The 72,089-nt window shown below is 39.8% G+C and overlaps 3 protein-coding genes across 3 annotated transcripts; 1 reads left to right on the top strand and 2 right to left on the bottom strand.

The window, feature by feature from the left end:
* Positions 1-10,189: 10,189 nt before the first annotated feature.
* Positions 10,190-12,884, bottom strand: Armcx5 (armadillo repeat containing X-linked 5). Its single transcript, XM_052171327.1, has 2 exons — positions 12,808-12,884; positions 10,190-12,462 (listed from the first exon to the last, which is right to left on the bottom strand). Exon 2 carries the CDS (start codon positions 12,207-12,209, stop codon positions 10,509-10,511), a length of 1,701 nt encoding a protein of 566 aa, XP_052027287.1. The 5' UTR covers positions 12,210-12,462; positions 12,808-12,884; the 3' UTR covers positions 10,190-10,508.
* Positions 12,885-14,724: 1,840 nt separating this feature from the next.
* On the bottom strand, positions 14,725-38,757 carry LOC127674593 (nuclear RNA export factor 2-like). Its single transcript, XM_052170301.1, has 18 exons — positions 38,725-38,757; positions 32,485-32,568; positions 32,268-32,372; positions 32,084-32,164; positions 31,886-31,955; positions 31,659-31,747; positions 31,433-31,540; positions 31,159-31,268; positions 29,613-29,649; positions 29,186-29,248; positions 29,050-29,105; positions 28,807-28,914; positions 28,631-28,689; positions 28,420-28,535; positions 28,271-28,313; positions 27,766-27,838; positions 27,306-27,379; positions 14,725-14,786 (listed from the first exon to the last, which is right to left on the bottom strand). The coding sequence occupies exons 1-18, from the start codon at positions 38,755-38,757 to the stop codon at positions 14,725-14,727; spliced, it is 1,371 nt and encodes a 456-aa protein (XP_052026261.1).
* Positions 38,758-41,771: 3,014 nt separating this feature from the next.
* On the top strand, positions 41,772-42,695 carry Tmsb15a (thymosin beta 15A). The gene is made up of 2 exons (XM_052171420.1): positions 41,772-41,871; positions 42,658-42,695. Exons 1-2 carry the CDS (start codon positions 41,772-41,774, stop codon positions 42,693-42,695), a joined length of 138 nt encoding a protein of 45 aa, XP_052027380.1.
* The last annotated feature ends 29,394 nt before the right edge of the window (positions 42,696-72,089 follow it).

Raw genomic sequence — 72,089 nt, 5'->3', positions numbered from 1 at the left:
CAGCTCTTGAAGCTGTACAACTTGGGTGCATCTCAGCTTAGCATCAGCCTAGGCAACCAAGAGACCACTTCGACTACCCTTCCTTTAACCTTGGATGACAGCAATGGGAATTATTCCTCCCTGTAGCAAGTAGAGCAGGAAAGTAAGCTAAAGAGTTTGCCCCATAATTCAATGCTAGGTTATAGAAACCTAACAGGACAAATCCTCACAATCCGTATGCATAAGCTAGGTGCCCTATATCTACCCTGGTATTAAATAGACTTGTGACCCACCAACTATTTCCACTCTGATGAACATAACCTGTGACTGATTATAGTACCCAAGGAGTAGTTTACATCAGCAGCAAGCAATCCATATAGCAGTATAGGTCTGAGTTCTACTCCTATGCTGTGCAGATCACTGTGGGCCGCGGGCTGTGAGTGAGACCAAGCAATGTGACACTGGTGGCTGCATGGTTGCCAACTGCATTCTTTCCCTAGCCTAAGACAACACAACAGAGATAGAGTAATTTTCCCATGGGGACACAAAAAGGGAGCTAGGTGCCAAGTCATTGTAGTTACTGCACAGGAGATAGGGACAGTCCTTGCATAGGAATTATGCTCTAATCAGTATAGAATCCCGTGGTGCTTGTACACAGAACAATGATGTGAACATGCCATCTGGGCCTGTTCTGTCTCTTGAAGAACGTTGTGGGGACAGACTGCTAATTCTGCTTCTTTCATTCATCCTCCAGTTCATTCTCAACAATCCAAAACTACAGATTTAGAACAAACTTGAGCTTAGATTACCCTTTTTATGCTAAAATACTGAAAACACACTGGGGCTCAGCATTATAATGTGCAGAAATGATGGAAGGGCCTATAGGCTCAGAGAAAAGAAACATGAGAAAAATGCAGTACAACTGCATGGAACTTTAACTCCCTACTTTTAGAAATAGACAGCCAAGCCAGGAAAAACCAGTTACTTACCTCTTACTTCGCCAATCCTTTCTCTAAGCTTTAAAGACCCATCCTGTTCACAAGGTATTCAATATTCAGTAGACAAGTCACTATAAAACTTGCTTCTCTCGTCAAATCAAAATTAAACTGAAGAAAAGTAGTGTGCTTGAAAAGAAAATGTAGGTGCTGATTCCAAGGGACTGAGATTTGGATGGCTGGGGAAGTGGGAAGGGGTGGGTGGGAGCACAGGGGAAGAGAAAGGGACTTATGGGACTTTCGGGGAGTGGGGGGCTAGAAAAGGGGAAATCATTTGAAATGTAAATAAAAAATTACATCAAATAAAAAAAATGTAAGTAACATGCAATTCCAGATGATGCCAGAAGGTGGCGAAAGAGGTCTGGGAGTGGCTGTGCGGGTGCTTGGAACTGAACCCAAGGGGTCTGCACGAGAATCAAGTATTCTAAACCACTGATCCATCTCTCCCGCCCCAGGAGCTGTATTCTAAGAAGAGAACAGATCTCTGGAGATCTTGCCTAGCTCTGGAACTTCTCCTGCCTAATATCACATTGTAATTCATTTTGTGTTCCATAAAAGAAGTTACAATGGATAAACTGAAGATTAAGTTTTGACACAGGAAGTTCTCCTGTATTTTCCACAGGACTGGCCTTGAATAAATCTCCAATCTGTCTTATACAAACTTGGTAGAGTGACAAACAGTGAAATCTTAAATTCTGGTAAAAGAAAACAAAACACAGAGTTAAAATGCACACCAGAGCAAATGGATCTAAGTGAATTCCACTTTACAGCTTCTGAATCAACATTTTTTTTTCTCAACAGCGCATAGAAAATTATCCAGAATATACTGACAGATAGGACACAAAAACAAGCCTCAGGAACGGAGATGCAGCTGAGTGGACAAATGCAGGCCTGTTTGATCCTCAGCACTGAATAAACCAGAGTTCAATATCAACACAAAACCCTACCCCAAAGCTAACATCTCTCTCTCTCTCTCTCTCTCTCTCTCTCTCTCTCTCTCTCTCTCTCACACACACACACACACACACACACACACACACTTTGCATATGGGTAGACTTCTGGCCTGACAAAAGTTAAGACACTGAGTTCAATTCTAAGCATTGAATTCTTGAGGAACTGAAATGACAAGGAGTATCTCTTCTAATCATCTTTAGTAAAATTAGAAAATAATGACAAGAAAAACTTTAGAAACTATACAAATAAATAGGAATTTCAGGATACAACCCAAAACAACCACTAGGTCCAAGAAGATTTCAAGAAGGAAATTAAAATACTTCTTGAGATAATGTCTAGATAATGATATCTATGACAAAAAAAGCAGTACTAATGAGGGTTGTAGTAACCAAAGCCAATAAAATACAAAAATACTCTATAAAAAATCAGAAAGAGTGCAAATTGTGGCTAATCACTAACCTTAAACCAAACCCCAAATTGGCACAAGGAAGCAACAGTATCAGAGCATAAATAAATATGGAATAACATGAAAAACATCAATGAAAAAGAGTTGGCTGTTTTAAAAAAAAAGTAAAATGGAACCATCCTTAGGTAAACTAGGGAAGAGAACGTCAAATACTATCTAAAGCAAAAAGGAAAGCATTATAACTCATACCACAGAAATAAAATGGATCATTAAAAATATCAGGGACAAATGCATACCAAGAAATTTGATAACTTAAAATAAATGGGCCAACATGTAGCCCTGTATACCTTTGCAAGGTGGAATCATGGAAAACAGAATAGATTGGTAGAGATTACATTACTAACAAATAGCCTCCGATCAAAGAAAAACCCAGTATCACATGACTTATATTCTGTGAAACAATTTAGGAACTCATACCAACTAACCTGTTTATTTCAAAGGTACAACAGGAAGGGATTATTGCAAAGGTATTACTGTAACAGACCCCCAGACCTTAGCATAACTGACTCCATGATAGAAGTACTATTCAGGCCACAAAACGTAGCACACAGACAGCACCTGCCATAATGTAAACAAAAGCCTAATCTATTAAAGTCAATGGTGCTCGGAAAGTTGAAATATACTAACTTGGTTTTTGGCTTCTATAGTTATGCTTTACGATACCTGTTCTTGTTAACTAAGGTATGTCAACCTAGGACACAGTTTTTGTGCTTAAAAGTTCGTCATGAGAATGTCTCGGTGTTATACTGGGATTCTAAATACCCAATGTAGTTGCCTGTCAGCTACTAAAGACATCCTATTAGCTTAAAACCCAGTTTTCTCTAGTGGATACCCCACACCATTTCTGGAGGTTCCACTGAGATCTTCAGAAACCAGACTTCAAGACACCAGGGATCAATCTCAGAACCATCCAGATTGAACAATATACAGGGACCTTGGAAACAAAAAGGAGAAACTGCAGTCCATATTGCCTGGGTGGAAAGACAGGCATCTTGGTGCCCTGCCAGTCACCGGGCACCAGTCACCATGGAATATACTTCGCCTGCCTGTGAAGAAAGCTGGAACCTCTCTCATTTTCCTGAGTTGGATTTCTCCAGAGAAACAGATATATACTGTCTTAGACCTGAAAGATGCATTCTTTGGTCTCTCACTGGCAGAGGTGAATCAACCCATCTTTGCTTTTGAATAGGCATACCCAGAAGGAGGGTAAAGCAGGCAATATACTTGGACCAGGTGTCCCCAAAGATTTAAAATTTTGCCAAAACTATTTGATGAGATACTAAGAGCTGAATTCGTGCCCTTCTATCAGAGGTTTATATATCTGAGAAAAATAGATTATAAAAGGGCTGCTGAAGAACTGCTTGGAAGAGTAACAAACCCTGGGTTACAGAAATCACCTGAGAAAGCCTGACTTTTGTACATCAGAGTCTGCTTATTTTATCTACCACCTGAGAGGAGGCAAAAGGAACCTGTCTAGGAGCAAGATTGTGCCATCCTTCAGACCCCAACTCCAAAGAGTAAGAGACAGATTCAAGAGTACTATGTTCAGCTAGCTATTGTTGCTTCTGGATACCAGAGGCAAGGCCTCTATATACCAGCACACCATGGGGCCACTGAGCCCTAATCTCGACTGAGACTAAACAAAAGACATTTGAGACTTTACAAGCAATTCTGACTTTGGGTATAGCTCTAGCACTCCCAGATATCTCAAAACCTATTTTGTCTGTCCATGAAACAAAAGACAAAGGAGGTTTTAACCCAAACTTTGGGTCCATGGAAATGCCCTGCGACATACCTGTCCAAATGGTTGAACACTGCAGCCACAGGATAGTCCACCTGTCTTAAGAGCAGTGGAAGTTGCTGTTAAGTCTAATGGAAAAAAACAAACAAGCAAACAAGTTAACTCTGGATCAGGATCTTATACTCAGAGAACCCCCATGACGTGACTGAGATCCTCCTCCTCGGAACACCAGAAAGCCTGGCTATCTAGTGCCTGTGTGAACCCCTATCGGGTCCTATTCCTGCTTCACCCTAGAATACGGTTTTAAGAAAACCATGGCCATCCATACCTTCTTGGCCACTGACAGCATACAGATGCTCATATATGACTGCCACAAGAAGAAATATGGAACCAAGTATGTGGGAGCTGCAGTACTTACTTTAACTGAAAAGATTTGGGCCCAAGACAGGTAACTGTCCAGAGAGCAGAGAGTAAAACTGATCCCATCCAAGCTCTGATATGGGGAAAAGGAAGTCTACTACCACATACATAGACCTTGGTCCTAGTGTCTAGCATTTGGCTTTCCCTATGAAGTACTGTCTTCTACTGCTGGGCTGTTGACCTGGTTATCTTACAAACAGCCCTAAGACCAGTGTGGCCTATTGATATTCTGACAACATATCCCAACCCAGTGCTGCCTGAAACTCCATGGTAGAAAAGAAATGGACAGCTCAAACCCACAGGTAGATGAAGGACATCAGAGGGAAAGATCATTCTCCAGGAAATAGCTGGCAGGACTCTGATAACTGACCTTTACCAGGCTACTCATCTGGGGTCCACAAACCTTCTGAGTTGCTCAGACCAAGTATTCTATTCTGAGACTTCACATACAAAGGAGGACTATGTATGGCTTTTGGAAAAAAACTGTCCTTTCTATGCTACTTGATATGGAGGAAATAGAAATAAATCTTGCCATGGTTGGGAAAAATCTCAGAAAGAGAAAGAGACAATGACATAAGTCAAATAATTGGTACCAGTCTCTGTCCTCTTGATCCCCACAACTAACTATTCCATTATCAGCACTGGCTGAACCTTTAATTCTCATTCCAATTGCATTAATGGCAGACTATTATGATGACTATTAAGGGCATCTTAAACTATATGATCAATTATGTATGAGTTCAGTAAAATTAACTCCGTAGTCCTTAGAACTAACTACACTTTTTTTAGAGCAGGATGAGTCTATGATTTGACACATTCACTAAGACTTGTAGAGACTTTAATAGGGTCCCAAACCATACTAGGACCCTTAGTACAACTGACTCCATGATGGAAATACCGTTCAACCCACAAAACTCAGCATGGAGACAGCACCATGAGCCAAAATTAAAACAAAAGCCAAATCCAGCAAAGTTTATAGTTCTGGGAAAGTATCTACATGTACTAACCTTTCTTTCTGACTGACTGCTCTTATTAATTGAAGTATGCCTACGCAGAGCATATTTTTGTACTTAAAAGCTTACCTTGAAAAAGGCTCAGGGCTATACTGGGATCTCAAACACTCAGTATAGTTGCCAGGCAGCTCATAAAGTCTTTCTAACAGCTTAAACCCATGCCTGTGAGGTCAGCATTATCCAGACAATAATATACAGACAAAACTACAGGCTGATATGTAATTGATCAATGTAGATGAAAAATTACTCAAAAAAAGAGAAGCAAACTAAACTCTACAGCATATTTAGTATGACAAAGTGGGATTCATTCTACAAATGCAAGATGGTTCAAGGTATTCAAATTAATAAACTGATAAACCACACCAACAAAAATGAAGGACTGTAAACCAAATGAATTTATCAATGTGGAAAATACATGTGATAAAATTCAACATCCATTCATAATAGCACTGTAAAATTGGGAATAGAAGGAATATACTACAACATGATAGGACCTTTATAATAAGTTCACATTAAAGTCAAAGGAAATAAACTGAAAAGACTATGCTTTCTAAGACCTAGAACAAACAAGCATTCATTTGGGTTGAAAAAGCAGTCAAACTGCTGGAGATAACATGATCTCATATACAGAAAACCACCAAAAACCTCCACCAAAAAAATAAAATAAATAAAATAAAAAACCAAACCCTACTAGGATGAGCAAGTACATTCTAGAAGTTGAAGAATGTAAAAACTAGCATACAAAAATTACCTAAAATAAAAACCAAGAAAGCAATTCCATTTGCAACACCTACCAAAGTAAAATATTAAAAATAAATGTAATCAAATTATGTGAAAGATCTCTATATGAAAAGATACCCTGTGTTCATGGATTGGAAGAATAAACACTATTAAAATGTACTAGCAAAAGTGATTTAAAAATTTGATTCAATCCCTGTAACAATACTAAAGGTGTTCTATATAGAACTAGAAAACTGCAGTAATAAAAATCACATGGAACCACGAAAATCCCCAAGAAACCAAATATATGCTGAAAAAAAGAACAAAGTACGAGGCAGACTTCAAAACTAACTGCAAAGCTAAAGTGATTTAAAAGAAATAACAAGGTATGACATAAAATGTACACCCAGACCAGTTGCAAGTAATAGTCTAGAAATAAGTCTATGCATCTACAATTAGCTGTTTTCCAACAAAATGGCTAAGAAGACATAATGGAGAAAGAACAGTTTTTGTAATAAATGATGCTGAGAAATTTTGATAGCCAAAGGCAAAAGAACATCTTGAAAATTACAAAAATCAACTCTCTCCCACCAGTTATAAAAAGGCAATTCAAAATGTATTAAAGAATTAAATGTAAGACCTAAAACTATGAAACTACTCAAAGTAATCTTTAAAAAATGTTTTAGGGCATTGGAACTGGCAGGAAATTTTGGACAGAATCATAAAAGCACAAGAAATAAAAGCAAAAATAAAATGGGGTTACATCAAATTAAAGTTTCTGCACAGAAAAGGAAACCACAGAGTGCAGAAACAGACAAGACAGTCTAATAAATGGTAGAAATACTTGCAATTCATACATCTGTCAGGGGTTTGATATCTAGACTATATTAGGAGCTGCAGAAATCTCATTAGAAATTTCTCCAAATAACTACATTTAAAAATTTATAATATATTTGAATAGGTATTTACCAAAATATGATAGACATACAAATGAACAACAGAGATATGAAAAACACTCCACCCCATTTATCTTTAGCAATGATTACAAACACAATAAGATGCAACCTTAAACCCACAAGCATGGCTGTGGAGAAAAAAAAACAATTTTTACTCTGCTCATGGAATGCAAATTAATATTCCCACTATAGAAAATAGCATTGAAGATCCTAAAAATATATAGAAATAACTACCACTCGATGTAGGAATCCCAGTATTACATATATTTCCCGAGTAAATTAAATCAGAAAAAGAGCAATACACCTAAACTATAGCTGAAAAACAATCTGTACTCATATACTCAATGCAGGACCAATAGTTAAGAAATAAGGGGCAGAGACCGAAGTATCCAAAATTTGATGAATGGCTAAAGTTGTATTTCATATACAGAAGAAAATATTCTTCAGTCACAAAAGCATGCCATTCTGTTACTGCTAACAACAAGACTGGACCTGGAGATCACTATGTTCCATGAAATAAACCAGCTATAGAAAGGCCTTACCATCTCCACATACATACAGTCAGAGAGACTGTGCTCAAAGAAGTTGAGAGTAGAATTATTGTTATAAGAGATAGGGAGATTATAGGGAGAAATGTAATAAATGGTTACTAAATTTCACTAGGAAGAAACTGGGAACTCTAACAGGTACTCTTAGTCAAATGTTCACTGTCATAATAGCCCAACTGTGGCAACATAAGTGTACAAATAATGACATGTCAGAAACTATGAGAGATGATTTTGACTCTTAAAATTACCATTAAGGAAAGAAGACTTGAATTCTTGCTTTGGCACCAATATATACAAATCTCAAACTCACCCTTGTTCTTAGCTGATATTGGGAAATTCCAAGCCATTACCTGATTAAGAGTGTACTCCACAGGGCATTTGAGATATAGAATGTATCCAAAGGATTTGGTCCGATTGCACTGTGAAGATCTCCACTGAAAGAAGTACTCACAGCTGGTATTATAGTCTAGGGGATATCTGTGAATAAAAAACAATTACATAAAACTTCAAATATCTTCTAAATCAAAGTGGTACATTGCACAAAAATACAAAACAAAATGAAACAAAACAAAACACTGCTTCCCCCACCACCACGTAAATAAATGTGGACAAATTATCCTTCATTTTTTATTATTACTAGAAATATGAGAAATAAGTTCACATCTGACCTTCAGAGAAATTAAACCAGGATTATCTGTTAAAACTTAAGATCTATTCCAACATGTTGATAATTTTTAGACCTTCCCCCAATACATGACAAATTTGCAAAAGGTAGGTCAAAAGAAAGATCGACATCACAGCTATTTGTCTGAACACACACACACACACACACACACACACACACACACACACACACACACACACGCACGCAGGCACGCAGGCACGCACGCAGGCACGCACGCAGGCACGCACGCAGGCACGCACGCACGCAGGCACGCACGCAGGCACGCACACACGCACACACGCACGCAGGCACGCACACACGCAGGCACGCAAGCAGGCACGCACACAGGCACGCAGGCACGCAGACACGCAGGCACGCACGCAGGCACGCACACAGGCACGCAGGCACGCAGGCACGCAGGCACGCACACACGCAGGCACGCACGCACACACGCAGGCACGCACGCAGGCACGCACACACGCAGGCACGCACGCAGACACGCACACACGCAGGCACGCACGCAGGCACGCACACACGCAGGCACTGCACGCAGGCATGCACACACGCACGCACACACTCAGGCACACACGCAAGCACACACACAGGCATGCATGCAGGCACGCACACACGCAGGCATGCACGCACAAAAGCAGGCACGCATGCACGCAGGCAGGCAGGCAGGCACACAGGCACGCACAAATTCTTCCAGAGATTATAATCTCTGTCATTTCCAATTCTGGGCCGTAAATGGAGAATAATAGCAGCAAAGGATCAGGGGAGTAGGGGAGACAACTGTGGTATCAGATCCCAACCTGTTGTTCTATACCATTAGCCTCTGCTCTGAACCCAGCTTGCTCTATAAACAGGAGGCTGAGGTAAAATAAACATGGCTTCAAACCCTAAAGTGAAAATAAACTGACCAGAGGTAGTATGGAGATTAATGTCTTTCTAACTAAGCAGTCCTAAAGGACTCTGATACTCTGTGGGAGTGTCACACATACAGCCATGCTCTGACACTTAAGAATCAGAACAAATGAAGCTGCAATCAAGAATACATACAAATTACCAAGTCAAAAGAATTGGCAACAAAAAAGCAAGGATGAGAACCAGCAACCACCAAAGTAGAAGAGGTAGTATCAGTATCAGTTTCTATAGGTGATCCTGAGCCCTTCTCTGAGGCCTACAATTGCAGGGTTAGAAAACCTCATTGGAAGTAGTAAATCTGACATTCCTAGATAGGGAGGGGGCTAATAAGGATACAGTGTGCCTGCATCCCTTTAGAACTGCACTTCCCACAAATGTCCATAATTGAACTGAATAAGGTGAGAATCAGAAAATTTCTTTGGGATTAAAAACTTCAGGGTATCCAGGTGGGACAGCTGATGTGCAAGCTAAGTACAAGGTTTTAAGACTCAAGAGTGACATGAATGCATCTGTATTCTCCTCCTCCTAAGTCTGCTTAGATTCAGTACATCATTCCTCCAGTGAAACCCTGCCATCTACAACCTCAAGCAGCCAGAAGCATAGTCCTGTTTTCTTTTTTTTGGTCACAGATTGGTTGACTGTAATTCCCCGAACATGTTGAAACAGAAAGATCTGGCAATTTGTGAACCGGTTTGTTTGTGCCACCCCTGACACCCCCATCAGTAAATGGACAGACAATTTTGGCTATCTTTACATTGTTCATCTCTGACTACATTTCAACTAAAGAACTGGAACAATGTTTTCACTGTTTAGCATGCAACTTTATTAAAAACACATAAATGGAATATGAAAATACACTTATATCAATATAATGCACAGAAATATAGCTTATTTAGAGTGAATAGGTTCAGTACTGGGTTACATTACAGAAATACCAAAATACCTTAATTTATATTATGTAGCACAATAAAAACCAGCAAGTATTCAATCTCTCAAGATGACTAGCATCCGTAAACGGTCCCCCTCAACACAGAGAGCGTTAAGTATCAAATTTATAACTATAATAAGCATTCAATTTATACTGGAAAGACGAAAATGTTCAAGGCTCTGTGAGAATACATAGCTACTTAGAGTTTAAGTATTAATCGGATAACTTTATCTCTCACATCAGGGTCACTGTGGTCTGTTAAGTCTTGGAGTTTCTGGTCAAACTCTTTTGCCTCCCGGAATATGGAAAGAAGTTCAGATTTAGTGAACATTTCCTTAGTAAATAGCTTTGCCCTTTTTTTGAACTGGAAATTTATATTCTCAAAGATTTCAATGATATGAAGAATATTAGCTTTTGACTCATTCTTGTGAAAGTGAGCCACCAGTGAGGACAGGACCTCGGCACTGATTAGTTCTCGTGTATTGGCCTGATTTTTTGACAAACACAAAATGACTCGTAAAACTTGAAACTTGATTTTGACACTTCCTTTGTTTAACAATGAGATGAAATAGCGAACATAATAGATAACCACGTGGTGATAATCAAATTTCACACTCAAGCTCACTAACAGCTTTAGTTCTTCCACTTGCACAGAGCAGTTCAAAGGACAAGAGAGTATGTCCCTGCAAACTTTATTTACATGTGCTTCAGTCTCTTTCACTTCTTCAGGGGCATCAGGGTTGGCATTTATATTTAAATTTCTAGGGTATTTTTTAGCATTAGGATTTTTGACAAAATTTTCAATCATAACAGTAATACCAACATCATGAATAATATCTTGAGTAAATGGGTAAGCAGGGCTGATACCCATTATCATTGTAGCTATCTCGTGAATAAATGGATCCCTAGTTAACTTCAGTAGGGCAACAAGTTTATCAAACTCAACAGGCTCTAAACTAAAGGAGCGTGATTTACAGCGGCAGGTCTTTGGATTGGGTCCATACTTTTCTTTTTCCCGGATTTGGTTTTTTAAATCAGCTAACGTCTGGAAGTAAGGGCCACCATAAGGTGGAATCTTGGTCAAAGGTCGAATACCCAGAGGAGTTTCAATTAAGGTCGCAACCAGAGTCCAATTGCCTTCTGGAGGTAAAGATGGCTGGGGTTCCTCAATTGGGACGAGGACAATAAACCTGCCCCTTAACCATGCTGCAGCTTTTTTTTTTAAAGCAAAGTCAAATGTGTCTGGGGGTTCAGGCTCTTCCTCAACCTGTGGTGGGGGCTGATAAGCTTGAAGAGGAGTTTCTTCTTCAGGCCAGAACCAGGACCCTACACTAGGCTCTTCTCCAGTCCAGAACCAGGAGCACACATAGTCTTCATCCTCATCAGTGGTGTTGATGACAATACTAGCTTTGTCCCCAGTCCTGGATTTGACACAGACCTCTTTCTTTATCTCAGACTTGTGCTTAATACTGCGCTTATCATTAGCCTTGGCAGAGCCCTTGACAGATGCCTCAATTCCATTGTCAACCTTGACTTCAGACTTGGTTACAGTAATGACCATAGACGTAGGCAGAGCATCTGACTTGGTGTGAGGCACTAAAGCAGGCTCTGCCAGGAGTTCCATCTTAGCCTGAGCCGTGACTCTAGGATTAGTCTTCTCTTTCTTTTTTTTTACTTTCCATGCCACAGTCTTGGGCTCAGTAGAAATCGCTGGCTGTGTCCTGGCCACTGCTTCATCCCTAGCCTCAGCCTGGCTCCCCCATTCTTCCTTTGGTTCTGCCTTAACCACTTTACTGGTCTGACTCTTGGCTTTTCCTTTAGCCTTGGCAGGGCTATTGGTTTCAGGTTTTGAGGAAGCCCCCAAATCTCTAGCTTTTCTTTTAGTTTTAGAGCCAATCATGGTTCAAGAGAAAGGCAAAGCTAAATATGCACCTATCTCAGCCTTGCCCAAAAGTCAGCCCCAAGTAGGTGTTTTCATATAAAGTCCAGTAGTCAGTCAGACCCCTTTCCAACTACAGTTTCTGCCAATCATATAGACAGCATGCTGAGGAAGCTCACTCAAGATAAAGGATAGCTGTGCTTGGGCGCAGGCCTGTGGAGGGTGGTGGTCTTCAGCCACTCCAAGGCCATCAGATCTGTCACTGAAGTTGGACCTAGGGGTGGAGGAAGGAAATGGGGCTTTAAGTCTCTTCCAATTTTCTTTCTTCTCATGCTGATAAGCACAGAGACATAGTTAAGTATGGAAATTCAGTGCTCTATGGGGAAGAAGTAGACAAGTAGCCAACTCCTTTTTTCAGTTCACCCACTGTCTAAACCTCCATGTGCTACCTACCATTGTCTTTGCAGACACGAATAAGGGCAGAGAGAATGGGAAAACTGGATGAACAATTGAGGCTGCAGAATTCCGAGGCTGTCTGCTGACCTGGGCTGGAGCCAACCAAATCTTTACTATTCCATCCTATATGTCTTATTCAAGGAGTCCCCGAGTTCATACTAACCTGCACTCGTGTGAAGGGATTTTCTCCTCCTTTCTCTGCTTCCATTAGCGACAAGCCCTGCAGAAGATCTGGTACACCTATAAATAGATAAAGAGGACAGATAAAATAAGTGATTGGGATACAGACCTTGGTTCCTGGCCCCTATTCTTGCCTTCTCAGACAGTTTGTCTAGCTCTTCCCTTCCTGTATTCCCCTCCTCCCATTCTCCAGCTTTGAAGCTGTTCCTCCTCCTCCCACAGAGCTCACCATTGTTCTCTTCAGTGACTGTTTTGGTAATCCCCTAGTTGAAAAATAGATTAATAATGAAGTGTTAGAGCAGGACAGGAAAGAGGGCATAAAAGGACGATGTTCCCATCCCTTATCTATCTCTAAAGTAGACCAAGACTCTTAAGTGAATCCACAGACCAGCTAGAGGTCATCGAGAAACAGACAAAACGAAAGATGTGACTTTCTAGTCTAAGTGACCATCTTCTGGCTTCACACTAACCCTAGAAACTGGACAACTGTCTCCGCATTACCTCCTAGCTTCATGTTCAGTTAGTTTACAAACATTCACAACAGCCAACCCTTTGGATGTGTCTACCAATGGAAATCCACAAACAGGAGAGCATAACTATGGAATAGACTTTAGGAAACAGTACATAAGGAATAAATGCTTGCTGGATACAGATACTTGTCTGGTAAAGAATTCTCTGATTCCCTTTCTTTTGCCTCCCCCATGTGACACCCTGAAATCTCCATGTTCCTCTGCTATATTCTTAAAGACTGATAATTTCCATGAAGAGACAACTAAATCATCTCTGCACAGTCGGTCGTAGTAGTAGCAGTAGGGATGAAACGCCTGACAATAACAGGAAGCTGGGGAAATAATGAAAAGTATCATTTTCATTTTTCTTACACATTCTTATGATTAGCCCATCACACCCCCCATCCACACAAACCTATCACATTCTGCAACATAATTGGGGTAATGGAGGGCATTTCTGGAAGGCTGGAAAAGAGGAAATGTAGAGATTATTCTAGAACCCTACCTATTCTTGCTGCTTTCTCCTACTGTACAGAAATCAGTCGGTTTTGTTTGTCTTCTTTCCTCCCCTTTTGATCTGACGCCCTGAAATGTGGAGAAAATCTATCAACACGAATGATATGCATGATAGCCCTAAATCAAATAAAATCACAGTAAGAGGTGGTTGATTAATGGTCAGATAAGCAACCAGAATGTGCAATCTTCGAATACACTCAAAACAAGATTTAATGTTCCCATATTTATAACCCCTTTGCATATCTCCTCCCTGATTCTCAAGGCTCCTCAGACATTTTGCCGTCATCAGAGGTGGTAGTTCTCCTTTCTCTGACAAGTACGCCATCTCCCCAGTAGATGATGCGATTGCATCCACCTCCCTTCCCAAACGTGATAAATCGAGTTTATGGAAACGTAGATAGGCTTTTATCATCCTCCCTAGTCTGCCTTCACAACACTCGCCCCCTAAAATCAGGTCACGAATCCTGCAATCATGGAACCCGCATCCAAAACCCCAAGCAATGTCCTCCTTCTTACTAACCTGTTCGGTTTGAATCCAAGGCTGTTTTCTTATTTGCGTTATCTCCGGTGGTGCCTTGCCACGCAGAAAGGAGGCAGGCAAACGCAGTCGGCAGTCAGCCGCAGGGAGCAGAGACAAAGGCGTCTACTGTATTTAGAGGCTTGCCTGTAGCTTGGGACTTAGGACAAGATGAAGGGCCATGACTAGCAACTACCACCTTTCGGCACCCACGCCTCTCTCGGGTCCTTCACGAAGCGGCTACGCGTCTACCTACATCCGCCGGGACGCACTAGGCGCGGCTACGTCAATACGGATGCCCGCAAAAGGAGGAGCTAGAGTTATTTAAGGAGTTCCGGCTTAGGGAAGTGGAGTGACGCTAGTGCCACTCGAGCGTGCTGCGCATGGCGCACACTGCGACACTTAGGTTCTGATGCCGACCTAGGGAAAATAGCGCCAAACACCGGGAAGCAGATGATTACCAAATGTCAGTTTTAGCTTCCTTCTTAGGTATGCCTTTACATTTCCAAATACATGCGGTTTTCATGCTGTGGCGTCAGTAGCAAAAGCTGCTGCTTTGTATGGCGGAAGGATAGCAAAGGATTCTAGTGTTTACACGTTTGTCACTAAACTCCACCGCCCACTGAAGCGGGCTGGTTAGGTAGGGGTGGGGCCCAGGTAGAAAAGCCGTTGGGTGGGGATGTTCTCAATGCTGAATTACGAATAAAAATTCTTATTTATTTCAAAAAATTCTAAACTCTTCCTTCTACAAGAAAAACCCTCCAGTGACTCACTCATAAGGGCTTGTTTGCGTAAAATGTGTGATATAGCGACCGAGCCTATGGGAAAACTGCTCAGCTGCCATTTTTTTTTTAAATCTCCCTTTTTGTTTTTCCTGTTGCTATCCCTTGAAATCTTTTGCTCTTATTGTCCGGCATGTTTCTTGTTTTCAACTAGTTTTAGATAAATTCCATTTCCAGGATGACCTCACTACCAAAAGGTGCAGTGGCTTGAATTTAATCTAGGCACTAGGAAAAAAGAATCTTCTTACTCACAAGATGTAATGCCAAAATATCTTTGGGTCCATAAACCAACACCAATCCCTGCTCTGTGGATTTCTTGCAGACTTGTTCCATCATGTTTTTTGCCCCCTAAATCTCTGATTATATAAGCCCTTGCACTTTGAATGTTGGGCCTCATGTTTGTATTATCTATTTGAACATAAATTTAATTAAAATAAACCTTAAAATCACAAAGTGTTTATAACATGTATACCACTCATAACTCTCCCAGCCCATCAATCCTATACACCTCAACTCTAACGTGAGCTAGACTATGGTGAGAAGCATTTTTACTTTTTTAGGGATATTTGTAATTTTGAAATTGCATTAATAAAAGTACATGGTTTTCCCTCAGTCCACAGTCTACATTACCAGAAAACCTGATAATATTATGAGGCAGGAGGTTAACTTTTGGAAGGAATAACCTCCTTATAAGGAACAATATTAGGTGGTGATGGTCAGTCTAGGCTGACCATCTTCATGACCTGGGAATCAAGATGAAAATAGTTTTGGTGAGAGGCTTGATAAAACATACTTGTAAAAATAGGTGGTAGTGGTCCCTCCAGATGAACCAGCCCAGGGCCCTAAAAACAGAAAAAGAAAGAAAGAAGAAGAAGAAAGAAAGAAAGAAAGAAAGAAAGAAAGAAAGAAAGAAAGAAAGAAAGAAAGAAAGAAAGAAAGAAAGAAAAAAAGAGAAGAAAAGAAAAAAGAAAAAGGAAAAAAGAAAATAAATAGAAAACAAGAAGTAGTGCTATCAACTCTGGATGAATCCACTCAAACAAGTTTCCAGTTTCAGGGACTTCTTGGTTACTGGCACATACACAGAGTACCATTATCCTTTCCCCTAGTAAGCCTTTTAACTTTAACGTGTCCTTAAACATATGCTGCATCTTCAATAGATTTTGGTGCCAGTTGTTTTCTTGACAAATTCTGGTGGGGATATGGGGAAAAGAAAAAGTTGGTGAAAGTGGGAACTGGTGGAATTGGTGAAACCACTATGGAAATCAGCATGGAGGTTTCTTTTTTTTTAATTTTTAAATAATATATTTACTTTTCTACTATTCCTATTATAAAGTTCTAATGTTTCCTAGATCCCTGCAGAGATTATGAAGAACAATATTCACCCTTTTGTCCCAGGTCATGTTTTCTTTTTTTTTTTTTCTATTACTCTTTTTTTTTAATTTTTTCCTTTATTGATACATTTTTTATTTATATTTCAAATGATTTCCCCTTTTCTGGGTCCCCACTCCCCGCAAGTCCCATAAGCCCTTTTCCCTCCCCCTGTTCTTCCATCTACCCCTTCCCTCTTCCGTGTTCTGGTATTCCCCTATACTGTTGCACTGAGCCTTTCCAGAACCAGGGACCACATCAGCATGAAGGTTTCTTAAAAAGTGAAAACTAGAAGCACTGTGTGACTCACATTCCCATTCCTGGGAACATACCAAAAGAGCTCCATATTCCACCACAGAGATACTTGCACATCCATGTCCATTGTGGCTGTATTCAGAATAGCTAAGAAATGGAATCAGACTGGATTATATGTCCATGAATATATAAATGGATAATGAATACACACAAAATATTAAAAAATATTTTTTTAAAAAATGACATCTACACACACACACACACACACACACACACACATACATACCTTAGTACCAGACATCAGGTGCCTTACAATGAGTTATTGATCAAAGAAACCTCAGTGGTTTCCCAAGTAATACATCTAATTTCTGTTGCTCTTGTTTTTTCATCAGAACAACAACAACAACAACAACAAAAACAGGTCCCCATGGCTACAGACATTCCAAACATTGAAATTTTGGTCACAGAACCCAAAGAAATCAAGCTGACAGCTAGCTGAAAGCTCCCTACCACCTGGCTAGCTTTCATAGTGCCAAAGCGTGCTATTTAGGCTACTGGAGAATCAAAAGCTATGCATGGTCTTAGGAAGCTGTGAACTACATTGTTGGCACATCAGAAAATATTTACCTAATGCTTCAATATCAGAACGACTGCTACTTGGGAATGAACTACTTTAATTGTATTTGAAGCCCATTTCACAGGAGGGAATCCATACCTAATACTGTAATTCTGGTCAATAATCCATAGTTAACAAAGTCATAGGTGCAAGGGTGGAAGCTTCTACTTGTACTGAGGAAGTTGTCTTGCTAAATAAACATCACACTGATTTATGGATATGTGTGGATTTTTTTTTTAGATGAGGGTCTCACTGTGTAGATCTGACTGGTCTGAAACTTGATATGTAGACCAGACCTGGCCACAAACTCAGAGCTGTGCCTGCCTCCGTAGTGCTTGGATTAAAGGAATAAACTACCACATCTTCCCTAAACATTCACATTTATACCCATGTGTTAGTGCTTCTCTCATCCTTGTTTAGCCTGGCAATAGTAGCAAACATCTTTAATCCCAGCCTCTGGGGTGGCAGGGACAGGCAGATCTCTGTGAGTTCAAGCCCAGGTTGGTCTATAGAGCAAGTACAGGACAGCCAGGGCTGTTACACAGAGAAATCCTGTCTCAGAAAACAAAACAAACAATGACAGAAAGAAAAGAAAGAAAGAAAGAAAGAAAGAAAGAAAGAAAGAAAGAAAGAAAGAAAGAAAGAAAGAAAGAAGGAAGGAAGGAAAGAAAGAAAGGAGGGAGGGAGGGAGGGAGAAAGGAAGAAAAAGGAAAGGAAAGGAAAGGAAAGGAAAGGAAAGGAAAGAAAAGGAAAGGAAAGGAAAGGAAAGGAAAGGAAAGGAAAAATGATGAAACAGTTCTGTTTGCAGTGGGTGACAACATGAAGACTTGTTTCAAAGAACTGAAAATAACTGCTGAACACTAATCTCTAAATGGAACATATGCATTTCCCTTTCAAGGTTCCAAAGGAACGTTGCAAAAATGCTGGCAGAAAGAAAATAAATGCCAGTTTGTGGGATAAACACTGTGAAACACCATCTTCTGTCTTCTTTATGTGGCATAGCTATTTCATTTATGAAGTCACAGCAGCTGTGGCTTCAGACTGAAGAACAATGCCAAATGAGATCAATAAGCATTCCATTATAAATAGGCAGAGGCATTTGGAGTATCATAGCTCTCTGAGGAACTAATGGTGGTAATTAGATGTTGTGGGAGAAGGAGTCATCACATTTGGTATTGTGGTCATTACTAATATGCTCATAGTATGGTTAATATATTCCCAACTAAACTCTTGCAAGAAACACTAATTATATTTAGTAGGTCACAAAAACCAAACAGATCCCCAAATAACAATAGCAAAATACTTGAAAGTAGGAGTGAAGTCTTCCTGCTACCATTTGCACCAGGGAGTCTGGAGACTTCACAGCCTTTTAAGCACAGCCTGCAAGGAGAGAGTGATCTTCCAGCATTGCTTTCACTTCTGAGCACAGAGGTAAGATCTCCACCTTCTCTCTGGAGGGGAACTGCTAGGAGCACACAGGGTATAAGATCAGTGGAGCAGCTGGGACAGAAGTCTTCACCCCACCATTTGCACCAGGGAGCCGGAAGACTCCACAGCCTTCTGTGATCAGTGGAGCAGCTGGGACAGAAATCTTCCTGCTGCCATTTGCACCAGGGAGCCGGGAGACTCCACAACCTTCTGTGCATAGCCCACCAGGAGAGAGATCTCCCAGCAGTGCTTTCACTTTTGAACTCAGAGGTGTAAGGACACAGGCTTATACGCCCACAGGAAAAAAAAAAAAAAAAAAAAACTCCAGCCAGAGACAACAATACCAACTAGCACCAGAGATAACCAGATGGTGAAAGGCAAGCACAAGAACCCTACCAACAGAAACCAAGGACACATGGCAACATCAGAACCCAGTTCTCCCACCACAGCATGTACCGGATATCCCAACACACCGGGAAAGCAAGAGTTGGATTTAAAATCATATCTCATGATGCTGATAGAGGGCTCTAAGAAAGACTTAAATAATTCCCTTAAAGAAATACAGGAGAACAACTGTCAACAGGTAAAAGCCCTTAAAGAGGAAACACAAAAATCCCTTAAAGAAATACAAGAGATCATGGGTCAACAGGCAGGAGCCCTTAAATAATTACAGGAACACCCCAAAAAATCAAGTGAAGGAACTGAACAAAACCATGCAGTATTTAAAAGTGGAAGTAGAAACAATAAAGAAATCACAAAGTGAGACATCTCTGGAGATAGAAAACCTTGGAAAGAACTCAAGAGTCATAGATGTCAAGAGTCATCAACAACAGAATACAAGAGATAGAAGAAAGAACCTCAGGTGCTGAAGATACCATTGAAAACATTGACTCAACAGTCAAAGAAAATGCAGAATGCATAAATCTGGTAACCCAAACCATCCAGGAACTCCAGAACACAATGAGAACACCAAACCTAAGGATTATAGGTATAGATGAGAGAGGATTTACATCTTAAAGGCCCAGGAAATATCTTCAATAAAATTGTAAAAGAAAACTTCCCTAACCTAGAGAAAACGATGCCCATGAACATACAAGAAGACTTCAGAAATCCAAATAGACTGGACCAGAACAGAAATTCCTCCTAGCACATAATAATCAAAACCCCAAATTCACTAAACAAAGAAAGAATATTAAAAGCAGTAAGAGAAAAAGGCCGAGTAACATATAAAGGCAGATCTATCAGAATCATATCAGACTTCTCACCAGAGACGATGAAAGCTAGCAGATCCTGGGCAGACTTCATACAGACCCTAGGAGAACACAAATGCCAGCCCAGGCTACTATACCCAGAAAAGCTCTCAATCATCATAGATGGCGAAACCAAGATATTCCATGATAAAATTTACACAATATCTGTCCACAAATCCAGCCCTACAAAGGATAATTGATGGAAATGCCAACACAAGGAGGGAAACTACACCCTAGAAAAAGCAAGAAAGTAATCTTCCAACAAACCCAAAAGAAGATACCCACACAAACATAAAAATAACATCAAAAATAACAGGAAGCAACAATCACTATTCCCTAATATCCCTTAACAACAATAGACTCAACTCCCAAATAAAAAGACATAGAATAACGAAATTTTTCTCATGTAAATCTTCAGTTTTATCAGAAAATATTTATAATTCCCCTTTTAATTAATTTAGTAATGTTTTTATGTCTACCATTTTATCTGCATTATTTTTCATGATAATCTTCAATTTTAATGTCTTTCTATATACTTTCTCTATTTTATCAGAAATGTTTTCAATGTAAATCTTTGATTTTATCACAAATGTTTCAAATTCCACCATCAATTACTTTAGAATTTTTATATCTACCATTTTATATGTAAAATTTTCCATGAAATAGTCCATTTTAACGTGTTTGTCTATTTATTTCTTGAATTTTACCAGAAATATTTTCCATGTAAATCTTCAATGTTATCTGAAATGTTTATAATTCCACCTTCAATCAACTTAGAATTATCTTTATGCCTATCATTTTATCTATATAATTTCCAAGATAACCTTTAATTTTAACATGTTTTTTCTATATATTTCTTCAATTTTATCAGAAATATTTTCCATGTAAATCTTCAAGTTTATCAGAAAATGTTTATAATTCCACTTTCAATCAACTTAGGAATACTTTTATACCTATCATTATTATATCTATATAAAATTTTCCATGATAATCTTCAATTCTAACATGTTTTTCTACATTTTGTACAATTTTATCAGAAATATTTTCCACATAAATCTTCAATTCTATCATAAAATATTTCTATCCCATATTTGAATTAATTTAGCAGTGTTTTACATGTCTACCACTTTACTCTTTAATTTTCCATGAAAGTTGTCAATTTTAACGTGTTTATCTGAAATATTTTCCATGTAAACCTTTAGTTTTATCATAAAGTGTTTTTATTTCCCTTTACTTCCCTTTTCAATAAATAAAAAATTAAAAAAAGAAAGTAGGAGTGAGAACTTGTTAGAAAGATCAGGTGTAACACAAAAGTGACAAGGGTAAGAGAGAGGGTAATGGGTAAAAAGCTAAATACATTCTACATAAGTATGTATCTGTCAATAAATTTAAAAAAGAAACTTCACAGAACTTACACAAAAGCAGACATTCAGACCACTGAAATAGAATAGAGAATACAGACATAAACCTTCAAAGACTGAAACACCCAATTTTTGACAAAGAAAAGGCAGTCTTTAACAAATAATGGAGGGGAAACTGCATTTCCATACGTCTAAGAACAAACCTAGATCATAGCATCTTGTGTGCACGCGCGCGCGCGTGCAAACACACACACACACACACACACACACAGACACACACAGACACACACACACACCAAACAATCAGAAAACAAAAACAAAATACCTCCAAATGAAGGAAAGATCGTCTTCATGTAAAATCTGAACTTGAACACTGCTAGAGGCATACATAAAGGAAGTCCTTAATGTACAGGTAAAGGGAAGCATAGGCAAAGGGTTCCTGAAAGGGATTTTATTATCACAGAAAATACCAAAAGTAACAAATAGGTTCTGTGAAATTAAGCATATCACTTGAAGCAGAATAAAGTATCAGCAGAGTGAAGAGACAGCTTTTGGAATTAAAAAAACAAAAACAAAAACAAAAAAAACAACCTTTCAACAACCATGAACTGCCAACAGTCTCTCAGAGAGGGATCGTGCTTCATGGAGCCCCTCCATGATATGCCAATGGGACTAACCTTGACTCGGTCTTAATGCCTATAACCACATCTGCAATAAGTTACTGTAATGACTGTGTTATGTTAAGAAGATGTACTTCTGCTATATATCATCTGATTCTCCTGGCCTTCCTTTTTCTTAGCATTCTGGCTGATTATGAGTTTCTGTATTCACTTCTGCCATGACCATAAGAAGTTTCTCTGATGAAGGGTGGGCACAAAAATAAATATGAGTACTTAGGTTTAATAATATGACCAATGAGCAAAACCCATAGTAGTAGGGAATTTAACATTATTATACTAAGCAAAGTAATTTAGATTCAAAGAGTCAAATGCAGATTTTTCTCTTATAGGTGCACCCAAGTTCTTAATTTTTACATGCATTGTATATATGCATGTACAGGTGTGAGCATATGTCTGCAAATTAGAAAGGAGACAAAGGGAGGGTAAAAACAGGTCTTAGAGAAGGAGGGAAAGAAAGGGGGCAGTAAAGGTAGTAGACTACATGTGGCATGAAAATAGAAGGGGGCTATTTTGGAGAAGAGCAGGCCAAAAAAATGGGTTCAGGGAACATATCAACCCAACTTGTCTGTGTAAATTCCATACTGAACCCATTTCTTCATTTTAAATAAATCACATATTTTTAAACTCTTAAAAGTGAAAGAAGAACTTTAAATGACAATTGATAGGAAATCACATTGAGTACAAACAATTGCAGGCATAATTTTCCAACTCATAGTACAACATCTGTCTCATTATTTATACAACTATGATTTGAAAACTCTATGCCACTATTAGTTGAATTTCAAAAAAACCAAAACAAAACACAAACAAGAAAAAACAAAACAGAAAACCTGATTTTTTTTTCTAAAGTACATGCATTGCATTACAGAAATAGAGGAAGTCCATGGTTTGGGAAATAGATTTTGCAGAGTTCCCATTTAACACCTGCCTGGAATTCAGAACTACTAATTGCTGCTCTTTGTGCAAGGTCCACAGACTTGGCCCCAAAGCAAGAGTGCATGCCTCTTCTGTGAAAATAGGAGTTTGAAGACACTCCCTCAAGAAGATGGACATGGAGCTGACATCAGGCTGACTCTCCTGCTCCCCAGCAGAGGCTAATAGTTGTAACACTTTCTGCACAGCAACTTCCAGAAAGGGAGGAGGCAGGGAGAGAAATGGAAGCACAGGGAGCTATGAAAATGCCTCCTTGCCACCCACTTATGTACATGTCATAAAACACATCAAGGCATACATTCAAATAGTCAGAGAGAAGTAAAATGTGTTCCTTCTTACTACCTTTCCCTTCTTCACAGACGCACTAATCTGGTGGCAGCCCCTTTGGGGCCCTGGTTGTACTAGGTCACATGCATATTACTTGTGAGCCTCTAGATAGAGCATCTTCACAGATTTCCTGGTCTCCAAAGGCTAATTACAGGTAAATATCATGTGTCCTTTATAACTTTCTATGGAAGCAAGCCTGGTAGTTGAATGTGATGAAAGTCAGGGTACATGGGACCATTAGGTACTGGTTCCTCTGTACCAGGAAAAGAGCAATTCAGGATACAAGATTCAGCATGGTTTTTATTATGGAATACATGTTCTCTTCATGGGGGTTATATATGAAGCAATTGGCCCTGTGGGTAGCTGTTACATGGCCTATGTGTATTTGATTTCTTGGTTAGTGCCTCAAATTTTGGCCAGGTCAATCAATGGCTTAGAAAGAAACAAACAATAATGTGGGTGAAGAGGAAGATGACTTCAAAGGGCTCCTTTTAGAACTTGTATCTGAAGAATTCACTTGAGAATCTTTCCTTGGTCTGAAGGAAAAAAAAGGTTAAGATATTAAAAGAGCCTCATACCCCGAGTTTCATCCCCAGGCACTGGGGTCCCATCTTGCTGAAGGATTAGGAACACTTATCTTTCACTCCTTTGATTCCCAGGCCTCACCTGGAATGTAAAGAGGGTTTCATCATCTCTGATGCATTTCCACTTGTTCTCAATATGCCTGGGGTGGGAGAAGGAAGGGTAGGTAACCTCAATTACTAAAACAAGAAAGATACACTGACCACGAAGTACCACCACTTAACCTATGCTACTCATTTGCTGGGACATGTGTACCAGACGTAGCACTATTGGAATAGTGAAGAAAGACCTGGTAGAACTCACAATGTTTGTCACCACTTATGCCTAGGATTCAAAGCAAAAACCACAGGGTCATGCCTAAGAATAATGGACCTTAATCCTCAGCCATTAAAAGAAAAGATCAAGAAAATAACAAATTGAAATTAAAAAAAAAATCCCATTGCTTTTAAATTAAAATATTAGCCATACCCTATAATTGACTACATTAAGGTATATAATTCAGTGATTTTTCTATGTATTGAAAATATATAACTGTAACAGATAACCAATTTCAGAACATTTTCCTCATCTTAAATAGAACAGCATTCTATGTTGTTTAACCTATGCTACTCATTTGCTGGGACATGTTCATAAATAGAATAAACATATATCATTGCTGTCAGAAGCCATCTAGGAAAGACTATGGCAAGCAAGTGAGTTTTCTGGAGATGGCCCACCATTTTGCATGGCTGTGATGAGTGCACTCTGAGCTACAGGGTCCTCAGAGACCCTCTTGCTGACTCCCAAGACTACCTCTTGCTACTGATATGCCTTTCCTGCCACTATTACCTAGCCTAATGATCCCTGGGCATCAGCCCACCATATTGGGCAGATTTCCTAAAGAATCAACATGAAAATATTCTCTCATGTAATAATGTTGTAAAGAGAAATTAGTGATTTTATCATTCCTGGTAATGATTTTATAGAATTCCTAAATTAATACAAGTAATCTCAAGCTCTCTATAGAATAAAAGCTGTAAAAAGAGCTCTGTAAACCTTCATGTGTCAAGGGCTAATTGCATTAGGAAATTAAAGCAGGCTTGGAACAAATTTATAATCAAGGAAAACATTACTTCTAGGTTAGGAATGAAGCCACTGTCTGGTAACTAAAGTTCACACACTGGGTATGGGCAATTTATTGTAGGTGTAAGGACAGAAAATAAATGACAGACTAGTCTACCTATACAAGAGTTCAAAATAATAAGATATAAGGCAGATGATTTGTCTCTTGACCAAATCATGGTAACTTATGACATAAAAATAATTGCTTTAAACTTATAATGAACTTATGGAGCTAGAAAAAGATAATGAATGTTTAGTCAGGTACTAGCCTTAATGGAAAGACATGTAAACAAATCTGTTGTAAGTCCTTAATCTATGACAAGAACTGTTGCCTTAAAATTACTATGTAAAAGTCCTTAGAAGTCCATGTGATCAATTATCCTGAGAAAGTATAAAAACTAAGAATAACAATAAAGTGGTGGTACAGCCTTCTTCAGCTTCATCCAGTACATGTGTCTCTATATGAGGGCTTTTATCCTTCCTTCCTTCCTTCCTTCCTTCCTTCCTTCCTTCCTTCCTTCCTTCCTTCCTTCCTTCCTTCCTTCCTTCCTTTCTTTTTTCCACTCCTCTCCCCTCTTCCCTCTCCTATCTCCCCTTTCCCCTCTCCCATCTCCCCTTTCCCCTCTCCCATCTTCCCTTTCCCCTCTCCTCTCCTCTCTGGGCCAGGAAGAGACAAGGAACTTCAATCCTCTTATGTGCCCAGTGAGAGGCCTGAATCAGAGAAAAGAAACAATGTAAATTTCTTTCCCCCTGCTCCTGCTAGTGCTATCTCTACTTACCAAGTGCTGCAACTATATACATTCATTACAAAGCTCAGATTTAGTTGTTCTATTTAGTTATTCATTTCGTTTTGTTTCTTCAGACAAGGTCTCACTTTGTAGTCCTGGCTAGCCTGGAACTCCCTATATAGACCAGGCAGCTTTGAACTCTTGATCTCCTTGTCTCTGCCACCCAAGTGCTAGAATCAAAAGCATCCACACAGCCTGCATTTTCTTGATTTGATGATTGATATGTAGTGCCCAGCTCAATGTGGTTGGTGCTACCTCTGCGCTGGTAGTCCTGAGTGCTCTGAGAAAGCTGGTTAAACAAGCCATGAGGTGTAAGTCAGTTGGTAGCATGCCTCTGCTTCATGATGGCCTCTGCTTCAGATCCTGCCTCCAGGTTCCTGCCTTGAGTTATAAACAACCCTGAGCTCCCTCACTCTTGGAGTGTGACCAGAGAACTGTAAGCTTAAATAAACCTTTCCCTATTCAAGTTGCTCTTGTTTATGGTGTCTTATCACAGCAATGGAAAAATTTAACAAAGAGAGCAGGTAAAAGGTGCTGCCACCAAGTCTGACAACCAGAATTCCATCCCCTGGATCCTGGTGGAAAGAGAGAATTGACTTTGGCAAGTTGTCCTACAACTTCCACACAATCCTCATGGCATGCATATACAAAATATAAAAAAATGTAGTTAATTATTTCAAATGGAACAGGTCCTTTTGTTATCAAATTCTAAGAATTAAATTCAATAAAATTAAAAGTTTTTATCAAACACATAAAAATATTTCTGACTCAGTGGATTCACTTCTCATTTCCCTCTTTGTATCTTTGGTACTCTGCTTGAAAACCAATTATTTATCAGTGTGAAAATACATATTTTTATATTTTTGAACTTTGCCAATTGTTCTATGTATCTGTAACACCTATGGTTATTTTTCATATATTTTAATATAAGTTTATAGTAATATTTCAATGAGGTTTTCAACTATCTTCTTCATTTTCAAGAAGAACCTATTTTATTATGGGTTCACTTTACTTTCATTTGAATTTTAAAAGCCAGTGGTTAAGATTATGATATGGTTTATATGAGCATATAACATGAACAAAAAGTTGGGGAGTTTTGCTCTCATAATATTGTTAAGTACTATAGTTCAGCAACAAAAGATACCCATCCACTTTTAAAATTGTTTAAGTTTTATTTATTTCTGCAATACTTTCTCATATCTTTGCTAAGCATGTCCCTGGTTATATTTCTTATTCATGATACTGCTAATGGAATTTGCTTTAAAATTGCTTATAATGTCACTACAAAATTAATGCACATTTTTAAATTTTTGGTCCAAAACTTGGTTTCATGACATCTGAATAGCTGTGAATTTCTATTAAAGCTCTACTTCTTTCAAATCAAGATTATTGCCAGCAATTCCCAGAACTTACTTCGAATCACTGTGGGTGTTCCAGCAAATCTAGGTATAGGACATTGTGGACCTACTGGTAGAGAAGGCCTTCCTGATCTCTGTGGGGCTGGCATTCCTCAAGATCATCTCATCATTCACAATGCACAGCCTGGAAGAAAGCAAACCCCTACTTTATTTTCATGCCTCACTAGCTGATTAATGTGCATTTCCCCTGCCAGGTTATTACCTTTGGAGAGATCTCCTACCAGCTTCATTAAATTGTAAATTTAACTCTACCTCAGTTACCCTTTCCAAAAGAAGTGGCCACTTGCACAATTTCAGAGACCACTAACTCACAGAGGAGACTTATAACTTGGCCAAGGTCACACTGTCAAGAAAAACAATCAGGTCATGCTTATAATCACTTACCAAAGATGTTCTCAGAGCTACCTGTTTGTACTTTATAGTATTGAGAATCTCTCAAGAGTATATGAATGCACCCTTGGCCCAAGGATGAATGGGTGTTTCTATATCCACTCACAACATAGTCCTCACCTGAAATCCCTGTCAGCAGTTAAGATGAATGTCCTGGTGAAGGCACGGACACATCCCCAAGACTTTCCTGCCACTTCAATGGCAACAAGCAAACAAAATGAAATGAGAGAAATAAAATAAAATATTGGGCTTGCACATGATTTTAAAACTCAGACACCACTCTTCAGTGAGAGCCAGACCAGACACTGTGTCACCCAGAAGGAAGCCAGAATGGGACAATTTACACTGAGAGGAATAAGAGAAACCAAACTTTATAGCCCTAATGCTTGAACTGTACAGGGTATAAAACAACATGTGGGAAACAATGAATCAGTAGAGAAGAAAATAGAATGAAGAGGGAAGAGGGGGAGAGAGGGAGAGTGGGAGAAGGGGAGAAAGGGAGAGGGGAAGAAGAGGAAGGGGATAGAGAGAAAGAAAGAATGAGAATGGGGCCAGGAATACTCTGGTAGGAACTTCTACCACAAGAAAGGAACCCCAAAAGCTCTGATAGAGATTCCACATTTACCTTCCTTGAATAATCCATTGACAGAGAAGCAGATCATTTTTTCCTGAAAAGAAAGAAAAATGGTAAACTAAGGTTTTGATTATTCTTCTAGCAGTTCTTACTTACTTGTACCCTTCAGACCACGCCTACAGGAAGAAGCAGGTACTCACTGTCTGGACACAAAGGTCTATTACATAGGAATTTAAATCATGCTGTGTTTTTGGCAGTTCATGGAGGCAGGTCACGATGTTATGTTTTTTGTGCTTCAGCAGCTGCATTCGCAAAGCTGTATAAAGTAGAGAAGCAACGATAGTGGTTAGTATACCCCATTGGGCCTTGTACTATTTTATTGCCTCCTTTATCACTTCATTACATCCTTACAGGAGTTCTTCAGCCTCATCATATTCCTGTTATCTTTAAAGTAGTCTTCTAAGCTGCTCCTAGGAGAACAAAAGAGGAACTTGAGGATAATTGTGTCATTCTGGATGGTTTCACCCCTGTGCATACTAGAGGTGGAACTTGCTGTTCTAGAATAAAGCTTCAGCTGGGATACTCACAGGTCTTCCTTATCGGAGTTAAAAGTGATGGCCAGGGAGAAGCAGGCATCTGCATCATACGCACTGAGAAGACTATGTCGATCACCATAGTCGTATATCAAGTAGTACCTGTGGGAAGTGCACCAAAGGGCTATGTCTGTCACAAGTCCCAAATGATACCCAAAAATTCTTACATGCAAACTTAAGCAGTGATAGCCCAGCCCAGTCCAGTCTTCTATTTCTCATGTTTTCAAGGCAACTCACTGAAGCATAAATTGTATGAGCAGATTCTTCAGATTCTCAGATCCTTTATAGCTTTCCTGAAATGGAAGACACTTTTAATCAAGCTGGTTGAAAAAGCTTCCTTGCTACTTTTTGCATTTGGATGCTCACTTCTCACCTTGTATGGTTTTATTATTTCCAAGGTGTTAATGTCAATTGTTGGGAATAATTTCATGCCATCCTGCAAGAAGGAAGATGTTAGGAGCACAGATGAGGGACATGGCATATGATGCCCAAGGAGCTAAAGAAGGCTTCAGAACAAGAATAAGAGCCAGGTGTGAAATGGCCCAGGAAATTTCATGGGCTTTGAGATTACAGTGGATGGCTGCAGGATATCTCCCGTTTCTCCTCCCTCTTTCTGTGCTTACAGGATATTTTTCACTGAGGAGAAGATTCATGTTATTTTTTTCTTTAAAGAATCCATGACATTTTAAATGGATAATAGTCTGGGGCACAAAGTCTTTTCTAGCAAGACACAAAGGGCTTGGGAGCATGGATGGAGGTCTTGTATTTGAAGAAGTGAAATGATGAAGGCAGGAACTTACTAAGTGTGATAACTCTGGAAAACAGTTCAGAATCGCACTGTGGAAAAAAAGCAAAAAACAAAAGCCATAAGAAATGACTGACATTTCAAGTCCTAGTAGTAGTTCTTCCCTGCCTGCCTGTGATTCTCCCTCTTGTTCTCCTCCCTCTCCTTACCTGCTACCCATGCCTGAGTAGCTCCCACCCACACTGCACTGGTCCCAAGAAGCCATACTGAGAGCTCAGTCTCCAGGGCTTCCTCCTCTCCCTGAATCTCTCCTCTTCCTCAGAGTCTCCAGAGAAGGCCTTTAGAGGATCAGGGCATAAGACAGAACCTCAGGGTTCTGTCATCGTGCTGTGTGTCCAGGAATCTTTGGAATAATGAGAAATGGAGTTGAGGGAGACGTGGCTCAGGAAGCAAGAGGGAGATGACAGGGGAATTGTAAATGGTGACAGAAATGGATAGTAAGGGAGGGACAGTGAAGGAAATATGAGAGAGACATAGAGTAAAGGCAAAAGAGGCAGAAGAAATAAAGCAAAGGGAATAATAGGAGATATTCTGTCTAGCCTGGGACAGAGGGATGGTGTAACACAGGGGAAAAGGGCTCCCCCACTGCTGCCTTTTCCTCCATCCCTGCCTGGCTAGTCCAGGGACCCAAAGTAGGAATGAAAGCATGCACCATAGTGAGGCTAGCAGAACATGCAGGCCTATAATTTTCCTCAGCGATATAGAGATAAAGAGCATCTCTGGAAGCAAGAACCATTGTCCAGAAGCAGAAGTGATGAGTACCCAGTTCAGCATAGATGGAGGCCTATGACATCCATTATGACCACTTTGTTCTCTTCTGAAGACTGTGGGCCTGTGCCTCTATGGGTGTGGGACTTCTCCAAGGAATCAAGTTGCTTGTTTCAGACTACCCATGGCTACTCTTACATGCTAGGTAGGATGATGAGCAAGGAAGGCTGGCCCATAGGGACTTAGGGACGGAGGGATGGAGGGAGGGAAGGAGGCTTCTAGGAAGCCAGGGGCTTCTTTCCCCTCAACCTCTTTTGCCCTCTCCCTTCCCTTCCTGCTCCAGGACGCCTTTGGCTCCCCAGTCATAGCCCACTCCTGGATTCCTGATCTAGAGAGCAGAGGTCCCCTGATCCAAAGGAAGACAGAGATCCCAGCAGTAGTCTAGAGGAAGTGATGTCCACGTCAGCATCACCTAGGACCTCAGCCCTCAGCTGGGGTAGGACAACCTCTAGGGCATCCTGGGACAGATGATAGGACCATTCAGGAACAAGACCAGAAGAAAGGCTCCTCTCAGGACTGGAAAGGAGGCCTGGTGCTGTTGAGATGCTCAGGAGTACCTTCTGGAAGAGGCTGAAAACTCATGAAAGTATGACACAACCCATGCTAGGTGAGGTGGGGTAGACAGGATAGTATCAAAGGAAGCCTGTGAGCAAAGCCCAGAGTACAGAGACAGGGGAGAGCAGGCCCTGTGGTCCTCCCAGAAGACCAGGGCTGCCTCCTCCCATAGTCTCTCAGGCCACCAGGGGGAAAGAGGTGTTAGCAGGTATATCTACCTTACATAGGAAGAATGGTCTTGGAAGGAGCTGCACAAGGGGTTCCCTTCTAGCCACAGCTGTTCCAGCTTCAGCCCTTTCATCTTCTCCAACTCCCACACTGTTCTTACCTGAGGACAACAAGAGCACTGGTAAAGGTGTTCCAGGCAAAGCCTTATAGATCTAGAACCTAGTATCTATAGCTCCCATCCTCATACAGGCAACTTTCTCTCCTCTTGCAGCCACACTTAAGAGTGTATACTGCCTTCCCCCTGTAACCCAAATATCAGCTTACCAAATTTCCTGAAAGGTTGAGAGTCTTGACGTGAGGGGCCTTCTCTATTAATTCAGACAAGCCATCTAGCCAGTATATTTTGTTGTTGCTCACGTTCAAGGACAACAGCTAATGGGAGTAAGATTTAGCATGATCATTATTATGTACTTTCTAAGAGACAAGCTTCCCTGCACTCCATCCCTTCTGGACCTCCACCCACATATCATCACTGGATCTTTGGCCTCACCTCGGGGAAATCCTCTTGGATGATTTGAAGGGTGGCAGTCATGCAGCTTCTTCTGTCCAGAAATATGTCAATTCCACGATTCACCAAGTCTTCAGCAAGTGGACAGAGAGCAGTTAGCAGGCAAAGAGAAGTGCATCTAGACCATAACCAGTGCAGACCCCTTCCAAGGAACCATCATCTTCCTCCTAGGAAGACCTGTGACCTACAATTATTGCTGTCAGTCATACCTTGGTCAAAGCGAATCTTTCTGAGGTATAGATCTTTCCTGGAGACATCATATCGTTTCTTCATACTCAGCTGCAGAAACGGATATGGAGAGAATACCTCTGAGGCTCTGGTTGTGTTAGTGACAGGGACTTCATTGAGTTGGAGAAAAAGGGGGAGATGTGGGGAAGCCGAAACAATGTGTCGTGAGTCTGCCTTACCTTTAGGGTGTGCATTTGTTCTGGTGTTAACTTATAATGTACAGATGCAGGCTCCCTAGATGAGTTTACATAGATAGCAATCTGTGTGAAGAGAGGGTAGGGTAAACATCAGGTCTTCCCTGTCCCAGAGACAGATTCATCTCTGTATGCAAAAAGTAGTTAAAAAAATTCCATTAACACCAACCCTTTTGTTCTCCTCGTCTCTTATCTGGTAGTTTATATTCATCAATTCAATGGCAGTTTTGGCATTTTGAACAAAGAATTGTATAGTGTTTCTGATGTACTGGAACTATAAGAGATAAAGACAACAGAGATGATGCTGGAGGCCAGCATCCTGCAGGGAGCCTGGCCTCTCCCTATCCCCTGTGTGGACAAACTGGGCTTCAGTGTTTATCTCTTACATCAACTGGTGTGAAGCCCACACTGCAATAACTCTGGAGTAAATTTATTAACCACATCTTGTTGTACTTTCTTCCATTTGGAATCTGGGGGCAAAAACAAGGAATAAGAGAGAAAACACACATGACATTTCAACAACAAATCAAATATATTATTTTTTAATATTTTTATTTTCTATATTCTTTGTTTACATTCCAAATGATTTCCCCTTTCCCGGATCCCCCCTCCCCATATATCCCATAAACCTTCTTTTCTCCATCCATTCTCCGATCACCTCCCTCCTTTTTCTCTGTCCTTATATTCCCCTCCAATGCTAGATCAATCCTTTCCAGGATCAGGACCCTCTCCATACTTCTTCATGGGAGTCATTTGTTATGTGATTTGTGCCTTGGGTATTCAGGGTTTCTGGGCTAATTAATGTCCACTTATCAGAGATTGCATTCCATGTGTATTCTTTTGTGATTGGGTTACCTCACTTAGGATGATATTTTCCAGATCAAACCATTTGCCTAAAAGTTTTGTAAATTCATTGTTTCTAATTGCTGAGTAGTATTCCATTGTGTAAATATACCACATTTTCTGTATCCATTCCTCCTTTGAGGGACATTTGGGTTCTTTCCAGCTTCTGGCTATTATAAATAAGGCTGCTATGAACATAATGGAGCATGTGTCTTTATTGCATGCTGGGGAATCCTTTGGGTATATGCCCAGGAGAGGTATAGCAGGGTCCTCTGGAAGTGTCATGTTCAGTTTTCTGAGGAAACACCAGACTGATTTCCAGAGTGGTTGTACCATCTTACAGCCCCACCAGCAGTGGAGGACCATCCCTCTTTCTCCACATCCTCACCAACACCTGCTGTCTCCTGAGTTTTTGACCTTAGCCATTCTGACTGGTGTAAGGTGAAATCTCAGGGTTGTTTTAATTTGCATTTCCCTAATGACTAATGATGTTGAGCACTTCTTCCTGACCCCCTTTTAGAAAAGACTTGTTATGTGGAGATAACTGGCACATTTTCTCTTTCCTTCCTTCCCTTCTCTCTCCCTCCTTCCCAAGTTTCTTTCTTTCTCTGAGGGGTGGGGGTGGTAGTGGTGGGTTTCCTAATTATCCTTTCTCTGTATTTCAATGATTATATTTTAAATAATAAAATCCAGTTCTTCAAAACTTATGTCACTTTTATAAGTTTCCACATGATTCTAAACTATTTCTTACCTGGCTGTCTGGCAAGACTTAAGAGCTGTCAAAAACTCTTAAGTTTGAGCCACAATGAGATAACTGCTGGGGAGCTTTTCCATGTTCTCTATAGTAATTTCTACCTTTGCCTTCCTCCTTTTCCTGAATCTATCTATCCTTAGATGTGATCAAAGTAACAGCAACTGTCCTGCCTCTCTTGTATGTTATTCATTGATGAGTACACTCACCATGATCTTGAACCAGCTCCCTAAGGCTTCACCCAGTATGCTTCTGACCATCTCTTTGTTGGAAAGAATTGTCTCTTGGCATGCTGAATAAGTTGCACCATAATCTTCTTTGACTCTGATGGTATAAGAGTTGCTGTGGGGAAATTGATAGTTATTTATAAATATTTGGAATTGCCACACAGTCTATTAAAAAGACTAGTCTTAATTTACTGACAATCATCTCTCTAGGTTAAGTAGGACTTCAATCACTGCTCATTTTTCTATTGAAATAAGAGAAAAATGCAGAGTTGTCCAATCCCAAGGGATATTACATGCAAGCAAGCTTGCCTCTTACTTACTATAATATTTGAGGGTCCCCATAGATATCCATTATCTGCATGTTTCCATCATTGTCCTGGAGTTGTGGAGGTAAAAAAGTATCCAGATGAAATTCATCATAAAGGTTGTCGTTTCCAGAACCTTCTTGGAAATAACTCATATCTCTTTCTTTTGCTTGGAGAGAAACTTTTTCATGATTTTATTCTAGAATTGAGAAAAAAGATACAAGTTTAAGCACACACTGATGAGCTACACTCAACACAATTTCAAAAAAAATTGAATATTTAAAAACAAAGCAACCACAAACCAAATCTAAAGCTAATAGAAGAAAATATTAAAGATTAGAGTGTTAGGTTTTTGAAAGGATAGAGCCGATAAACATTTAGATAGACTAACAAAGCAAAAAAAACCCTATGGACTGACAAATAATTAAGTATATAAGAAGAGAAATGAAAAGGGGACATTAGAAACAAAATACAAAAGAGCTAAGAAAATATTATAGATGATTATATAGCCCGAACTGGAAAATTTAGATAAAATAGATAAATTTCTGAACACATACAACCTATAAAATTTGAATCAAGAAAAACTAGAAAGTATAATTAGCAGTAATCAAAAACGATTACATAAAAAATGTTCTGAATCTGATTTTCACAGCCAAATTCTACAAAACAGATAAAGAGTAACTATCTCCATTTTTCCAGAACCATTCTAAAAAACTGTAATGAAAAGAACTTTGCAAAACCTCCTTTACAAAGCCAGAAGTATCTTTATAAAAAACCAAGGAGTTAGAATATATACACATTTTGCCTGCATGTATACATGTTGACCATGTACATGCCTTGTGCCCTTGGTGGTCTGATGCTCTGGAATTGGAATTACAGATTGTTGTGAGCCACCATGTAAGGGCCAAGAATTGAACTCAGGTCTGCAAGAACAACAGGTTCTCCAAGCCACTAATTGAAGCAACTCCACATGGAGGTACTGATGCTAAATATCTTCTTTGATGTGGAATAGGGGTACTGTCACAGTACTGTCTCATAATCAAAAGACCTTTTAATAATGAAATGATTTTAATTGCCATATTTTGTGGATCTCTGATGCTGTTTGAAAACCATCTATCTATATGTAGCAAAACTAAATTGTTAAACATTGACATTTTAGCTATTTATCATTTGAATAACCTTGAAAATACTTTAGTGTAATTAACTAAATTAGAATCTAATATGACCATGAGTTTTACTATTTATGAACTTGTATTACTTAACCATCCTAAACAGTTTTTAATAGCAGCTCTTAAAAGGACTGGGTCTAAGCCTTGTATTCTTAAATGAGTTGTTGCACAATGCCTATCCCAGAATAATAAAATTAACTTAAAATTTTTATCAGAAGATCCCAGTTCAATTTCCACCACCAATATGTTGCTCATAGCTGCTTGTAACTCTATGTTCAGGGTATTGGATGCCTTCTACTGGTCTCTGTGATCACCACTCATATATGTTGCTCAGAGACAGGCAACACAATCACAAGTACACACACACACACACACATGCACTCATGCACTCACTCACACACGCACGCACGCATGCTCACACACACACCCCCACACACATTTTAAAAAGAGCAGTAGTCAGTTTCATGAGGAAGCATGGAAGATACTGAGGAACTGTGAATGTTTGCTAAATGACTACAGAGACACAGTGCTAACAACAACAACAACAACAACAACAAGGACAATAAAAACAACAGCACGAAACTGAATTTAGGCATGCCAAGGAAAGCCAACAAAGCAAACTTTGCAGATTTAGCTCTGAGTTTTTGAAAGGCCTGGGGAAAAAAAGCTTCCTTAGAACATTTGGAAGGCCCTGGTGGTACCAAAATCAATTAAGTTAGGTGGGTACATCTTAACTGGAATACACCAGTCTTCCAAGGGAAAAACAATAGTTTCATCTTAATAACTCAAACACCCGTGAAATTTAGGAGATTCTCAGCTTTAGTTTATGGTTAGTGGATTGCCACTTTCACTCCAACTATGTAAGTGCCCACATCAGACACCTAGGCCACATCACTGCACTGGCCACACTGGTGGTGGAGGAGCTGTGTGCATGTGGTTTTAATGTCATGTTTTTAGAGACCTGGCAACTAAGGGTCCCTGAAGTCCTCATCCCAGCAATTAGAGCTAATTTTGCATCCTATGGCAGCCCTAGTGGGTGGCAGTGGCAGACAGTTCTGAGGTTTTCCTATTCTTGCTTGCTAGCTAGCAAGTAAACAAAACTCTCCCCTGGAAGGAGATAACTTCACTCTAATATGAAAATAAAACCTATACCATATTATATATGCTTTCCTGGAAAAGCAATGAATTAGCAATTAAAAAATAACCATGAATTCTGTTGAACGACATTACTGTTCATAAAATGGACTGAAATCTTCAGTCAACAATTGTAAAATGCATGAAGTGGGAAGAATTTTCTGGTAAGTCAAAAATGTAGTATCAGAAATAAAAAACAACCACGTTAGCATAGTAACAACAGATATACCTGAAAGAGGAAATAAAAGGGGATTTGGAAAGAATTTCAAGAAAAGTCAGAATACAGTACACGAAGAGATAAATTAAATGATAGTTTCAGGACGAAATGGGGCAAAATTATATGGTAATAAATGAAAGAAACATTTTTTAAATCATTTAAAGAGAGGTAGGAGAACGGCATCAAAATAGTTTTTCAAGATTAAATGTTTGGGAAATTTAAAAGGGAACGAAGGATACCAGATAACATACCATAGACTGAAAAAAAGGTAGTATGTATTATGCTGCACAGTGAGGCAGAAACCCAAGCATGCTGCAGGAAAGCTTGGCAATTCAAACAGTAGTACTATTTGAAACAGACATCATTAAGCAGGCAAGACAACATGTGTGACATTTTAGAATGATGGTCATCTGGGCCACAAATTGACCATGAATGGCAGCTATGAAGATTCAAAGGCACCTGTGGGTTTTCATGCCCCTCTACCACTGAAGTATGAGTGTTAATTTTCAGTTTATCACTCGCCAGCACCCCACCCCACTCCATACCCCGCTACCTTCCCCCCCTCTCCGCACCTTCCCCCGTTCCCCCCGTTCCCCCACCCCCCGAAGCTATGGCTGATAAAACAGCTTTTGGCTTTAAGTGCCAGACCTGAGAAAACAAGTCGTCTCAAGCCTTTCCTTTGAGTCCGAGAATAGCTCAGGTCTGCCATGACTGTGTCCGTAATTGTGACCCTAGATGCTGAGGGAAGTTTTCCCAGGATAAATCTTTCTAGCTTCACTAGGTTCATATGCATAGAAAACAATAGGTCTGGGCCCTCAGCTCATGGGCTCTCATAGCATAAGGGTGGAAAGTAGGAGGCAGAATCACCTCTGCCTCAAGCTTGATCAACTAACTCACCCAAGCCTGTTGTCCGAAGGTGACTCTTGAGTACAGTCCTCACTGTGTGGTGGGGATCTGACGCCTTAGAGATATGCGAAGTTGGCAAAGGGCATTTGCAAGGGGAAATGGCAGGCGAATGCCTTCTCCAAGAAGACATGAGGTGAGGGGTGAGGGCAGGGAATGGAAGCGTAACAGTGTACCCTCGGTGTTCGCTAGCAATGGAATGTTCAGGGAGCGGTGGACGGAGGCCTGCAAGGGTTATTTGTCAAATTTAGCAACCCTGCAAAGGTCTTTCTTTGCATTCGAGCGACCTACAAAAGGTGGTGTGTTACATTCTGGAGGCCTTCAAAGGTGACTCCTTAGGATCTGGGGACCTGTAATTTCTACCTGGCTGTGTCCAGTGAATACTTTGTGGAACTCAAACCTAATTACAACATCACTCACTGCTTTTGCTCCCACAAATTGTGATGGTTTAATGAGGTGCAAGAGTCTGTCTGGGGGTGATTTAGAAGTGCCTGGTGCCCTGAGAAGTCAGAGGAAGATGAAGGATGCCAAGGCATTGAACCTAAATTCTCTATAAGATGAATAAGTGCTCTTAATTGAGGAGCCATCTCTTTCGACCCCACTGTCTTTGTTGTTGTTTTGTTTGTTTTTCCAAAACAGAGTTCCTCTGTGTACATTCCTAACTGCCCTGAAACTCACTCTGAACACCAGACTGGACTCGAACTTAGAGATCCTTCTGCCTCTGGTGTGCTGGGATTTAAGGCATGCAATTAGCACTGCCCAGCTTTTCTCTGCTGCTTTTTTTTTAATTTATTTTATTCGATATATTTTTATTTACATTTCAAATGATTTCCCCTTTTCTGCTGCTTTTTGAGACATAGTCTCTCACTATCACTATTTGAGATTATCATGCTTTTTGAGACATAGGTCTCCCACTCAATCTGGGACTTCCTGATTTGGCTAGACTGGCTTGCCAGGTAGCTTCGGGGAATCTACCTGTCTTTGTTCCTCTGCCAAGGCAGGAGTTACTGATGTGTACCAATATACTCAGCACTAATGTGGGTGGTAGGGATCTCAGTTCAGGTTCCAAACACTTACCCTTTTAGGAACATTGTCAGTATCAAAGAACATGATGTGCCTTTTAACTATTTTCTTTAGAAACTGGTTGAGAGCTCAGATAAGTAAATGGTAAACACAAATCTGTTGGAAGGAGAACTATATCCATTTCTATTTAAAGGGCCTTAAGTAAGCCTCTTTTGCTCCCATAAAATGAACAATAATTCTAATCTTTGCTTGTGTCTTTGCTTGTGTTTATGTGTTTGTGCATTTCAGTACATGTACACAGTAATAAAGGAATAAAGGTGTCAGGAAGTGGGGAAAGAAGCAGAAAATTATTGATATTGTTAAGAGAATACTCATTAATGTTTTTCCTTCATATTTTATATGCTTCATAAAATTAAAAATTATCTTGCATTAATTTTACAACATAAATTATACTTAAGCAACATTTTGTTATTTCAATTCTACATATTTTACAGGCCTCTGAACATGCAGAAACATTTTTGGATATTTATTATAACAAATTTGTTAAGTGAGGGCTGGAGAGATGACTCATTGGTTAAGTGTTCTTCCTGTTTAACCAGGAAAGTTTGACTTTAGGTCCTCCCAACAGAAGGGAATATATGCCTGTTAACCTGCACTGTAAAGATGGTCAAAAAACTGATGAAGTCATAGGTCCTGGGGAAGGAGGATTTACTACTATTGTTTTGCTAAATTGAAATTCAGTCAAGCTGCCTTCTAAATATTGCTAAAGAATATTTATACCTAAAGAATAATGCTGCTCCCAGCCTCTAGAAGAGAAACTTCTTTTTTCAGTAATCAGAGATTGATAGAGCAAACCATATCAACCAAAATGCTGAGAATAAGTGACTCTTCAATCTCAACTGTAAACATGACATCTATAGTACCCCTCTCCAAGGCCCAAGGAATATCATAGGGGTAGAAACAAGCCCCTTTATTCCCTAATTTGCCTGTTGTCAAAGTATTTTATCACAGCAACAGAAAAAAAGGCGGGATTGACTGCCCATGATCTTTATTCCACTTACAGCAGAGAAGACTCAGCAGGGAAAAGGTGGCAAGAGGAGCAAACCTATGTTCTCTTCCCTCTTCCCTCCTCCCTTTCCCCTTCTTCCTCCTCCCTCCCTCTCCTGTCCTTCTTTCCTTCCTCCCTCCCCCCTCCCTCTTCCTTCCTTCCTCCCTCCCTTTCCCTCCCTCCCTCTTCCTTCCTCCCTCCCTTCCCCTCCCTCCCTCTTCCTTCCTTCCTCCCTCCCTTCCTTCCTCCTTTCTCCCTTCCTTCCCCTTCTTCCTTCCCTCCATCCCTCCCCCTCTCTCCTCCATCTCCTCCCTTCTCCCACCTCCCTCTCTCCTCTGCCTCCCCTCCCTCTCCCTCCTCCCTCTTTTCTCCCTCCCTTCCTCCTCCCTGCTCCCTTCTTTCTCCCTCCTCCCTCCCCCTCCCTCCTCCATCCCCTTTTCTCTTCCCTCCATCCTTCCTCCTCCATCCCTCCTTCCTCGTCCTCCTTCCTCCTCTGTTCCTCCCTGTCCCCCTCCTTCCCTGCCCTTCCTCCCTTTCCCCTTCCTCCCTCCCACTCTCCCTCCTTCCTCCCTTCCTTCTCCCTCCTACTTCTCCTCCCCTCCCTTTTCTTCTCCTCTCTCCTCCCTCACTCCCACCCTGCCCCTCCCATCCTCCCTACCCCTGCTTTCCTCCCTTCTCCCTCCTCCCTCCCCCTCTCATCCTCCCTCCCCTGTCTACCTCTCTTCTCCCTCCTCTCTGCTCCTCCTACCCTATCTCCTTCCCCCTCCCACCCTACCTCTCCCTCCCTTTTTGCCCCCAACCCTGTATGTGTTTTCTTTCTTTTTTTTCAAGTCAGGGTCTCACTATGCAGCCCCAGCTATCCTGGAACTCACTATGTAGACCAGGATATTCTAACTCTCAGAGAGAAGCCTGCCTGTCCCTATGTCCCAACTGGGATGGAAGGCATGTACCACTATTCCTGGCTAAAATATTTGTCTTTTCTTAGGTGGTAATGATTTTCAGTTGTTGTACAAGGAGGCAAAGACTATAATAAAGATTTTCTTATAATCAAACAGTGTAAATGAACAGAGGTTCTGAAGTTGAACAGAGACATCCACAAAGCTAAAAGTGTGGAGGGCAGGGGCTGGGAATGGGTGGAGGGGGATGCGGCAAGTAAGGCTTGCCATCCACTCAGAGAGGCCTGTGCATGACTCATAGGTATGGCGTCACAGCTGTCTGTCCAATCACAGAGGGATGGGCGGGGCCCAGGGCGGGGTCTTCTGTGGCACGTATAAACTTAAGGTCACTGCTCAGGAAACACCAGTCTGGCTCTGAAGCTAGCTGAAGATTGAACTGTTGAACTGATAGGTGTGTCTTGCTGTAAACAGGTAAGAATCTGTGACCCCATGGGGCCAAGCGAGGTGAGTTGGGCCAACAGAGTCTGGTTCACAGTTCACAACTGCCCCAGTTCACAGAGGCTTTGTGTTCCCCTTGTGGTCTTCTAGGGGTGCAGAGCAAGAAGTCATGGGGTCTGTTCTTGGGATGCTCAAGGACATAGGCAGCTCTGAGGAAGTGGCAAAGGCCGGAAGGAAGGAGAGTTGAGGCAGTGGGAAACGGCTTTCTAGGTTTGGCTTGTGACCCTCTGCCCCTTAGACTGGGCAGTGATAAGTCATTTGTAACTGGCACAATCCAGACAGATGCCTTTACCCTGCCCCCGCCCCTCTAAGGCAACACTCAGGGTCAGGGCCTAGTGTGTGCTCTGTCTGCCTTGGTAGCAGTTGGTCAGGGCCTAGTGTGTGCTCAGGCGCATCCCTGTGCCACCGCTTCCCAGATGCCCTCTGGCTGGCTCCTGGCCTATAACTGGTTAGCTCCGGGGCGTTGTTCTGCCCAGCTGAGCAGTGAGAGCAGCGGCAGTTGGAGCTGCAGCAAGCAGAGTCCCCTGGCTTCTCCTGACAACATGACTTTCTAAGATCTGCTGGTTTTCTGTTGAAATGAATTTTTAAACTGTTATTCTTAATCTGGTCATAGTTTTAGCAGACAAATTACTACTTTTTGGGTCTTTCTTTCAGTCAAAATGAGTGATAAGCCAGACTTGTCGGAAGTGGAAAGATTCGATAGATCCAAACTAAAGAAAACCATTACTGAAGAAAAAAATACTCTTCCGTCAAAGGAAAGTAAGTAGTAAGAATTTCTACATGAGGTGAACAGAGGTGAAAGTTGGTATAGTCAGTTAATAAACGAATGTTCAATTAAAATTGCTTCAATGGAAGTAGTAGTTAGATAATTGTTATAATTCATGTAGCAAATGAAATACCACATAGTTGTCTTTTTTCCTGAATAATGGAAGTGGTTTACAGGATAGATCTCAGTAGTGATGGACTCATAGATTTGTTTCTTGTAAAATTGTTAAAACTAATCTTGGGATTTTGGATGTGGCACTGTATAAATCTCGAATTTGCCCAGTATTTTAAATTTTTATTATAAATGTAAATTACATTTTTCAGGATGCAACAGTTTGAAATCTATAACTTCATCCACAAAAAACTATGCAAATATGGTTTCTTCTATACACAAAATAAGGTGAAAGAGTAAGTTTAGCGCTTAGGTGTGTTCAAGCTTCCCAGATTCCAGGGATAGGTTCGCTCTTTAGAATGACACTCTCCTGGAGAAGGTGAAAGTACACAATGTTCTAAGATACACACACACACACACACACACATACACAACACACACACACACACACACACACACACACACACACACCCCTTGCCACTATGAGGATATGTGGTTAGTGTCTTTGCATTGTAAATGAAAGGGCATGTTAATCAACCTTTTGTGCCATAGTAAGCAGATCTTTTAGAAGAAACTAATATTACAAAAAGCAAAAAAAAGTAAATAAGAAAAAGAAAAGAAAGAACATTCCTTCTAATGATTTTTTATTTGTATTTTTCTTTCCCTAGCCATCCAGCAAGAGAAGGAGTTTGCGAAAAGATCATAAAATGAGGATCTCTTTCAAAGAATAAACATCAACATTGGCAAGCAGTCTTGGTTTTAAGCTTGTTTTTGTAAACCTCTATGTTTGTAGAACTAGATGACAGTTGCTGATACCTTTACACCTATACCTGACAATTTAGTGTTAATAAGTACACAATTAAGCTTGCTTATATTTTCAGAGGGTTAGTCCATTATCATCATGTCTGGAAGCATGGCATCATGAAGTCAGACATGGTGCTAGAGGAAGAGCTGAGAATTCTGTGTCCAGATCTGCAGGTACAGAGAGGTGGCAAGGGGAGGGAGAAAGGAGACAGAGGGGGAGAGAGAGAGAGAGAGAGAGAGAGAGAGAGAGAGAGAGAGAGAGAGAGAGAGAGAGAGAAAGACAGACTTGGCCTGGGCTTGGGCCTTGCTTGAGCATTTGAAACTTCAAAGACCACTCCCAGTGACACACTTTCTCCAACAAAGCTACATCTACTCTGGTAAGATCATACCTCCTAGTCCCTGTCAAGTAGTGCTGTTCTCTAATGGCAAAGCATTCAGGTATATGAGCCTATGGGGATCATTTCCATTCACCACCACACCCATTATCCATAGCAGGAAATGTCCATCCATCACCAGGAATTCTCATATTTGTCTTTTCCAAGTCGGAGCAAAGATCCACTAGATGGCTGAAATATGTATGGTTGTGGAAAAGCATTCACTTATCCTTCCTCTAGGTGGTAGTCTATGCATGTGACCTGAGGGACAAACAGCTTGAGGCTTTCTGGCTGAGACTCTGTGCCTCAGGGCTTGGAGGGTTTCTAAAAGACCTTTTGTTGCTTGTCTGCATCCCTCCTCAGTGGTTGAAGCTATAAGTACATCATCTACATATTGGAGCGCCAAGCTTTGTGGATCTGCACTCAGGACTTCATCAAACAATCTTTGAGTTTTTAAACCCCTGTGGCAACTGTGTCCATGTTAGTTGGCCAATTTATCTACCCTCTAGGTCAGTAAATTCAAAGATAAATATGGGTTGGCTGACTGGGCCCAGTGGACGGCAGAAGTAGTATAAAGCTGCGGCCCTGCTAATTTTCAGCCACCTGGAGGATAGGATGGCTCTCCTCCTTTTTTCATCTGCTTGGATATTCTTCTAGTGGCCCTTACACTTAAATAGGCACATTAGATGTTTTCTTCTGGTCTATTTTCACCATTGTCTCTCTTGTCCATGTTCCTAAAGGTAATGCTTATGGCACAGGGAAGTTTTTCCCTGTCTGTCTTTGGCTGAATCTCAGCTATTGTAAAGTTTCAAAGCAGCTTCTAAAGGTTGAGAACTATTTTTCATCCCTTCAAACTTCTCTAATTTCTGGAACTTTGTCCTGATGTTTGGGGGTGACTGCATGAAAAAGACATCAGTGGTTCGCTATTTTCAGGGGGAACACGTTCTATGGGAGTAAATACCAGTTACATCTCACAGAGTTTTCTTTCAGGGGCAACCACTTCTGTGGGAGTAAATAGCAGGTGCATCTCACAGAACTTTTCAGAAACTCAGTGGTCAGGTTATCAGGCCTTTGAATTAACCTGACTAACCTTGAACAAGTTGATAGGTTTTTGGCTGTGCTTAGTTCCCCCAGCAATGTTTGGTGAAAAGCATCTAACAAACTCTTGCCTTCATTAGTATTAGGATCCCAATTGGGTCAGGTGGATAGAAGGTTAATTCTACCTAGGCTTCTGTGATAGACATTGTTCCACTATTTGGTGTCAGAGCCAACTTCTTGCTCTCTAACTACACTTAGTCTTGTACTTTGGCTGTAAACAAGGTGGCTAGGAGCTGCTGGTAATCATCCTAAGTTGGTGGGTATTATACAAAACAATTTCCAACAGACTGGTAAAGCCCTGTGGCTTCTTTGAAAAAGAAGGGTTTAGAGTCTTCTAGTTATATAAAAACCACTGGTGATGGAGGGAACATATCTTAAATTGGGGGAAGGGGATCTCTTCTCTTGCTTTCTCCTCATCTGTAATGAGGTCTTTATACTTCCCTCAAAGGGAGAACAAATGTCTCAGCCTCAGACATTTGTCTTTCCTATAGGCAAAGCTGCTCCAAGTGCATACTGGAAAGAAGAGTGGAGTAGAGGTGGCATACTGGGCTTTCTTGTGGAGAGGACCATTTACTTTGGGCCCTCTCAGATTTCCTGATAGTTTAGTCAGAACATCAGGAGGCAGAATGTCCATGTCTTCAGAAGGGACAGGGAGAACCTGCAGTAGTCTTAGTTTCTCTGAGTGTTCCAACGGGACTAAGAGAACCCCGACTCCCAAAGAAAGAGCACAAGTTTTCAGACATGAAGGCCAAGGACTACCCGACAATCAGCATAAGGAAATTCATCAGGAAGACTGGGAGAGCCTGTAACAATCTCTCAGATTTCTCTGACTGCCTAGGGATTCAAAGAAACCCTCAGATGACTATCCAACCTTGAAGAGGGCCGCTGACATTTACAAAGAATGCAGTGTCTTCCTGAGGAAAAAAATAATGCCATAATTGTTCCCATCTGAAAGGTCCCTTTTGAAAGTGTTTTAACATAAGTTTTAAAGGGTGTCTCAGAGTTCCCATTGCTGTGAACAGACATCATGATCAAAGGCAACTCTTATAAAGGACAACATTTAATTGGGGCTGGCTTACAGGTTTAGAGGTTCAGTCCATTATCATCGTGGCAAGAAGCACAGCAGCATCCAGGCAGGCATTGCACTGGAGGAGCTGAGAGTTCAACATCTTATTGGGAAGGCAAATAGGAGAAGTCTGGCTTCTCAGGTAGCTAGAAGAAGGGTCTCAATGCCCACCCCCATAATGACACACTTCCTCCAACAAGGCCACACCTCTTATTAGTGCCACCCCCTGAGCCAAGCATGATCAAATCACCACAGAGAGTTTCTCTGGAAGTTTGCATTCTCTATCATTCCAAGGTCAGGACAGACTGACTTACAGACACTGAGACAGACAATATATGAACCGATAACAAATGACCAGACAAATCAAAGGTGGCCATCATATTCTGGTAAAGTTTCACACGGACCTTGGACACGGGATCTACAAGATTGATCATTTCAGACCTCCCCTCTTGTGTCCTATTCAAGAGGCACATTTGACAGATTGCACTTACCTCCAGAGGCACTCCGGCCAGATGATTTTTGTTTACCCTTCTGGATGGTTGGATTGTGGTGCTTCTGGAGCTCTCTGCAGCAATTGGTCACAGATGATTTTCTTGGTGCTCTGAAACATCTCAGTCTACATGATCCCTAAGAAACTTCTCAGTCTGGTACACTCTCCCCTACTCCTGGGGATCTCAAGGTCCCTAAATATCTGGGTCCAGTCTCTAGGATCTTGGTGGAATCTCCAAAACATTACAGAGACTTCACCAGAGATGAGCACTCAGATACAGTGGATAGGTAATTGAAAGTCTTTATTCCAGTTGGCTGGACTACACTCAAGTATTTGGGGACCTGGGTGCAGCCCTGTAGCCCTGAATGTACAGAACATAGGGGTTTTTTTTTGTTTGTTTGTTTTTATTGTTGTTTTAAGGCAGAAACTGAAGCCATGTCCTCGAATCAAATCTCCCTTGGTAGCTACAGGGGGCTTTTTAGAAGTAAGCACTTGAAGCAAGTAAATTTGACAGAGGCCAACACAAGCAATTAGATGGAGGTGGGGTTTCCTCAAAAAGTTTAACAGAAGCTAAGGTCAGTTAGGTGGAGGGAGTTCCACACAAAGAGACTTAGTTTAATAGACACTAAGTTAGCTAGAACATCCTGACTTTGGGTTTCTAGAAGATCAATGGCTAGTTTTCCATGAGATTCTGCATCAAGGAGATCAGATTCTAGTTAAACATGGACTGGCCTCAGTAGGCTTATACTTTTCAAAACCTACGTAGTGTACTTAAATACTTTACCCTTCCTTCTAGCCCACTGCACACTGGAGGTGGTGAAAAGGAAAGGTTATCAAGCAGTTTGCTTCACATGAATCAGCAGCGGTAGGCTCAATCCACTCATTCCCAGGCACCATTCACTAATTTGTCAGTTTAATCCATAAGAAAGTGTGAGGCTCTTCCAATCTGCCAAAATCCTTGGAAGCAGCAAGAAGCCCCTAGAACACCACCAGAAGTTCTTTGGTGTGTTTTCTCTACAAAGTAACAGTAAACAAAGATCAGAAAAGATTATTGTGTAGTCAGCAAAGGTCAGCCTCAAAAAGAATATAAAATGGAGGAACCTTTACACTATTTTGCTCCATCACATTCCTCGATGATACTATGGTCATATATCAGAAATCCTTTTATTTCCATTCCACATAATATAGATTACCAGCATGTGTGCAATCACTATAAACTTCTTACATGATTGTTTGGATCTAAGCTTGTCCAAGGAGTGTATTATTTCCAAATCACTGAGAGTATCCCCAGGAGTAGGGGAGAGTGTACCAGACTGAGAAGTTTCTTAGGGATCATGTAGACTGAGATGTTTCAGAGCACCAAGAAAATCATCTGTGACCAATTGCTGCAGAGAGCTCCAGAACAAGAGATCTAAGATTGTTTAGCAGCAAACATTTTACCACTAAGCCATCCCATCCGCATGCACATTCTTATTGTTAATGGTCTTCTCAAAAGTGAAAGATACATTATGGAGAATCAAACATGATTTTTGGGACCATCAGATTTGTTAGGTTTTGATTTCCTGATTTATGTTTACATGTATTAGAACTGAATTTTAAGGGGACAAGCAGTAGGTATGCATAGAGTTAATGGAGGTAGGAATAGTCATGTGAGAGATGCTGCAGGTGCTGCATTATTATTACATATGGACAGAGTAATTAGTTTACTTCATCTCTGTTTTACCTTGAAAGTGGCAAGAAATTATGTAGCTTATCTTTTTCATCAAGCCTTGCTGGTTCTCCCTTTTTTCACAGCATACTTCACAAACAGAGGTCCCTTGAACAAAGGCTTTTTCTTAACAGTTTGCTGTCTCAGTGATTTGGAAATAATACACTCTTATCCAGCAGTAAACATCTTGCACATATATGTGTTTAGGTCTAGTTTTCTGTGATTCTTAAAATAACATTGAAACAGCAGTTGCCATCCAGGGTCTCATTCTCTCAGCCTCAAGTTAAGATATGTGTGTACAAATTACATTTGCTAGGCTGCAGCTCAGAGCCACTGTATTATTCAAAGTAGCTGAGTTATCTGGGCATCAGCTTTTAAATTATGCCATCAATATACATAGGCAGACATTACTTTAGTTATCAAGAACAGAGGAAAAATTTTCAGAGATGTATAATATTCTAGAAGGTAATTCAAAGAAGAAAACCACTTAAGTAAAATTTCATGCCTAGTTCATTCTTTAGATCAAAAATTTCACTTAGTGTGATTTAAAATTATTATAAAATGCTACAGGCATGCTAGCTTCAAAATTAATCTGGAAATTAATTAATCAACATTTTTATTTATTTATTTAAAAAAATTTTAAATTTTTTTCCTTTATTGATATATTTTTTAATTACATTTCAAATGATTTCCCCTTTTCTGGGTCCCCACTCCCCGCAAGTCCCATAAGCCCTCTTCCGTCCCCCTATTCTTCCATCCACCCCTTCCCACTTCCCTGTTCTGGAATTCCCCTATACTGTTGCATTGAGTCTTTCCAGAACCAGGGGCCACTCCTCCATTCTTTTTGGACATCATTTAATATGTAGATTATGTCTTGGGTATTCAAAGTTTCTAGGCTAATATCCACTTATCAGTGAGTGCATACCATGATTGATCTTTTGAGACTGTGTTACCTCACTTAGTATGATGTTCTCCAGCTCCATCCATTTGTAAGAATTTCATGAATTCATTGTTTCTAATGGCTGAATAGTACTCCATTGTGTAGATATACCACATTTTCTGTATCCATTCCTCCGCTGAAGGACACCTGGGTTCTTTCCAGCTTCTGGCTACTACAGATAGGGCTGCTATGAACATAATGGAGCATGTGTCTTTATTGCATGCTGGGGAATCCTTTGGGTGTATGCCCAGGAAAGGTATAGCAGGGTCTTCCGGAAGTGTCATGGCCAGTTTTCTGAGGAACCGCCAGACTGATTTCCAAAGTGGTTGTACCATCTTACAGCCCCACCAGCAGTGGAGGAGTGTTCCTCTTTCTCCACATCCTTGCCAACACCTGCTGTCTCCTGAGTTTTTGACCTTAGCCATTCTGACTGGTGTAAGGTGAAATCTCAGGGTTGTTTTGAGTTGCATTTCCCTAATGACTAATGATGTTGAGCACTTCTGAAGGTGCCTCTCGGCCATCCGAATTTCTTCAGGTGAAAATTCTTTGTTTAGATCTGTACCCCATTTTTTAATAGGGTTATTTGGTTCCCTGGGGTCTAACTTCTTGAGTTCTTTGTATATATTGGATATTAGCCCTCTATCAGATGTAGGGTTGGTGAATATCCTTTCCCAATTTGATGGTTGCCGTTTTGTCCTTTTAACAGTGTCCTTTGCCTTACAGAAACTTTGTAATTTTATTAGGTCCCATTTGTCAATTCTTGATCTTAGAGCATAAGCTATTGGTGATCTGTTCAGGAACTTTTCCCCCATGCCCATGTCCTCTAGGGTCTTCCCCAGTTTCTATTAGTTTCAGTGTGTCTCATTTTACATGGAGGTCCTTGATCCACTTGGAGTGAAGTTTAGTACATGGAGATAAGAATGGATCAATTCGCATTCTTCTGCATGCTGACCTCCAATTGATCCAGCACCATTTGTTGAAAAGGCTATCTTTTTTCCCACTTGATGTTTTTGGCTCCTTTGTCGAAGATCAAGTGACCATAGGTGTGTGGATTCATTTCTGAATCTTCAATTCTATTCCATTGGTTCACTTGTCTGTCACTGTGCCAATACCATGCAGTTTCTAACACTATTGCTCTGTAGTATTGCTTGAAGTGAAGGATACTGATTCCCCCAGAATTTCTTTTGTTGTTGAGAATAGTTTTAGCTATCCTGGGTTTTTTGTTATTCCAGATGAATTTGAGAATTGCTTTTTCTAGCTCTGTGAAGAACTGGGTTGGGATTTTGATGGGGATTGCATTGAATCTGTAGATTGCTTTAGGCAAGATGGCCATTTTAACTATATTAATCCTGCCATCCAGTGGGAGCATGGCAGATTTTTCCATTTTCCGAGGTCTTCTTCAATTTCCTTCTTCAGAGACCTGAAGTTCTTGTCATATAGATCTTTCACTTGTTTGGTTAGAGTCACACCAAGATACTTTATATTGCTTGTGGCTATTGTGAAAGGTGTCATTTCCCTAACTTCCTTCTCAGCCTGCTTATCCTTTGAGTATAGGAAGGCAACTGATTTGCTTGAGTTGATTTTATAACCAGCCACTTTGCTGAAGTTGTTTATCAGCTGTAGGAGTTCTCTAGTGGAGTTTTTTGGGTCACTTAAGTATACTATCATATCATCTGCAAATAATGATAATTTGACTTCTTCCTTTCCAATTTGTATCCCCTTGACCTCCTTATGTTGTCTAATTGCTCTAGCTAGAACTTCAAGTACTATATTGAAAGATATGGAGAGAGAGGACAGCTTTGTCTAGTCCCCGATTTTAGTGCGATTGCTTCAATTTCTTTCCGTTTAGTTTGATGTTGGCTACCGGTTTGCTGTATATTGCTTTAACGATGTTTAGGTATGGGCCTTGAATTCCTGTTCTTTACAAGACTTTTAGCATGAAAAGATGCTGAATTTTGTCAAATGCTTTTTCTGCATCTAATGAGATGATCATATGGTTTTTTTCTTTGAGTTTGTTTATGTAGTGGATAGCATTGATGGATTTCCTTATACTGAACCATCCCTGCATCTCTGGGATGAAGCCTACTTGATCATGGTGGATGATTGTTTTGATGTGTTCTTGGATTCGGTTGGCAAGAGTTTTATTAAATATTTTTGCATCAATATTCATAAGAGAAATTGGCCTGAAGTTCTCTTTCTTTGTTGGATCTTTGTGTGGTTTTGGTATCAGTGTAATTGTGGCTTCATAGAACAAGTTTGGTAGAGTTCCTTCTGTTTCTATTTTGTGGAATAGTTTGAAGAGTATTGGTGTTAGGTCTTCCATGAAGGTCTGATAGAATTCTGCACTGAAGACATCTGGTCCCGTGCTTTTTTTGGTTGGGAGACTTTCTATGACCCTTTTTATTTCTTCAGGTGTTATGGGACAGTTTAGTTGATCTATTTGATCCTGATTTAGTTTTGGTGTCAGATATATCTGTCTAGGAAACTGTCCATTTCATCCAGATTCTCCAGTTGTGTTGAGTATAGGCTTTTGTAGTAGGATCTAATGATTTTTTGAATTTCTTCAGTTTCTGTTGTTATATCTCCCTTTTCATTTCTAAGTTTGTTAATCTGGATACTGTCTCTCTGCCCTTTGGTTAGTCTGGCTAAGGGTTTATCTATCTTGTTGATTTTCTCAAAGAACCAGCTCCCGGTTTTATTGATTCTTTGTATGGTTCTCTTTGTTTCTACTTGATTGATTTCAGCCCTGAGTTTGATGATTTCCTGCCTTCTACTCCTCCTGGGTGAAATAGCTTCTTTTTGTTCCAGGGCTTTCAGGTGTGTCATTAAGCTGTTAGTGTATGCTCTCTCCATTTTCCTTTTGGGGGCACTCAGGGCTATGAGTTTTCCTCTTAGCACTGCTTTCATTGTGTCCCATAGATTTGGGTATGTAGTGTCTTCATTTTCTTTAAGTTCTAAAAAGTCTTTAATTTCTTTCTTTCTTTCCTTATTTCTTCCTTGACCAAGGTATCATTGAGTAGAATATTATTCAGTTTCCACGTGTATGTGGGTTTTCTGTTGTTTTTGTTGCTATTGAAGACCACTTTTACTCCATAGTGATCTGATAGGAGGCATGGGATTAGTTCGATCTTCTTATATTTGTTGTGGTCTGTCTTGTGACCAATTATATGGTCGATTTTGGAGAAGGTACCATGAGGTGCTGAGAAAAAGGTATATTCTTTTGCTTTAGGGTAGAATGTTCTCTATATATCTGTTAAATCTAATTGGTCGAAAGCTTCAATTAGTTTCATTGTGTCCTTGTTCAGTTTCTGTTTTCCTGATCGGTCCATTGAGGAAAGTGCAGTGTTGAAGACACCCACAATTATTGTGTTAGGTGCAATGTGTGCTTTGAGCTTTAGTAAAGTTTCTTTTATGAATGAGGGTGCCCTTGCATTTGGAGCATAGATGTTCAGGTTTGAGAGTTCTTCTTGTTGTATTTTTCCTTTGACCAGCAAGAAGTGTCCCTCAGTGTCTCTTTTGATGACTTTGGGTTGAAAGTCAATTTTATCTGATATTAGAATGGCTACTCCAGCTTGTTTCCTGAGACCATTTGCTTATAAAATTGTCTTCCAGCCTTTTACTCTAAGGTAGTGTTTGTCTTTGACCCTGAGGTGTGTTTCCTGTATGCAGCAAAATGTAGGGACCTGTTTACGTATCCAGTTGGTTAGTCTATGTCTTTTTATTGGGGCATTGAGTCCATTTATATTAAGAGATATTAAGGAATAGTGATTGTTTCTTCCTGTCATTTTTGATATTATTTTTTAAATTTGATTGGGTAACTTCTTTTGGGTTTGATGAGAGAAGGTTACCATCTTGCTTTTTCCAGGGTGAAGTTTCCCTCCTTGTATTGGTGTTTTTCTCCTATTATCCTTTGTAGGGCTGGGTTTGTGGATAGATATTGGGTAAACTTGGTTTTGTCATGGAATATCTTAGTTTCTCCATCTATGGTGATTGAGAGTTTTGCTGGGTATAGTAGTTGTAGCTGGCATTTGTGTTCTCTTAGAGTCTGCATGAGATCTGCCCAGGATCTTCTAGCTTTCGTAGTCTCAGGTGAGAAGTCTGTTGTGATTCTGATAGGTCTTCCTTTATATGTTACTTGGCCTTTTTCTCTTACTGCCTTTAATATTCTTTCTTTGTTTAGTACATTTGGGGTTTTGATTATTATGTGACAGGAGGTATTTCTGTTCTGGTCCAGTCTGTTTGGAGTTTTGTAGGCTTCTTGTATATTCATGGGCATCTCTCTCTTTAGGTTAGGGAAGTTTTCTTCCATAATTTTATTGAAGATATTTGCTGGCCCTTTAAGTTGTAAATCTTCACTCTCATCAATGCCTATAATCCTTAGGTTTGGTCTTCTCATTGTGTCCTGGATTTCCTGGATATTTTGGGTTACAAGCTTTTTGCATTTTGCATTTTCTTTAACTGTTGAGTCCATGGTTTCTATGGTATCTTCAGCATCTGAGATTCTTTCTTCTATGTCTTCTATTCTGTTGTTGATATTTGGATCTATGTCCCCTGATTTCTTCCCAAGGTTTTCTATCTCGAAAATTGTCTCCCTTTGTATTTTCTTAGTTGTTTCTACTTCTGATTTTAGATCCTGGATGGTTTTGCTTAGCTCCTTCACTTGCTTGTTTGTGCTTTCCTGTAATTCTTTAAGAGAGTTTTGTGTTTCCTCTTTCATGACCTCAGTCTGTTGACCAACGTTCTCCTGTATTTCTTTAAGTATGTCCTTCATGTGTTCCTGTACCAGCATCATGGCCAGTGATTTTAAATCTAAATCTTGTTTTACTGGTGTGATGGGGTATCCAGGACATACTGTTAAAGGAGAATTGAGTTCAGATGCTGCCATATTGCCTTGATTTCTGTTAGTGACGTTCCTGCGTTTGCCTTTTGTCATCTAGTTCTCACTGGTGTTAGTTTGTCTTGTCAATGCTGGACTCACCAGTGCAAGCTCCCTCTTCCCAGGTGGCCTCTGGTGTACAGTTGACCTCCTGCACTGCCTGAAGACAGGGTGCTGTGGCCCAGGCTGTTCAGATCCAGAAGCAGATACCTGAAGGCTCCTGCAGGTGCCTGCTGGACTCACCAGAGCACACTGACTTCTCCCTGCTGGCCGCCCGGAAGCCCCTCTTGCCTCTTGCAGGACCTGGAGATGTGGCATTGCAGCCCAGGCTGTTCTGGATCCAGAAGCAGAGATCTGAGGGCTCCCGCCAGAGGCCTCAGGACTGGAACTTAAGCTCTGTGCCGCTGGCATATAAGGACTTTCAAAGGAGGAAGACTCACTCTTACTTTCTGCCTTGTGGGACTGAGTCACTGCTAGATCCTTGGACTTTCATCCACAGCTGCTGCTGCCCATTTTTGGGGAGTTGGACTATAGACTGCAAGTCATTGACAAATTCCTTAACTATATAGAGACTGCCCATACATTCTCTGACTCTAAAGAACCCAAACTAATACACTGATCCAGAGGCAGAGACCAGAAGGCTCCTGCCAGAGTCCTCCGGACTGGATCCTCCACTCTGCAGGGCCGGACTCACCAGTGTACTCTGCCTCCTCCCAGCTGGCCTCCGGGTGCACAGCTGGCGTCTTGCCTTATTTTTTGTTTGTGTGGTCTGGGTGACTGCACCATAGGCATTTGTGGTTCATTCAGAGCCAGAAGAGGATATTGGATCCTGTAATCCTTTGGTGCTGGAGCTATAGATCATTGTGAGCCACTATGTGGGTTCTGGGAATCAAATCAGAGTGGTCTGGAAGACCAGGCAGTGCTCTTAACTATTGCACCATCTCTCCACCCCTTTAAGACTTTGGTATTTGTGACATTGAGAGAGACAGAGGCAATGACAAATACCAGTAATAATTATTCTTCGGCATTTCCATCTATAGTGCCTTTTTAAATGCCCTTGTGACCCAGGACGTGGCCTATACTTTCTTTTTTTGTGTCCCATCAGACACTTATAAAACAACAAGAATTATAAAACAAACAAACAAACAAACAAAAATAAAGCCTTTTACTGAGAAACCAGAACCAGAGAAATGTTCAGGAAAACATTTTCTCACACTCTCCATTTTCTCACACTCTCCAGCAGAGGGCATGCGTTTATCATTTTCTAAGACAATTTTTTTTTTTTTTTTTTTTTTTTTTTTTTTTTTTTTCCTTTCAGAGACAAGGTTTCTCTGTGTAGCCCTGGCTGTGCTGGAACTCACTTTGTAGACCAGGCTGGCCTCATACTCAGAAATCCGCCTGCCTCTGCCTCCCAAGTGCTTGGATTAAAGGCAGGCACCACCACCACCTGGCTACAAACCGACTTTTTAAAGTAAAGTTTAGCCTGCACCGTGGATTGAATGATTTGACTTTATGAGGTTTAGTTGAGTTTGATAACCAGTGTGTGGTTCCCTGTAAGACCCTCAAACTTACTGTAGTATGCATTGCTATTTCCAAAATAACAGAAGGATTCCATTCAAACTCTATTGGCAGAATGAGCCGGGGACTTTTAGGCTTTTTGCTCTTCCTTAAGCGTGCTTTATCAGCTATTTTGTACCTCTCTTTCTTTTAGCTAGTGTGCATAAGATTTATATTTAAAGCACCCTTTCACAGATATCCAATACTCAAATATTATCAGACCAAACAAAACCTTCTGCATGGCAGAGTTAACTAGAGAGTGATTACACAACACACAGAAAGGAAGAAAACGTTTTGTAACCTAAGAGAAACTGGGCAGGCATTTGGAGTAATAAACTGAAGCAGAAGCCAAGAAGGGGTGCTGCTTTTTCAGTTATATATGTATATATATATATATATATATATATATATATATATATATATATATATATATATATATATTCATAAATATATATGAATACACACACAGAGCTTTGTGTGGCTCATGTAGTTTCTTTTAACTGTGCTTGATCTCTCTCTCATATATATGTCAGGACCACTTGCCTTGCCTAGGAATGGTGCCACCCACCTACAGTGGGCTGTGCCTTCCAACATAAATCATTATTCAAGCCGACAGCCCAATCTGATACAATTTCTCATTTGAGATACCTACTTCCAAGCATCTAGATTTGTGTGAAATTGATAAAACTAGCCATCACACTGTATAAATAATTCACTTAAAAAGTACACAGAAGATATAAGGAGGAATTTCCTCCCCACAAAATCCACATGTAAATGATCCATAGGCATGTCTAAAATTTGTTGTCATTACTAATCAAGAAATGTGAATTAAAGCTACAGTGAGATAGATGGCACCTCACTGTTATTAGAATGTTTATAATCAAAGACTGATGATAACAAGGGGAGACAAAGGTTACAGAAAAAGATTTTTTCATATACTGTTGGGGAAATGTAATTTGTTGTAGGTATTTTAGAAAACAGTACGGTGACACCTCAGAAAATTAAAAAAATACAGCCATATGATCTATCAATATTGTTACTACCACAAAGAAATAAAAATGTCAGAGACATTTGCATTTCTGTACAACCCCAAATTGAAGTCAATTTAGGTATTCATTGACTGATGAATAGACAATGAAAAGTGATGCATATATGCATGCATGCACACACACACACACACACACACACACACATCTCAGACTATTACTCGGCCACAAAATGTTGCAATCCCACAATCTGAAGCAAAATCAGTGGAACTGGAAGACATTATGCAAAGTTAAAATAAACCAAGCACAATTTAAAAAAAACTACAGGAGCCACACATAAAGCTCTAAAGATAATTTCCTCATAGAAGATAAGAAGTCACACATAAGGTCTAAAGATGTTCGTCTTATAGGACTGTGTTTATCAGAAGCCTAGGAGAGTAGGGAGGATAGAGAAAACTTGGTGTGGGGAGACTAATTCTCCCAAGCTCTTTAACTTTTCTAACTAGAAGACCACAACAAAACAAGCCATCCTTCCCACAGTTGCATGATGTTTGCTGAGGTCAGCAAAACCCCTGATAAGAGCAAAGATATAATATACTGCACCATTCAACTTTTTCAAGTGTCTGATTTTTGTCTGTGTTTTATGTTAATTGAACCTGTTAGTCACCTCTGCCACTTTAATATTATGCTGTACTCTAAATTCAAGTTTCTATTAATTCAGATGAGGCATCAGTGATGTTACAATAATTGTCCATAGCTTTCTACTTCCCATTAAAAAAAAAACCTAACACACTAATTTTACTTAGCAAGAGGAACTTCTATGGGCAAGTTTTGGAGCTGTACGTATAATTCCCATTTGGGAGTATATTTTAATTTATGTCTTCCCAAAAAAGACATGTAGCATTTGGTGCCCAAGTAGAGACTCAAGAGATGTAAAGGTAAACCGGGATAGAACATAAATGGGTAAGATATTGAGATATCTTCTCTCTATGTGGTGTGTAATAGGATGCTTTCTAGATACATGGCTTGCTATGAATGTGGTGGGTGCCATATAATTAAATAGGAAGTTTGCAGACAGGAAAAGTTCTTTTCTTTTTCTTTTTTCCTCTCTCCTCCACCAATATTTCAGTCCTTCAGGGAAAAGGAAAATAAACCATTTGCTACCCCTCCCTAGTCTTTCAGAGGGCACAAAACCTTTTTGTAACCTAAAGTGCAATTATAGGACTAACATACAAAGATTTTCTTTTGTTCTCTGCATATTATGTCATCTTTCCCTTTTTCCTTTGCTCAAATGCAAACTAAACAGATAGTTTTTTGCTCTTCAAGGCTATGTGAAGATTTTGCTATGTAGAGCAGCGCTCCATGAAATGTATCGTTCTCTAGCTCCTAAACAATGTGAGACTGGGGCACATATAAAATAATATTTTAAAAGTCCAACTAACATTCAAATCTGTCAAGGATAGCTAAGTATGGGCAGGTGGTCTTTGCTTTATTCTGTTGTAAATGCCATCCAATTCAGTTCTTTTCATAAGGTAATTTTTGTTATGCTGCTTTTTCTTTTTTCCTTTTTTTTTAATTTGTAATTTTTTTATTCGATATAATTTATTTACATTTCAAATGATTTCCCCTTTTCTAGCCCCCCACTCCCCAAAAGTCCCGTAAGCCCCCTTCTCTTCCCCTGTCCTCCCACCCACCCCTTCCCACTTCCCCGTTCTGGTTTTGCCAAATACTGTTTCACTGAGTCTTTCCAGAACCAGGGGCCACTCCTCCTTTGTTCTTGTACCTCATTTGATGTGTGGATATGCTGCTTTTTCTGATGAAGAGTTTTATTAGCATAAAGTATTTTATTACGCTAAGGGACGAACAAAAGGGTACAGAGTGCTATGAATGTGGTGGGTGCCATATCATTAAACAGGAACTTTGTGGAAAGCACACTATTCATGCCTGTGCTGGAGAATTCGGCTTTAGGATATAAAAGGCTTTGGCATGTGGCTGCTCAAAGAATAGCTGGTGAAGCCGCATGCCCCACACAGACCAGTTAATGCCAAGCAATAGAGACTTCCAGGGGAATAGGAAGAAATTAGAGAAAAATTTTATTTCGTCCTTGATACAGTTCACAGATTCAACAGAAAGGTAGACATTAATTTTTTTTTACATTTTCTTTTTTTTTTTTAAAAAAAAAAAAAACACTTTCAGCTGGTCTGTTTCTTTTTAGTGGTGATTTAGGGCCTTGGCATTGAGTTATTGAAAGTGGTTGGTTACTTTGTATACCCTATACACCATGGATAGGTGAAGTGGAAGGTTTCTGGATGTGTCATGTGATGCAGATTCACGTGGTGTTTTGTAGAGACAGACTCACATGGTGTTTTGCTGAGACAAGACCTGTGGAAGTACACATGATGTTTGGAAAGAGCATAAATAGGACTCAATGGACAGTGAAGGTATGCTTGCATAGCTAGCTTTGCAACAATTAATTGGCCTCACATCTTCTCTGATCTTTGCTTCCTTGGAGCGGCACAGCAGAGAATTTCTCCTGGCACCCTCTCTGGTCCTGGTTGTTCCACTGATTCTTGCCGATTAGGTGCAATCTTGCCTGGCAGTTTCTGCTAGATCGTGCCACTACTGCTAATTCATGTTTGGTATCCTAATACTACTGAAATGGACTGCTGGTATCTTGACAAACACTGATTAGAATCACCTCAAAGAACTAATTCTAAACAGGTCCACATACTCTTGTCCTATTTACCATTTTTTCTCCCCTACCTTTGGGTGGTGTGCTAGAAGGAGAATCAAAGCATTTGAAAACCCTCATTAAAAGTAGGTTTTTCCAGTAGCCAATATCAAACTAAATGGAGAGAAACCTGAAGCAATCCCACTGAAATTGGGGACCAGACAAGGCTGTCCACTCTCTCCCTATCTATGCAATATAGTACTTGAAGTCCTAGCCAGATCAGATAACATAAGGATTTCAAAGGGATACAAATTGGAAAGGAAGAAGTCAAACTATCACTATTTGCAGATGATATGATCGTATACTTATGTGACCCCTTAACTTCCACCAGAGAACTCCTAAAGCTGATAAACAACTTCAGCAAAGTGGCTGGATATAAAATTAACTCAAGCAAATCAGTAGCCTTCCTATACTCAAAGGATAAACATTCTGAGAAAGAAATTAGGGAAATGACACCCTTCACAATAGTCACAAATAATATTACATATCTTGGTGTGATTATAAGGAAGCAAGTGAAAGATATGTATGACAAGAACTTCAAGCCTCTGAAGAAAGAAATTTAAAAAATCTCAGAAGATGGAAAGTTCTCTCATGCTCACGGATTGGCAGGATTAATATAGTAAAAGTGGCCATCTTGCCAAAAGCAATCTACAGATTCAATGCAATACACATCAAAATCCCAAATCAATTCTTCATACAGATAGAAAGAGCAATCTTCAAATTCATCTGGAATAACAAAAAACCCAGGATAGCAAAAACTATTCTCCACAACAAAAGATCTCCTGGGGGAATCACCATCCCTGAGCTCAAGGTCTACTACAGAGCAATAGTAATAAAAACTGTTTGGTATTGGCATGGAGACAGGCAGGTAGATCAATGGAATAGAAATGAAGACCCAGAAATAAACCCGCACACCTACGGTCACTTGATATTTGACAAAGGAGCTAAAAACATCCAGTGGAAAAAAGGCAGCATTTAAACAAAGGATCAACTGGAGGTCAGCATGCAGAAAAATGCAAATTGACCCATTCTTATCTCCTTGTACAAAGCTCAAGTCCAAGTGGATCAAGGACTTATGCAAAAAACCAGATACACTGAAGCTTATAGAGGAGAAAGTGGGAAGGACCTTGAACATGTGGGCACAGGGGAAATTAATGGCTTATGCTCTAAAAACAAGAATCAATAAATGGGACCTCATAAAACTGCAAAGCTTCTGTAAGGCAAAGGACACTGTCAGAAGGACAAACTGGCAACCAACAGATTGGGAAAAGATATTTACCAATCTTACATCTGATAGAGGGCTAATATCCAATATATACAAAGAACTCAAGAAGTTAGACTCCAGAGAATCAAATAACGCTATTAAAATTGGGGTACAGAGCTAAACAGGGAATTCTCAACTGAGGAACCTGGAATGTCTCTGAGGTACCTAAAGAAATGTTCAGCATCCTTTGTTATCAGGGAAATGCAAATCAAAGCAACCCTGAGATTCCACCTCACACCAATCAGAATGGCTAAGGTGAAAAACTCAGGGGACAGCAGATGCTAGTGAGGGTGTGGAGAAAGAGGAACACTTCTCCATTGCTGGCAGGATTGCAAGCTAGTACAACCACTCTGGAAATCAGTTTGGCGGTTCCTCAGAAAACTGGGCATAATACTACCAGATGACCCTGCTATACCACTTCTGGGCATATACCCATAAGATACTCCAACATGTAATAAGGACACATGCTCCACTATGTTCTTGTCTGCCTTATTTATAGTAGCCAGAAGCTGGAATGAACCTAGATGTCCTTCAACAGCAGAATGAATACAGAAATTGTGGTATATATACACAATGGAGTACTATTCAGCTAGTAAAAACAATGAATTCATGAAATTCTTGGGCAAATGGAGGGAACTAGAAAGTGTCATCCTGAGTGAGATAACCCAATCACAAAAGAACACACGTGGTATGCACTCACTGATAAGTGGATGTTAGCCCAAAAGCTCAAAATAAATAAGTTACAATTCACAGACCACAGGAAGCTCAAAAAGAAGGAAGACGGAAGTAGGAGTGCTTTGGTTCTTCTGAGAAAGGAAACAAAATACAGGAGCAATTATGGAGACAAAGTGTGGAGTAGAGACTGAAGGAAAGGCCACCCAGAGACTGCCCTACCTGAGGATTCATCCTATAAACAGTCACCAAACCCTGACACTATTATGGACAACAAGAAGTGTATACCAGAAGGAGTCTGTTATGGTTGTCTCTGGAGGGGCCCTGCCAGAGCCTTACACATACAGAGGCAGATGCCAACAGCCAACCTTGGACTGAGCATGGGGTCCCCAATGGAGGAGTTGGAGGGCAGACTGGAGGAGCTGAAGGGGTTTACAGCCCCATGGGAAGAACAACAATGTCAGACACCCAGATGCCCCAGGACTCCCAGGGACTAAACCATCAACCAACCAAGGGGTACACATGGTTCCAGCCAAAAGTGTGGCAGAGGAATGCCTTGTAGGGCATTAGTGGGAGGAGAGGTCTTTGGTCCTGTGAAGGCTCAATAGATGCTCCAGCATAGGTAAATCCAGGGGCTAGGTGGAAGTGGGTCGGGTGGAGGGGAATATACTTGGAGGCAGGGGGTGGGAGGAGGGGTTGAGGGTTTTCAGGTGCCAGGAGCCAAACTGACCTTACTTTATGTTTAGAGTTCATTTTAAAGATAGGCTTAGGTTTTGACTTCTCCTTAGCTACAGACCTTGGAGAGATCGGGTGGTCAATGGTCACTATGCCCTCCTAGACGAAGAAAACATCTTACAGCTGTTAGAAATTCACCTTGGCAGAATGCCCGGGCTACCTGGAGAATCCCAATTGTCTTACTTCTTCCCCTGCCTGTATAAGTTCCCAGAGAAAATACAGGTTTTGGGGGCCTTGAACAAGTTGGTCTTGGCCTTCTTCTTCTTCGCATCTCCTGTCTGTTTTTCTGTCCTTCTCTCTTAAGTGGGGCTCCTTCCTGAGTAAAGATCACAAGAACCTCATCTTAAAGGAGTGGTCGCTCATCATTTGGAACCACTGACTCATCAGGTCCTGGTTGGTCACCACGGAAGCGCTCCTCTGTGGCAGATCCAGGTTAATTGACCACCACGGAAACACCTGTCTGTGGGAGATCCAGGGTAAGTCAGAAGACACATTATGGGACAGGTATTAAGTAAAGCAGGAAGCTTTTCTTTATGGTCTCAAGGAGACCCTCAAGGCGCGAGGAATAAAGGTTAAAAAGTAAGATCTTCACAAATGTTTTATTTTTATAAATAAAATAAAACATTTTATTTTATAAAATAAAACATTTTATTTTATAAAATAAAACATTTTATTTTATAAAATAAAACATTTTATTTTATAAAATAAAACATTTTATTTTATAAAATAAAATAAAAGACTAAAAAACAATAAAAATAAAAAGGTTGCTAGAAAAATTCTTAGCTCAAGTATATTTATACTGTGCATGGCTCTCAGAAGTAGAAATGGTAAATATATAAATGAAAAACTTATACATGTTAAGAAGAAATTGGAGCGGTTAGAAAAGCAGGACGCTGGGGAGCAACTATCAGTAGCTGCCACTGTGCCTCCTCTCCCTTCTCTGGCAGATTCCCAGAAGAAGAAGGAGATAACGAGTTAGATCTTGAAAAAGAGAGAGAAAGTAGGTTTCAGAAAAGCAATTGTTCTCTGTCTGGGACGTTGTATCAAAAGAAGGAAAATGGTTATAAGCTATTTCAAGTGTCTCCTGGGGACTAGAGGAAAGCAGGAGATGTCCTGCATCCTCTCTGGATCCTACTGGAGATATCCTTAGTTCTGGTTAGGATATCTGGATCTCTTTGGGACATCAAGTTCTCTGTCCTTGGTGCACCATATGTCTGTCCATATGTCTGTCAACTTGTGTTTGTTTTTGTTGTTTGAATGATTGATTGTTGTGTGTTTCATGTTAAAAAAATAGTTAAAACTTTATCTGCTGGCTGTCCACGGTTTGATTTAGTTTAACTTGTTTAAAAGGCAGTCTCAATTTGCACAAGAGAAACTGATAAGTTACTCTGCACTGTGGCTGAGAGTCAAGTGCAGCTGCTAGGGGCTGGTTATCTACACAAGTCGTCCTTAAAGGGGCCAACAGTTTTTCAACATCTCTGATAAGAGAGCTGATTGCTGTTTTTTTCCTAGAGAAACCTCTGTGATTGTGTTTATTCAATCACAATCAACAAGTAACAAGGTGCTTTTCTCTCGAAATTATAGTTAAAAAATGTTAGACACTTTTGTCTGGTTTAAATATGTATATGTTTATAGCAACTTCACATTTGTTTCTGACTGGTTTTTAAGATATAAATATGTTTTACGTGTCTTGGTTATAGAGTATTGATATCTAAGTTATTGGATATGACTAAAATTTTATAACATTGGTAACAGAAATTTAGCTTAAAATTGGTAACTCAGGATTGGAGTTATTCTAAAAAAAAAAAAAAAAAAAAAAAAAAAAAACAACAACAACAACAAAAAAACAAAAAAAAAAACAGGTGACATGAGCCAACCCAGAAAAACAGGTCTCTAAAGATACTTCTAAATTGAGATATTTTATGTAACTCTTATCCTAGAATCTAGACTTATAAAAGATAGAATTTAAAACAATGTCTCTTTACTGATGCATTAAAAGCTGCACTGTCATGCATTTATAAGTAAGAACTGGCGGTCGAACTTTATATGTAAAAGTAATGCTCTTGATATTAATATTAAAGAGAATAGATTGTTTAAAACTGAGATTTATTCTTCAAAATTATGGGCATGCTCTAATATTACAAAAAGAAATTTAAAAATATTTAAATTGCCAATGTTCCATTAGTTGCAGTTTACAATTTAATCACAAGTTCAGGATTTTAACTCATCCATATTTGTAATTAAAAAAATTAGACAAGTAGATTAGTTATATCCTAAAGTGCCGGAAGCCAGCCCCAGCAGAGGTGTTCTTTTCTACTTGGTTCTTCTTGAGGCAGTGGAGGGGGGAAGAGCGTCGGTAGGGGCAAGACTTTGTCTTAGGAACTTCTGGGGTAAGACTTTGTCTTTTGGAAAATTTAGGGTTGCTGTGTAATAAAAAGGTTACTTATCTAAATCTAAGCTACTAGGCTAACATAGCTGACCTGCCTTTGGTGTTTCTCTGAAGCCAGAGACTGAGGTCTCAGGCATTTAGCACCTCATCCTAAAACAGCAGGAGATTAAGTAAAGGATTAGTTGCTAGAGCCTTTTCCCTATTGTCCAGATGCCTCTTGCTTGTCAGTCTAGGGGGAAGTTAGGAGCAATAAACTTCTATTGAACCAGGAGAAGAGAATAACACATGCAGAAAGAAAAACTTCTACATAAGTGAATATGCATAATCTCCCATAAATTCATACATACAGCTTCATACATATTTTCACGCAGTCAGCAGGGCCCAGCTTGCATGCATTCTCACAATTTCATACTCACACACACACACACATGCATACATTCTCACAATTACATACTTACACACACATCCATACTTACATATGCATATGGAGCAAAAGACCAAGCACCCGTGCAGAAATAATTCATTCGTTCTGGATGAAAAATGGACTCCATTATTCTCAAGGAAGAAAAGGCTTCTACCCTTTCAATACTAAATAAATTAAATCCACGTTTGTAAGAAAAAGGCTTTGTTTCTCTTAATAAGACTAAGCCTGCCTTGTCCTTACCATGGGACCTGTCCTGTACCATAGTAAGAGAAGCCTGCCTGCTCCTTCTGCTCTCTGCAACATCTTCTTTTTTCCTCTTAGTTCTCTTAGTTATTTTATGTTACCTATAGTTTCTAAGTTATTCCACTCTGCATTCTCCTTCTAGTCTTGTTCTCTTCTGACAAAAATCCTCTCCTCAGTTCAGTTCTTCTCTCAGCTCTGTTCCTCTCACTAAATTCTTCTGGTCTGATTTCTCTTGTCCTCAGCCCTTAAACATCTTTCAGAATACATGATCACATGTTACAAAGTTCATCATAAGTTCACACAAAATACCAAGTCATAAATTGGAACAGAAGTTTACAACAGAGAATGTTCCCATGCATATCCATTAGGAGTAATTATCTAGCTATCATTTGTCTTCTCTACAGGTTCGTAGAAACTTTAAAACCATAACTAAGTTATAAGTGAAGTTTTGTATAGATAAACCCAGTCAATATTTTATGTTCTGTCCCAACACCTATAATAAATCCTAGTTCCCTTTTTTTGACTTTTGGTTAATTGTTTTACAACCTCTTGGATTGTGCTCTGAATAGGAGAAAGTCTGTCTGGTTGCCATCTAAGAGGAATTAACTTGTGACACTTGGAAGACTGGCAGAGTTCTCATTGCAATCCTGACTATCAGAAAAAGATCCTAGTAGCAGCCCCATTATAAAAGAACTTAATAATGATGGATATAATTTTAGGATGTGCTATTACTTATTGATTATTATAAATGTATGATAATAACAGAAAAAGCATATAAATAGCAGGAATCTTTCCTAAAATTAGTCCCTCACAACCTTGCTGAATGGGGGCTCACCTGTCACAGATTATTTAATAATCTGAGGCAGGCATTTCAGGATGATCATCTGCTAGTATGTTAGCTTGTCCCATTATGGTTCCCGACACTAAACAAACTGTGGTACAGAAAATTCAAATAATAAAAGTTAGTTTATTTGATTTAAATGATTTTCAAAAGCATTGAAAAAAATGTTAATTTGTTAAGACCTCACCTTGATCTTGCCACAGGAGAACTTAAACATCTGGCAGTCACAAGGGGAATACTAATCCTAAATCCTAATCCCCCAGACAATTAACTGATGAGGGATAATTTACTTTACAAAAAAGTCAATTGTTGGCCATTTCACAGCAGTCCTTTGGCAAAAGGGACCATTAATGTAAATTCATATTTCTTCATGTCCAAGTAAAGTTTAAACACTCTATTATAAATCTGTTACTATGTTAAAACAAAATTATAAGATAGAATCATAAAAATATTTTATAAAAAACAACATTTATTCCTTAGTCCAAACAGCAATTACATTGGTTATTGAAGAATACTAATATTTGGCCTATTGCATAACAAACTTTTTAAGCAAATTTGATAATCATTATTCCAAAGACAAGTTTTTAGACTTTGCCTCTTTGCATACTTTTGTAAATATATACATGCAGCCAATAAAAATACATTTGCTATATTTATAAACAGCTCCTCTAATGATAAATATATATATATAATTAGATCACATTTTTATTCTCTTAAATATTTCTCCTGCTTCACAAATAATTAAATTACATGCTATAGCCACTTTTTTAAAAAACGTTAAATAATCAAGCTTTAATTTATAGATGATGATTAAAATAGATAGCTCATGGTTTACAATTGCTTAAAATTATATTTTTATAGATATTGCTAATTTTCAAATTTTATAAAAATACAGCTTAATTTAAGAAGCATGCATTGTTTCTTGCTTTTAGGACACTTAAAAGCTCATACTAGATTGTCCAGACTCCTTAATGAAGACAGTGCCACAGCAGGTTTACATATCAGGCAGGTTATAGACTTTACACAAGAACAATTAGTCAAATGATCTCAGTCTTTACATCATCAAAATAATAATAGCTTAAGACAAAAATTTGATGTTTCTAGAAAATATACAAGTCAAATTATAAAAACTTGTTCTCAGTGTCCTCAAATTTTTCATGTACCACATAATAGTGTTAATCCTTGAAGATTCATACCTAATCAAGACAAACAGATGTAACTCATATTTCTGATTTTAAAAAATTAATTAAAAATATACATATGATTATTGACAGCTTTTCAAGCTTTCTATTTACAACTGTTTTAACAGGAGAAGCAACTAAAACTAAAATTAGTCATTACCTATGTTTTTTTCTATACTAGATGTTTTAAATAAGATTAAGACAAATATTATAACTGACTATTACAGTCAGTCATTTGAGATGTTTTGTTAACAATCTAACAGTCACATTACTGAGATTCGTTATGATCCTCGAGGACAAGATATTGTGGAACAGGCCCATAGAACTTTAAAACAATATTTTTTTTTAAATAAAAGAGGGGAGAATCACATCTCCATACATCACAAAAATTTTAAAATTTCAATGCCAAGGAACTCTCTGAGTGTGGGGAAGAGGGCATGTTTGTGTTTTTTTTTTTTTCTACAGGATGCAAAAGGAGCATGCTAGCTGCCAGAGTGGTTAACGAAATATGCTGAGCATTGAAAACGGCCACGGTCCTTGACACCTTTAGACACCTCCTGCTAATGCTGACACTACAGACATCTGCAGACTCACCATCCCCTGCAGATTTTTTGGTGTCTTCTGAACATTTCAGAAGAGAGAAACGTGCATTATTTTTGCCCTTTGTAATCGGCCTTTCCTTGACTACCTCTGTGGTGGCCACTGGATTGGCAGGTGGATCATTGGGACATTCTATTATAGTCACCAATAAGTTAGCTGGACAATTTCAATTAGCTATAGAGGCTTCTGCTGAATCTCTGGCTTCCCTCCAAGGGCAAGTAACTCCACTTGCTCAAGTTGCCTTGCTGAATTGCCGTATCTTAGACCTTCTCACAGCTGAGAAAGGTGGAACTTGCCCTTTTCTTAAAGAAGAATGTTGCTATTATGTTAATGAATCTGGCCTGATAGAATTACAGGTGCATAAACTCCATAAACTGAGTGAGGATCTACAGAGACAGAAATTTTCTAGAGCTGCCACTGATTGCTGGCATGTTTTCCCTCCTGATGCCCCTTGTTGAGCCTTTGCTTATGCATAAGATTTATTAGACAACAGGTTGATTCCATGGCATTCAAAACCATACACGTACATTATTGTCAACTCGATTTGGCTGACAGAAGCCTGGCTGAGCCATACGATGATATTGCCTCCACGGGGGATGCATAGCAACTCAGAACTATGCACACTGGTTCAGCACGGTGTGAACTCAGTGTGGGCACCTGCAAGGGGTGTAAAGCAAGGCATTGCAGGGGGAGGACCCAGTTGTCTCCTTCTGAGTTCCCCGTGAAGCACACCTCATTTGCATAGGGGTTGGTGTCAGTCCTCGGACCACTCTACATTATGTGGGGGTCTCCTACCAAGATAGGCTCTGCCCCTCCTCTCCAAAAGACACCAAGAGCTGCCTAAGATGTGGGAAGAACAATACTCTGTTCCCCACGAGAGGGATTGGGTCACTACCTCTCACCCTTTTTGGTTAATGCCCACTAGTGCATCATCGAGACCTACAGATGTCCGCTTTCTCGCAGGCCTCACAAAATTAAGTAAAAAGGGAGGAGATGCCAGGAGCCCCACTGACCTTACTTTATGTTTAGAGTTCATTTTAAAGATAGGCTTAGGTTTTGACTTCTCCTCAGCTACAGACCTTGGAGAGATCGGGTGGTCAATGGTCACTGTGCCCTCCCAGAAGAAGAAAACATCTTACACCTGTCAGAGATTCACCTTGGCAGAATGTCTGGACAACATGGAGAATCACACTTGTCTTACTTCTTCCCCTGCCTGTATAAGTTCCCAGAGAAAATACAGGTTTTGGGGGCCTTGAACAAGTTGGTCTTGGCCTTCTTCTTCGCATCTCCTGTCTCTGTTTCTCTGCCCTTCTCTCCTAGGGTCCCCTGTCGAAAACCCCCACAGGCCAGGGTACTCAGGGAGGGGGGAAACTGGGAAAGGTTTTAGCATTTGTAATGTAAATGAAGAATATGTTCAATAAAAACATTTATTAAAAAAAGTAGGATTTTTTTTTTTAAATCTAAGCCTACAGGTGGTGCCCAAAGTGGCTTAGGCATAATGGGTAATTCAGCCTTGAAAGTGGTTGAGGAAAGGTCAGATTGTGAGGGTTAGCAATACTCTTTAAGGAGGTTGGCAAAGGGGCAGATACAACTGCTGGGTTGTCTCCTACTGTGTTCCTAGAGAGGGTCTTTTGATTTTTGTTTTGTGGTTTTCATGTATAATCTTTTGAAAAAGATTGGGGGGAATGGTCACAAATCTCTTATGTTAGAGAAGACTGGGAAGTTGGCTAAGCACATAGACAACTTACAGATAGAGGTAGAAGTGCTTGGAAAGCAAAAAGATCCACTGAGAGGAGACCAACAGGATTTAGTCTTGATGTCTGAGACTAGGATTGCACTACACAATGAAAAAATGGAAGCAAAATAGACTGGAAGGTAAACTACTCTCTTGCTCTCTGCTTCACACACTTTTACTGCCATGTGCCCAGAGGACTTCTGTGAAACTAAGGGCAGGAAATGATGCATGATAGTGTTCAACTGAGTGCACCACAAAAGGATTTGTTTGGGCCTACAGAGGCATCTTCATCCTTCCTAGTCTTTGCGCGGCATATGGTATTCCTGCTTACAATGAGTTGTCCTGGCGTCCAATAGAAATGCTATATCTAAAGCATTTTAGATAGGTTATAATGTTGTATGGCTTGCTCTCTCCATTTGTTAAAGAAATGTTAAATAACTGGGCTATATAGAATAGGGTCATTCCCTAAGACTGGAAAGGTTTGGTGCCAGCTGTTGTAAAAGCTGGACAGCAATTACAATGGTTGTCATGGTGGAAGCACAAAGCCACAAAAATAGAAAAACAGAATATAGCAAGATGGATAAATACTAATGACCACTGCTTGGAGAAGTGTATTATGCTGATTTATAGGAACAAATCTGATCTGATGATGGCATAATTGAACAATGTTGTGTTGTGGCTTTAGGAGAATATAATTGAGGAGCCGGGGGGTGAATCTACCTTATTTATGAAGATAATATTGGGGCCTACAGAACCATTCACTGATTTCTTACAGAGATTGGGTTCAGCTGTAATAGAGCCATATCACACCATGAAAACAGTCATTGGTAGAAATATTGGCCTTTGAAAATGCAAATACTGAATATAACAAAACAATTAGACCATTGAAAGCTCGAGGAGCCCCAGTAGACAAATGGATAAGAGAGACAACTAGTATTGGTTCTCAGGTACATCATGCTAATATCATAGGGCAAGCCATAGATAGAAATCTTAGAAATCAAAATGCTTGATGTTTTAATTGTGGTCATTTTGGCCACTTACAAAGATATTGTAAGGCTAGAAGATTCAGAGCTCAAAATGGCAGGTACATTGACTTTCAAGAATATGATGTTCATAGAAAAGAATAAGCAGGTTCTGAATGCTATGAACCACAAAGGTTTTCTGGATATTGTAGCTGCTGTGGAAAGGGAAAACATTGTTCAAAGGATTGCTGGTCCAAGAGAAACATACCAGGTAACATCTTGCCCTCAGAAAATGAATAGAGGGACCTGTCAGCTTGAGGCCCCACAATAAACAAAGCTGTCTTCCATTGGTCATACAGCAAGTACCAAGCATGCAAGAAAGTCAAAATTAAGTATTTCTGATTTTACACATGCTATAGAAGGGAGTGAAGTGTTGGATATGGCCAGAGATATGCCCCTTACCCTATTCTCAAAAGTTGAATGTTACAAGTTAACCATTGGTGTTTATGGTTCTTTACCTTCAGGAACAGTGAGGGAAGAAGTGGGTTAACTTCTCAAGGATGGGCATAGCAAGGAAGAAATTAGAATCATAGCGTATGTAAGAAAGGAGATGCAAATTGATGCAAGGATAGAATTGTTCTACTGTTGTTGTTTCCTTACATTAAGTGGAAGGCCACTATAGTAGAAAGGACAGGAGCTTTTGGGAGTACTGGAAAATGTGTGCTCTGGCAAACAATTGTTAATGATCAGAGACCCAAGTTAATGGTGCAAATGAATGGTGTTGGCATAGAAAGTTTGATAGATGAAGGAGATGATGTTAGTATACTTTCCCAAAAGCTTTTGAATCCAGATTTTCCACTTCAGAATGTTTACACAGTTTATAGGAATTGGCAAATTATCAGGAGTAAGACAAAGTGTCTGATGGATTAACTGTGTGAGACCAGAAGGGCAAAGAGGGAAGTTGAAGCCTTATGCGGCTGACATACACATAAATTTATGGGGAAAGGATCTTTTATAACAATTCGGTACTCAAACTGATATTCCTTCAATTCCAGGAAATGCAAATAAGGAAATTAGAGGTGATATGGCTGATGCTCCTGGGAAGGTATTGATATTGGTGATAGAAAACAATTGGAAGCTGTGCCCATGATCAAAAAGCAGGATGTCACAGAGATTGAATTCCCAAATTTATGAAAGGGAGCATTGCTAGCATACCAACAGCTTTGCCCCTAAAATGGTTATAAAACTGACCTGTATAGCAAGAACAGTGGCTCACAACAAAAGAAACTTTGCAGGCATTTGAACAACTGGAGTCTCAATGTTTAGAAAAGTCTACCAGCCCATAAAATTCTCATGTTTATTGTAAAAAGAAATTTGGAAAATAGAGTATGATAACAGATTTAAGTGCAGTTAACAAAGTAATTCAATAAATGAGCTCTTTACAGCATGGATTTCCTTTACCATCTTTGTTACTGAAATTATGACCTATAATTATCACAATATCCTTACATGATCAGGATAGGGAAAGGTTTACGTTCTCAGTATCTACTTTGAATAATAGTTTTCCATTAAAGAGATACCACTGAAATGAATTTCCATAGGGATTGTGGAAGAAATATTAGAAATATTTCATAAATTATTCCCTCAATCCATCATTTATCATTATATAGATGACATTTTGTTGGCTGATTCTGACAAAGATGTTTTAGAGAATATGTTTAAGGTAACACAAAGAATTCTGCCATACTTGGGGTTACAGATTGCTTCAGGAGAAATATAAAGCAGAGATTCACTTAGTTATTTGGGTTATAAAATTAATCAACAAAAAACTCAACCACAAATGGTACAAATCTATATGGACCAATTGCAAACTCTTAACGATTTTCAAAAATAATGGGAGATATTAACTGGCTGAGGCCTACAATTGTATTAAGTACATATGAGCTAAGTAATTTGTTTCAAACATTGCAAGGATATTCCAATATGAACAGTCCAAGATGTCTAACAGTTGAAGGAGAGAAAGTGTTAACTCTTGTAGTACAAAGACTGCAAGAGGCATGTATGATCTTAAACTTGATTGTACTCTGATCATTTTAACTTCAACTCATTCTCCTACTCATTATGCAAAAAGAAGAGAGTATTATGAAATGCATTTTCTTTGCTCATAAACCAAATAAAAATTAAAGACATATAGAAATATTTCTGAATTAATTATAAAATGTAGAATAAAATTTTGCCATAGAAAAGTCTACCAGCCCATAGAATTCCCATGTTTATTGTAAAAAGAAATTCGGAAAATAGAGGATGATAACAGATTTAAGTGCAGTTAACAAAGTAATTCAATAAATGAGCCAAATTGTAGTACTTCTTACAAATGCAGAGATTATATCATTATGGGTGACCAATGAAAATTGGCAAAGGGCT

Source organism: Apodemus sylvaticus, chromosome X, assembly GCF_947179515.1.
Source record: "Apodemus sylvaticus chromosome X, mApoSyl1.1, whole genome shotgun sequence".
Classification (NCBI taxonomy): domain Eukaryota; kingdom Metazoa; phylum Chordata; class Mammalia; order Rodentia; family Muridae; genus Apodemus; species Apodemus sylvaticus.
Note: the sequence above shows the minus strand (reverse complement) of the source record. Positions and strands in the feature narration are given on the sequence as shown.

What these genes read in the sequence shown, in the direction of transcription:
- Armcx5 (XM_052171327.1), bottom strand. Translation starts at nt 12,209, where the DNA reads ATGATTGGCTCTAAAACTAAAAGAAAAGCTAGAGATTTGGGGGCTTCC.
- LOC127674593 (XM_052170301.1), bottom strand. Translation starts at nt 38,757, where the DNA reads ATGTTCTTTGATACTGACAATGTTCCTAAAAGG. An exon ending in TGGGCTTCACACCAGTTGAT is followed by an intron (nt 32,373 to 32,484) that starts GTAAGAGATAAA and finishes TATCTCTTATAG; the next exon opens with TTCCAGTACATCAGAAACAC. An exon ending in TAGACCTTTGTGTCCAGACA is followed by an intron (nt 28,314 to 28,419) that starts GTGAGTACCTGC and finishes CTTTCTTTTCAG; the next exon opens with GAAAAAATGATCTGCTTCTC.
- Tmsb15a (XM_052171420.1), top strand. Translation starts at nt 41,772, where the DNA reads ATGAGTGATAAGCCAGACTTGTCGGAAGTGGAAAGATTCGATAGATCC. An exon ending in TACTCTTCCGTCAAAGGAAA is followed by an intron (nt 41,872 to 42,657) that starts GTAAGTAGTAAG and finishes TTCTTTCCCTAG; the next exon opens with CCATCCAGCAAGAGAAGGAG.